Source organism: Mytilus trossulus, chromosome 8, assembly GCF_036588685.1.
Source record: "Mytilus trossulus isolate FHL-02 chromosome 8, PNRI_Mtr1.1.1.hap1, whole genome shotgun sequence".
NCBI classification, from domain to species: domain Eukaryota; kingdom Metazoa; phylum Mollusca; class Bivalvia; order Mytilida; family Mytilidae; genus Mytilus; species Mytilus trossulus.
In genome coordinates this window covers 62,006,622-62,078,710 of record NC_086380.1, presented here as the reverse complement: position 1 = coordinate 62,078,710, position 72,089 = coordinate 62,006,622, and the positions used below count along the sequence as shown (strand labels likewise).

At 32.3% G+C, this 72,089-nt stretch overlaps 2 long non-coding RNA genes across 3 annotated transcripts; both read right to left on the bottom strand.

Moving 5' to 3' along the window:
* Positions 1 to 13,187: 13,187 nt before the first annotated feature.
* Positions 13,188 to 19,441, bottom strand: LOC134681231 (uncharacterized). Its single transcript, XR_010100581.1, has 3 exons — positions 19,303 to 19,441; positions 16,954 to 17,011; positions 13,188 to 13,637 (listed from the first exon to the last, which is right to left on the bottom strand). It is a non-coding gene; the product is annotated as an uncharacterized LOC134681231 (long non-coding RNA).
* Positions 19,442 to 42,023: 22,582 nt separating this feature from the next.
* LOC134681232 (uncharacterized) lies at positions 42,024 to 71,125 on the bottom strand. Of its 2 annotated transcripts, none has more exons than XR_010100582.1 (3): positions 71,002 to 71,125; positions 45,729 to 45,786; positions 42,024 to 42,284 (listed from the first exon to the last, which is right to left on the bottom strand). It is a non-coding gene; the product is annotated as an uncharacterized LOC134681232 (long non-coding RNA). The 2 variants fall into 2 exon arrangements; XR_010100583.1 differs by lacking the exon at positions 71,002 to 71,125 and adding an exon at positions 48,264 to 48,392.
* Between the last annotated feature and the right edge of the window lie 964 nt (positions 71,126 to 72,089).

The following is a 72,089-nucleotide window of genomic DNA, read 5'->3' as shown; positions in this document are numbered from 1 at the left end:
CTACAGACATCGAAGTTTAATACGTCAGTGCGATCGAATTTGTTGTTCAACTTCTTTATGCAGGTTCAATTAAAATGGCACTTATTTGTATATAAAAGTATCACCTAAATTTTATTAAATTGATTTTAAACCTGCCTTAACCAAATCCATCAGAAATTATACAGTTGTAGACCCCCCCCCCCGCCCATACAGTGACAATTTGTTCGTTTGCCGACAACGTTGAGCTGATGCAATCCATAAATAGGGATCTCTTCTCTTGCCTGGTGGTTCTCTGCCTTACACTTAATACTATTCCTCAATCCCTAGAAAATGCCTGAACAGAATTTGATTAAACTTGTATAGATTCTTTTAAAATAATCAATCATAAAACATGGCGGACAGGCAACATAAGTGCAGAAAAAAAACAAAAATAAAGATCTTCCAGAGTAATGTGCTTTCTACCTCATTTTATGGTGCAAAATTTTGGAGAATGACACAGCCAAAGACTCTCTGGATTCCATACCAAATATATGAAGAAAATATGTAAAATATATTGGCCAGCACAGATAAAAAAAAAGTGACACAAAGGAACAAGACAAAAAGATCTAATGACTACCATAAAACAACGGAATTTCAGATGCCTAGGGCACATGCACCTTAAGAAAAGAACAGGATAATATCACCAAAAAACTCTGAAATGGACACCATCCGAAGTTAAAAGGAACAGAGGAAGACTTAAAGAAACTCGTAGAAGAACAATTGATAGCGAATTTAAAAGCATGGGATAGACGTTCGGAAAATGGAGAAGATTACAAAAGACAGACAACAGTGCAGATACCAAGTCTCAGCCTTATATGCCAGCAGGCATACAGAGGATTAGTTAGTTAGTTAGATTCTTTTACAGGTTATGGAGTTGTGCACTTCATTACAGTTTTCAATAATTAGTGTTTATAAACTAAATTGACTATTGGGGTTTCAGACAACAAAATTTAATTTATTCTGCTTATAGTTTTTGAGAAAGAAAGAGATACACATTTCCAATGACAGAATCATTTTTTTATAGTAAAAAGTAAAATATCAAAAATAACGAACTCCGGGAAACATTCTACACGACCCCCAACAATAAAAATGGCAAACTAAAAATCTCAAGCACATCAATGAAATAGATATTAACCGTCATATTCCCGACTTGGTGCATACATTTCCTTTTGCAGAAAATGGGGGATTAAACCTGGTTTTATAGCTAGTTAAACCTTTAAGTTTTATGACAGTGACATGAAATTCCATCAAATTGACAACGATGTGTGAACAAAACAAACATACATAACAAGTGAAAATGCCAAAATAGTAGGGGTACAGCATTCAACATTATGATTATAATTTTTATCAAATAAATATGTCAAAAATGAAAAAAAGACTTATAGACAGAGAACATGGGCAAACACGAAAGACAAGAATATAAACTAACAATAGTACACATAAACAAAGATGGAAGAATAAGTACCGACCCATTCCAAATTCATATTACCAAACAAAAAAGAAAGACGTAAACAGTTAAAGTAATCATTAACGAAGAAAAAAAAAGAAATCTATAACACGTAATCATTAAGGTCCTAGACTCTATACTTTAAAGTCCTTTGTTTATTATTTGTGAAGTTGATACGGAATATTTATCAACAAGGTCTTGGTATTAACGGTGATTTCTTTTCAGAATAAAAAAAAAAGAGACGTTCATTGACATACCCTGGTTCATAAACATCCTGCTAAGACACTGGTGACAGTTTACAAAGTCTGAGTATGAGTTGCAAGCTCATGAGTTGGGAAAAGTATATTCCATATGTTGGTGAAGTTCATAAATTGCTACTAAGATTGAAGTACGAGGGATTGATAATTTCACAATTTAAATCATCTTTGTTATAGGCTGGTACTGAGGTGATCGTTTATGTCCAATTCGAGGTATACATCTAAATTGAGGCAGAGGAAGCCTTATCTGTTTAAATTTTTTTCCTTGAGAATGAATAAATGGAACTTAATTGACTTTAATGTGGTACGGGAGTTTAAATTAGAAATGATATAGGTTCAAAAATATAATAAAAATGACCGGTAACCGCGCATTTTCCTAAGTTACAGTTTATGACAAAATGACGCATTTTGTATTGATTTATATACCAAAAAAACATCATTATGCGATAAGAAGCTAAATGATAAAATTGTAAATAAAATACGAGAAGATAGCTTTCAGAATATGCTTTGATAATATCAGAAGAAAAGATAAAGTCACCGTGCGATTTTTCCAGCTAATATTCAAATTGCAAAATTCCATGTAGATTCCTTCAGAATATGCACTTTTACAGAGTTACCTTTCCTTAAAATGGCAATTCATAAAACATTTAAAATCAAGCTTAAATCATTTACACTTGTACAAATATCAAAATTCATAAGATTAATTCTTATATATTTGTTCTTTTAATAGCAAATTCACATTTGTTAACTGCCTTCCTGTGTCAAAGTTTGTTAACTTGATTGACAATCTGGACCTTAAATTCTTTGTTTTTCAAAATTTAAAATTGCAGAAGACACCAATACCATCTTAATTAGACAAAACAGTCTGTATTGCGAATTTATACAACACAGAAAAGGGTGAATGTCTTCAGTGTCTGCTCTATTTTACATTAGCCCAGTTTACGATTGTTTTTTTTGGAAATTCAAATCGCATTTCCATGTTAACAAACGGACTTTATAGATAAGTTATGTAATAACGCATACTTAACATACTCTTAACCGTCCATTTCATTTTCTTAATTTACTTGAAAGTCTTTCTGAACAAAAGTTTCCTTGTAACACGTCTGGTAATCTATACGCGCAGAACATTTGGTTCTGCAATGAAAACCGTGAGAGGATTTTCCGGTTGTGCTTGAGTGGAGCAAATGTCACCGCTTCGAAAGGTATATACATTTCTAAATCGCAATTTTGTTATTCTACTGATCAAAATATTGAAAATCGGAGAATGCTTTGCTGTGGTGAATACTTTAACAAAAAGATACATGTATTATTTACTGTTGTACGTGGAGTTGAACTCCTACAAAATCAGTTGCCGCACGAGAACTCGCCTAAAAAATTGACATTTAGATTTTGAAATGGTTCTATTAACAGACCTACAAGTTTAAATCTACTTTTTATTCAGTCAGTGGGTGTGAATGTCGTTTTGGGCGCCGTGTACGCTGTCCGGTGTTGATCGACATCTTAATAACTCTAAAAACCTCATATTTTCATTATGACATGCGTGAGGGGATCGGTTCCGATTGAGGACATCGTGAATGCGTGAGGGGACGTGAAATCATAATTTTATATCCAAACTATGAGTCATTGAATAAGTTTTGACAATGGTGAGTCCAGACAGATTTTGATGAGTCCAGGACTCATGAACTCACCTTAGTGAGAACCCTGTTGGGGTAAGAACAATGAAACTACCCATGATGCTTTAGATTCTGAAACAGCCAATTAAAACTTGCTGCCACAAAAAAAATGGCGCTTCAAATTGGTGTTTAAACACCAACAATCAACAATCAATTTCTTCTGGTCATAAATTTGTCCATTCTTTTTCAGTGTTTACCTTTTTATTCCCCCCCTGGTTTCTTTGTATGTTGTTTTCATATTAGCCCAAGTTTTAGTTGACACACATTTTTGTTGCTGTGCATGTATTTAGTGATTTTCTCATTGTGTCATGCTTAAGCTTGTGAATCTGTCTTTAATTATTATAGAGAAAGGTATGATTAGGCTCCTGTTGTTCCTTTAATTCAAACTGCTGGCAAAACTGTTGAAAGAGCCTCAATTTCAGATATATTTAATGCAAAACTGTAAAAAATGCTAAAAAAAGAACTTCAATTAGAGATGTCTTGTCAGTTGTCATTTATAAAGGTGATCAGTATTACAAATATCACATGATGATAACCTATAAATGTTTGTTTAGAAATTAAAATATTTTAATGCCATTTTGTTTAATTATTTTTTCATCCTAGGCCTACAGCAGATATCACACCAACCACAACAAGTAGGACTCGGTATCAACCTGGCTCAACTCAACCTCGCACAACAGCTCTGGATTCTTCAGGAAACAGTAGGAGAAATCGTGCTGCAGTTTTTGATAATGGTATTAACCGAAACAATGTAAGAATTTGATTTACTAACAGAGAAATAATCATTACTTTTGTAAACTGCCATATCAATGTTTTTAACTACCAATATAATCATGACAAAAAGTATGCGTTCAGTATCAAAGTCAAAAGGAGAAAAGGAACACGTTTGTTACTGAGGTCGCAAAATATAAGGTGAAATTCAAGAATTTCACTGAAAACAGTAATATTGACTTATTTTTCAATGAATTAAAACACATGTGGAAAGTTTTCTTCCAATTTATAAGTCAGATTCGCCAATTTATAAAATTTCACTGGTCCTAGAACAATAACTATGCTGAATGAAAACACCTCAACCATTTTCCACCATACTGGAATAGGCAGTGTAGGAATCAGAATGTTTTAAAACCTATTGCAAATGGTCACCTATCAATGATCATGAAGGGTCACTTTTATTATTCCATGTGAGTGACTTATTTGTAAGGTCAGTCCACAATTTTTTTTTCTGATCTTCTGTGGTAAATCATCTGAGCATATTTTTAATAAAAAGTTAGACTATTAGATTATAGATCCTGTTTTGTTATATGTTAATTCATAAGGTACCATTTTTTTGTTGATTTTATAGGTACAGGTAAACCATGAAATTAAATATTCAATGAGTTACACATTTTTAAAGGCTTGTACAGTACAGTTTTCGCGAAAGCCATTCCATACTCCATACACCGAGTTTTTTCCTGGTGTAACACCAGGAAACTCCGACATCACTCCCTAAATTCTCGGAGAAATTTGGGAGTATTCCCTCCGACTTTCGCGTAAATCCGTTACCTTTTGTTTATTGTATCAGCGACATCTCTCCCAGTCTAGAGTGACGCGGTGTCACACCAGGTAATTAATTGCCCTAATCCTTCTGGTCCATGCCGGCAAGCGACAGTCAAGGTATGCGTGATTTCTTATGTAATTAAACAATTGCGTTTCCTGTCTATTGATTATCAGTTTATATCTGATTGCTTGAAACAATTGAAAAATTAAATAAATATCAAAACGTTGTTGTTAATTCTTTTAATTGCACTGACTGTACTTTTAAATCAAGTTTTAAAAACAAACTATATTTGATTTTGACTTCCGTTTTTTATCAGTTAATAAATATTTAATTTACTAAAAGAGATATAATTGTGTAACAATGAACAGAGACTAACGCTGAATAAATTAGGGCAGTGTTAAGAAAAATTACAGGTCTCAAAATTGTTTATACAAGTAAAAAAGAAAGTATTTTTCACAATCTGTTATGCTAAAAAGTCTACACAATTTCTATTTTACGATTAGAAAATAAAAGTTTTAAAAAGCAAAAGGTTGTTGTTAATGCTTACAATTGCATTAAAGTTTTATAAAAAAAAAATCTATACTTGATTATGATCTCGATTTATTTTATCGGTAATTTATATAACTTAAGTTACGAAAAGAGACATACTTGCATGAAAATAAACGGAAATTAACGCTGAAGGTTTAAAATGTGAGAAAGAAAGAAAATAACGTTTTAAAACTTGTATATGCAATATGCAAGAAAAAAAGAAAATACTATTCACTATTCCTTATGCTTAATAAGTCTACGGCATTTTCTCTTCACGGTTTGTTAGCATAACTTTAGGATAAATAATACATTTCGGCTACAACAGGATTACTTCTATAGCTGCATCAACTCGTCGTTGCATAATATTCATTTACGCACCATGAATGTAAACTTTTGTGTTGTATTTAGAAGAGTGATTTTTAAATATTTTTAAAGCAATTAATTGCCGTGGGAAGAAGATACGCATCTCAGTGATCAACAGTGCGTAGTTGAACTTGAACTTGACTTCGCTCACAATATTGAATGCTAAAAATAGTGACATCAATTTTGTCCACGAGATTTTTATTTGGCGGGAAATAGTATCATGTAATAGTAAACTCAGGTGACATTCTGGATAACCGTGGGAAAGTTCATTCAAGGTTTAAACTTGCTTTGTAAAAAATTGACATAAATGTGTGTGCGTTAAGATTGAGGCTCTAGAAGGTCCTTTTACAATTGATTAACCGGATTCTAAATTATATTCCTTTTCTGATTAAACCAACATCAGTCTTGTATTTTTACGTTTCTCAGTCAACAGAGGACATAAAACCGGACATTATTTATACGTCCATAGTCAACACTATATATTAATGGTAGATGAAAACAGGATGCATGTCGTTCAGTTCCTGATGGGCGTTGGTAGAGATCCTCTGTGAAAATTTGTCGATATCGTAAAAATCCGATCCAATTTTTTTTTTTACATATTTCTTTCTTGAAATACGATATAATTTCATTTCAATATTCTATTTTATAAATTGTTGAAATACTTCTTTTTATATTTCGCAAAGGATTTTAACAAGCAGTAAAATACGGACGGATTGCGCTAATCCAATTTTATTTTGAATAATAAAAGATCAATAACAGATGATTACGGATAAAAAACACATGATTTTTTTCTTAATATAAATAAATAAGGTTGTGATTATTGTGTTGTGTCAAGGCGGCGAATGTATCTCAGTATTTATGAATAAAGGGCTGCCACATTGCATACATACAAAACTATTTGTCACTTTACAGTTTCTTTTTTAAATTCAAATATTTCAAGTCGGTAATCTACCGAGGTAGTGAAACATAATATTTTACATTTCAAAATAAATTGTAAGTATTAAACAGAGTTCACTTGTTGATCTGATAAATTAACTCTTGGGTTTAATTTAGATTGAACATATAACCGTAAAAACATCATTCTGTTTTAAGGCAGTTGATATTAATTATATAATATTGAACTATCAATGAACCGAATATTGCTCATACCTATAACCGTAAAAACATCATTTTGATTTAAGTCAGTTGATATTAATTATATAATATTGAACTATTAATGAACCGAATATTGCTCACTGAGTAGGTCATAAAAGGTTCTGATTGTGGTAAAATCATCTTTGTTGAAAAAACAAAAATTATGACCAGATCGGACTATAATGAAAATACAAAATAAGTGTTTTATTCATATTTTTTTACGTTGTACGTTGCCTGTCATAAAACAATGACATGGGCATATACATACAAAAATAATTATCTTATTTTAAATAAAAATGTCACACTTTTATCTGACAATGAAATGACATTTAAATACCGTATTTTAAAGAACACAGGTGCAATCAAGATCGATTAAATGTACAAAGGTAATAAATCTGGCTAATCCGATGATGTTGTCACGCGTCATTAATTTTCAGTTCATACGATGGGCAATAAACAGCCACTCGGTGTTGGGAGAGAATCTTTGGAGGAAATTGGGAGTATAATCCGTGATTCGCGGTGTCAATCCGCTACACACGGAAATCGGTGATTAGAGTTCGCGATTACATACTCTCTGGGTGTACTGTATGCAGACATTTGCAAAACACTAAAATAAGAAATTTTTAGTTTTTCTCAACCCATTTGAATTGGTATCCAGAAAAGTAGATAAATCTTCAATAACCTTAAATGTTTTATATTTCAGAAACCACCCAGTAGAAGACATCAAGACCAGCTGTAATAGTGAACAATGATATACATCATAAACGAACTGTTGAAAACATTATGGGGCCTTTTAGAATTTTTGTTTATTATATAATGCAGATTAAAAAAAAAAGACATGTGTAAACTTTTCCAGTCAGACCTTGCTGTAGGTACTCCATCTTTTGTAATAACTTGTTAATGATAGTAAGGGCTATTCCATTGAAATGTTTGTGGGAGGGTAGGAAGGGACTTTCAAAACTTCCATTCAACCAAGAATCATTGTTTGGATAATTTTGCATAATGGTTATAAAAGCATACTGATAATTGACCCATGACCTACCTTCCAATAATTAAACTTCACTTTCTACCCTTTTACACACATTTTTACAGTAAAACAGATGTTGTTCATTATAAAAAAAATTGTTTCAAATATTAGTAGAAGAAAAAATATTTGCACTAGAATTATGTACATATGCAGCTTCAGATGCTGTTCAAATTATATATTTTTATATGAAGTGTTTTTGTTATAGATTGGATAATTCCAAAGAAAGTTATGATGACAATTTATGCTGTGCATGAATTTTGAATCAATAAATGAACTGTTATTGTCTCTGTTTTTATTTGTGCAACCTGAGAATTAGGTTTATTGCATAATTTATGAATTTAAAATTTGTCTTCAAAATGTACCATTCAAAAATATTGTATATTAAATTTTTAAAGACAGAAAAACAAATTTCACATTCAAAGAGTTGAGAATTACAAGACCAAGGCCTCTCCTTAAAGGTGAAAATCATTCATATACCTGACACCATAACAGTGGCAGCGGACAGAATCAGGTTCAAAACCCTTAAAAAATGTTGTTATGCTGGCTTGTCATTTTAATTATCGGTGCCTGCATATCATTTTTGTAAAACTGTGTCTGAACTGGAAGATCTTATAGTTAATCTACAAGAAGCCTCTTGATTAGTATTTCCAAAATAGTATACATCTGTCGTTGAGATTCAAACTTATCTGTATTCATGTTAACTTGTGTTTCAGAAACTCTAAGGTTCAGTAACTCAGTGATAGGTTAAAACTTTCAAAAAAATACCATTAGGACATTTTTGTTTTGTTTTGTTTGTATTTTCCCCAAACCCATTGTAATATATGAACTGTTCATTTTAATATGTGTATGATTCTATCTGTTTAATTTATTTTTTCAAAGCCCTTTGCATTAATCCTTCATTCATTTACTGAAGGAATGTCACAATATCATTTATCAGGATTTAGATTAATAAATATCCAACTTTGCTTTAGTTGATTAAGTTAAGGAATATAGGTCCCAGTGTCGAATTATGTCGAAGTTAAAAGACAATTGACAAATTATTTTAATTTTGCATTTAAAAGTAATTTGATTATATATAATGTCCTGAATAAAGTTTAAAGAATAGAGAGTTAGGGGCAAACGAAATTAGCATAAGAAATGAAAATTTGGGAATGGTTGGTCCAAAATATATAGAATATAGAAAATTGGTCTCTGAATTTAGTTAAGGTTGTACCCAACACTTTGACTAAAATTAGTTTGGCTCTTTTAATAAAAATAAAATTATGACAAAATATTTACTTTGACCCTTTGAAAAAATATAAAATTTTCAAAAAACTTGAACCAATCACTTTCTAGGAAAAAATTGGTATGATATATTGTGGTTTGACAACAACCAATTTTGATCATTGAGAAGATTATTCTTTCCATAGAAATACAACATGATTAAAACGTTGAGCTGATTTTGCGGAGTTATCTCCCTGTAGTGTTAGGTACCACCTTTATACATTTTCAAAGGAGAGGTTATGATGACTAGCGTCATTATTCAGACCTTGAAAAAAGCAAAATTAGCATAGTTCATTAAATCTTTTTTTGTGTGTTAAATGTCGCTCTTCTCTTTAAAAACAGAACCAACCAGTTTTGTAACGATACTTCTTCATCTCATAATGTTAACCTCCTAATTTTTGGTCAGTAGTTTCTCGTTCCATAATTTGACTTTATGAAAAAAAATTGCTGATCAGTTTGTTAATCTTCAACTCATTGATAATTGTTGTATCCAATCTGGCACACTTTGCATATATTTTTCTAACGGACATAAATTTTTGACTTTTCTATTTTAATTTCGTTATGTGTGATTATAGAAGTTTTCTCATACCAGAACATAGGCATAGTTAGTTCTTTTTATATTATTTGAAGACAGCATGGACAAATGCCTTACTTAGAAAATTCACACATGTTAAAGTTGTTTTGTTTTCAATATATGTTTTATCCACAAATAATTTAATTTTGGATGTAACATGTCTTCTGATTGGCTGAAGTTATTTTGTTATAAGCCCATAGACATAATTTAGTCATGTGACCGTGACGTCATCAACGTTTGGTTTTCTACAGTTTAAAATGGAAATAAGAATTAAATTATAAGAAATGGCTGTAATATTTCTTCTGTCTATTCGAAATAACATAGAAAATGTGGTGCACACTGTTCACGTTATTCAGTGTGCACCAAATTTTTTATGTTATTTCTTCATAGACAGAAAAAATATTACAGTCATTCCTTAACAAAACTATCAGGTTAAACATGTCTCACTGTATTAAAATAATATAGTGTAGATTGCTTTGTAGTATTGGTTGATCAGTCAATTTATTAAAGTCTTATACTGAAGTATTTGTTGACAAGTTGTTTTAGTTCTAGTTAAATATAAACTGGAAGGCATTTGATGCCAAAAGTATTTTTAGATTACTATGTATTTAAAATTTAAATGTTTATCACAATTGTAAAATAAAATGAGCCAATTTGAAAATAAGGCCATTAGAATATTTTTTGAAGTTTTGGTTTTTATCAAGCCTAGAATGACATAAACAATTACAGATGCGAATTTCTAAAATAAATGCTTCGTCAGTGATACTTAAATCCTTGTAAATCAGACTAGCAAGGCCATAAAATTAATGCGTTCAGAGGTTGAGGTTTTTTCCAGGTATTCTCATATTTTCCACCTTACAAAACTGGCTGCCAAGGTTGCTGAAAGTCTTTTTAGGTGATAAATAGTGTTGATCAATTAAATACTGTTATATGCCTTTATGTTTTTCTTTACGGATAGATTTGTTCGTTTTTATAGTGATTCACTTACATTATGCCTATTAAGTCTGTCTGTTTTGTTCATACATTGTTGTCAAGATAATAACAAAAATATAAAAGACTGTCATGCAAGTGAGAGGTTTATTAGTTATACAACCAGGTTTATCCCACAATTCTACATAAAAAATGCCTGTACCAATTCAGGAATATGGCAGTTGTTATCCATTCGTTTGATGTGTTTGAGCTCTTGATTTTGCCATTTGCTTATGAACTCTGCTTTATGAATTTTTTCTCTAGAGTGTTTTTAGGTAAAGATTGCATGTAATGCATGCAATCTTTACCTAAAAACACTCTATATAATGTAATGCAATCAAACCTTATGGGACTGACTTGATATCTAAATCTACCAAGACGTATCACTACCTCAATCATTTGTCAATTGTGACATACATCCTATCTGTGAACCTTTCCAGAAATTTTTGATGTAATACATGCTCAGATATCCAAGACACAAAATAATCTTACACTTGTTTAGAAAATGACAGAACTTTTGCAAGGTGCAGCAATCTAATATCTGTTCTAAATTGTAAATGATGACATTGTTAAAAATTGGAGTTATTTTCCTTTGTCTTGAATTGCTGTTAATATAAAAAAGAAGATGTGGTATGATTGCCAATGAGACAGCTATCCACAAAAGACCAAAATGACACTAACACTAACAACTATAGGTCGCCGTACGGCCTTCAACAATGAGCAAAGCCCATACCGCATAGTCAGATATAAAAGGCCCCGATAAGACAATGTAAAACCATTCAAACGAGAAAACTAACGGCCTTATTTATGTAAAAAGATGAACGAAAAACAAATATGTAACACATAAACAAACGACAACCACGGAATTACATGCTCCTGACTTGGGACAGGTACATACATAAATAATGTGGCGGGGTTAAACATGTTCAATTAACTACAACCAATGTAATATTTAATTTCACTTCCCACTGATAAATTGAAGCAATATTTACCCTCAGTGCTTAAAGCACTTTGATTGTTATTTATTTTTTGACACATTCAAGAGACAACTATCATCTTCACAAAAGTTGATAATTCAGTAATAAAATGTATGTGATAAACATAAGTTTATATTCTTATATTTTTTTATTCTCCAGCACTTTGTCCATATGCCTTTTTAATTATCTTTTTTGACGTATTAGCTTGTTTTATAGTGATTCAGATTATAACACGTTTATAATTGCTGTACCCCTATTTTGACATTTTTAACCATTATGTCTGCTGGTTTTTTCTCTCGCCTTGACGGAGTCAATAAGCGAGACATAGGTATGCCGTTTCTGGCGTCGGCGACGGCGATGGCGTCAACAATGTATTAGTTTGTGATTAGCTCAGTTTTATTGGGAACCACTAGTGGTATGTCAATGATAATTGGTATGCAGATGTATTACCAATGCCACATCGCATTGCCATGGAGATTATTTGGCTCCGCCCCCTCAGTCATGGTCTATTGACTTTGAATGGTTTTCTTACTTTACATGTATTAGTTTGTGATTAGGTCAGTTTATGGAGATCCACTTGTGGTACGTCAATGATAATTGGTATGCAGATGTATTACCATTGCCACATCTCATTGCCATGGAGATTTTTTGGCTCCGCCCCCTCAGTCATGGTCTATTGACTTTGAATGGTTTGCTTGCTTTACATGTATTACCTTGTGATTAGGTCAGTTTATGGAGATCCACTTGTGGTACATCAATGATAATTGGTATGCAGATGTACTAGCATTGTCACATCTCATTGCCATGGTGATTATTTGGCTCCGCCCCCTCAGTCATGGTCTATTGACTTTTAATGGTTTGCTTACATTACATGTATTAGTTTGTGATTAAAATTACAAAAAGGCGAGACATATCTCTGTGATAACAGTTTATGTTCACACATCTTTGTCAATGTAATGTCATTTTATTTGGCTATCAAACAAGTGAGAGGTTTATATAGCAATTAAACCAAAAAATGCCTGTATCACGTCAGGAATATGGTAGCTGTTATCAACTCGTCTAATGTGTTTTGTAATGGAGTCGTCCGAATAAGAAGTCTTTGTATTTTGTTTTTGGATGAAATTTGGAATGCATGAACGTTAGGTGACACATATACACAATTCGTCTTTGACACAATCGGTTAAATAGAAGTTTGTATAAGATGTGTAAATAGTTTTATGGTTTGTAACAAAAAAAAAGAAATTATCAAGAACCGACACAACCTCTACTGAAATATTAGATTGAAATAATTCATCAAAAAGTTGTAGAATTCCAGAAATCATCCATTGCATCATTTTTTTCAAACAAAATGACGGCGTGCTCCTTACATCAAACAAAAAACCTTTGTGGCTCTTAGATTAGCAGATAAAAATACCAAATATATGAATTGTACTATAGTTTATGTATTTTTAGAAATGCAACTGTCCTAGACAAATGTGATTATTTTTGCAGTGCACAAAATCATTAGGCATATTAGGCATAATACAGCATTTAGAAAGTTTTCCTGCTCGACAATTGAAATGTTCAAATATAATTAATGATGATGGATAACAATTTGTATAAATACCAATCAAAATGCCCAAACTTTTTAATCGTAGACTAATGTTATAATCTTATATGCACGAATAAACACATTCTCGGCACTTGACAATATTTAAAGTGCCGAATTAACCAGCATCGGAGATACATCCATCACAGCAGCATCGCCGATCTTTAACATTGCAGGAATGTTTGTAACCACAACCACGGGCGAAACATCCAAATCTGCAACCATCATTGTTCATACAGTAAGTTTTGAAGCATTTAACAGCTGCATCAGTATGATCAAACCCTAAAACAAATAGATTTTTTTACTAAAACAATTTTTTATAATCAGGCTTATATTTTTAAAGGCCATATGCAGTCACTTATGTCAACTTATTTGTGGTCGAAATGATAAAGTCTGATAATCTTTTTTACAAAATAAATAATTAGTTAATCGCCTGATATAATATTGACAGAATGTGACCTTTACAATCGTGAAGTGGTTTTGTTTGTACCTCTAGTTGCTGTCTCACTCATATAATCATAACATTGAGTGTATCTAGAACTCGCGACATATAAAAACAAACGCAAACATACTCTAAGTATGCCGGTAATCCGTCATGCTTGATATATGTGACCAGCCACGACAGGTCTTATGGAGGTAAAACGTACATTGTCTAAAATTTGATTTTTGTATATTTATCTAAAATATTCCGAAACAAAACTCTCTGTCATGTTATTATGACATATTTGTTGTAATAGCAATGAAACGAGTCATTTCGAATACCGGTATAAAAATGAGATTGTTCTATGACGACTTTTATTTATTGAAGCCACTAATTTATAAAACACAAAATTATTGTATTTATCGGCTTTTAGTGATGTTGAATAGCGTATGTGAATAAAATTTCAAAGACTTAAATTTACTGCAATGCAAACAATTTTTAGCTCTTTTTTAGAACATGTAATTTAAACTTGTTGAAATGAAGTTAGTTTGAAATTTGTCAAAGTAAGCTTTAAGAATTCCTTTTTTTTTTAATTTAGATTTATTATGCATGTCTCTATACATAGTGAGCGACGCGTAACAGTTTATAAGTAGGTGTTCTCATATATTAATTTGATACGGTGCATTTATTATGGATATATTTCAGACTTCATTTATGAAAGAAACACTTTAGAGCAGAGCAGTATTTGTTTGTTTGTAGCTCTATTTTAGAACATTTAATTTAAACTTGTTGAAATGAAGTTAGTTTAAAATTTATCAAAGTAAGCTTTAAGAATTCCTTTTTTTTATTTAGATTTATTATGCATGTCTCTATACATAGTAAGCGACGCGTAACAGTTTTTAAGTAGGTGTTCTCTTATATGCATTTGATACGGTGCATTTATTATGGATATATTTCAGACTTCATTTATGAAAGGAAATCTATAAAGCAGAAATTTGATTTTTTTTGTATCAATTTAAAATGTAGATTCAAATATTTTTCACTTCACACGATAAAGTAAAACTTCTTCAAAACTTATATATGATGTATAGTTCGGCGTCCGCAAAAAAGAAGCCAACGAAAGTGTTTATCTTTTCTTCACACATACGTATTTCATTGAATCTCGATATTTATCATGTTTATAATTTTTCTAACAATGACGTTCTACCTCCATAAGCCTGCAAATGTCATGGCGGGTCACATATGCCTTATTGTATTATACAAATATTTACGAATATTGTAATTGGAATGCGTGCATTTAATTAGAGTTTTTCAATTCCTACAATACCTCATTAATAAAAAAAAAACCAAACCAACGGTGATTAAATACGTCCCTTTATTGACGACCAGGTCCGGTAGGGATGTTACATTTTTATGTTGTGTTTCTGTTGTGTCGTAGATCTCTTATATTTGATACGTTTCCCTCAGTTTTAGTTTGTATTAACCCGGATATGTTTTTTCTCTATCGTTTTATAAATTTCGAACAGCGGTATGCTACTGTTGCCTTTACTTCTAAATCTCTAGCAACCTATGTTAGTTATAATTTGAGAACTTATTTTTCTCCTTCATGACGAATCAGATATTTAATAACTAAGTATGTCTATTCTACTATTGAATTGTAAGGAATTACCGAATTTTATTTATTTGCTATACATTTGAATGTGGATTGGAGACAATGCGCCATTGTTATGAAAAAGTACGCCTTACCCGTTCATGTAAAAGAGCAGCGAAAGATGCAAGGGGGAGTCACACTCAGAATTAGAAAATAAACTGACAACGCCATGGCTAATAAATAAAAAAAGACTAACAGGCAAATAATAGTACACAAAACAACATAGAAAACTAAAGACTAAACAACACTAACCCCACCAAAAAGTTGGGGTGATATCAGGTGTTCCGGAAGAGTAAGTAGATTCTACTACATATATGGCGCCCCTAATTCGTGTTGCTCATGTTATTTCAAACTCGAAAAATACTCTTATTCGGTATTTCACTATCACGAAAAGGGAACGGGATCATATTACGAAATTACGACACAAGGAACATATCCGATATCATCCGTAAAACAGATATTCCATAACAGTCAACCAACTCGTGATGGCGTCCGTAAAATTTACGAAGGGATAACTTCAACTTGACCATTTGAAACTCTTGGTTTAATAGATTCCATGTGAGCAGTAATCCTCTATTATTGTCGAGCCTTCGACTTTAGTCGAAAAAGCGAGACTAAGCGATCCTACATTCCGTCGTCGTCGGCGGTGGCGGCGCCGTCCACAAATATTCACACTGTGATTAAAGTTTTTAGAATTTTAATAACTTTCTTAAACTATCCTGGGTTTGTACCAAACTTGGACAGAAGCTTGTTTATGATCATAAGATAATATCCAGAAGTAAATTGTGTAAAAATAAAATTCCAATTTTTCCGTATTTTACTTATAAATGGACTTAGTTTTTTTCTGCGGGTAAACATAAAAACATAACATTCAAACTGTGGTTAAAGTTTTTAGAATTTTAATAACTTTCTTAAACTATCCTGGGTTTGTACCAAACTTGGACAGAAGCTTGTTTATGATCATAATATAGTATCCAGAAGTAAATTTTGTAAAAAGATGACTCCATTTTGTCTGTATTTTACTTTTAAATGGACTTAGATTTTCTTCCAGTTAAAATTACATACAGTCTGCAGTTAAAGTTTTCAAATCATTTATTAGATTCATTAACTATCCTAGATTTTTTTACCAAACTTGGACAGAAGCTTCTTACAATCATAAGATAGTATCAAGAGGAATATTTTTTCCCACTTTTGTTGAGCCTGCGATTTACAGCAAAAGTAGGCGAGACACTTGGTTGCCGCGGAACCCTTGCACATTTTGGAAACCATGAAAGGAAATGGAAGTATTTAGTCCATTGATAATATATTTTTTCTTAACTTGTGTGGTGCTGTCCTGTGTTTGGAGGAGTGTACACTTACGAAAATTATACTCACTCATTATTTTTGATTAAATCCTTCGATAAACCAATTAAAACAGTTCGTAATACAAATTTTGTGGCGGATCGCCGTCTACCATATTCATTGTGTTATGGTGTTTAAATATTGTCTCTTTAGAATTATTCTATGTGGGAATAATACTAACTTACCCGACAAACATATCAGTATGATGCAAAAAGCAAAGAAAACTCTCATGGTGCAATTTTCCTGAAAAAAATAAAGCCAATTATTTGCATTAATAAATTTAAGATAAAGTGAAAAACCTTATTTCTTTACAGCAACCTATATGCGGGACAGTTATTTTAAATAGTGCAAATTAAAAATTGTATATTATATTCCAATATAAGTCGAAAGAGATTGTTTCGAATTATATGAACTTTCCGATTCAATGTAGCAAAACTCAAGCAGCGCCTGCAGACCGAGTATATATCTCCAAGGATAAACGATATTTCCTAACCAGGACGCTTATAAACCTAGAGTTTAAAGTGATGAAGTTGGAATCGTCTGTTCATAAATTTAACGGACTCCATAACGAGTTTGTTGACCGTTATAGAATATCCGTTACACAGATGAGAACAAATATATTCCAAATATCATGACAACAATCCCTTCCCCTATCTCTAATTAAGAAATAATTCCTTCATGTCTTGCTCTATGCTAATTTTAACATGGATAGGCATTATATTTGTCGACATTTTACACTGAGCGTTAGCGAGGTGTAAAATGTGGTCAAATATAATGCCTAGCCATGTTAAAATGAAATTGAAAATGGAAATGAGGAATGTGTCAAAGAGACAACAACCCGACCAAATAAAAAAAACAACAGCAGAAGGTCACCAACAGGTCTTCAATGTAGCGAGAAATTCACGCACCCGGAGGCGTCTTTCAGCTGGCCCCTAAACAAATATATACTAGTTCAGTGATAATAAACGCCATAATAATTTCCAAATTGTACACAAGAAACTAAAATTAAACTAATACAAGACTAACAAAGGCCAAAGGCTCCTGACTTGGGACAGGCGCAAAAAAGCGGCGGAGTTAAACATGTTTTTGCGATCTCAACCCTCCCCCTATACCTCTAACCAATGTAGAAAAGTAAACGCATAACAATACGCACATTAAAATTCAGTTCAAGAGAAGTCCGAGTCTGATGTCAGAAGATGTAACCAACGAAAATAAACAAAATGACAATAATACATAAATAACAACAGACTACTAGCAGTTAACTGACATGTCAGCTCCAGACTTCAATTAACCTGACTGACATATGAATTTGAAAGTGTCTTAAACTTAAACATTGTTTTCGTTGGTTTTTTTTTACTTATGCTTTGAAGATACTCAGACTGACATTAACAACATATGCTTGTCGGAATTTCGTTTTCTTATATATAACCAACTTCGCAGTTGAATTGGCATTTCCTTTTTTGTCGAGCCTTCGACTTTAGTCGAAAAAGCGAGACTAAGCGATCCTATTTCCGTCGTCGTCGGTGTTGTCGGCGGCGTCAACAAATATTCACTCTGTGGTTAAAGTTTTTGAAATTTTAATAACTTTCTTAAACTATACTCGATTTCTACCAAACTTGGACAGAAGCTTGTTTATGATCATAAGATAGTATCCAGAAGTAAATTTTGTAAAAATAAAATTCCATTTTTTCCGTATTTTACTTATAAATGGACTTAGTTTTTTCTGCGGGGAAACATTACATTCGCTCTGTGGTTAAAGTTTTTAGAATTTTGATAACTTTCTTAAACTATCCTTGGTTTGTACCAAACTTGGACAGAAGCTTGTTTATGATCATATGATAGTATCTAGAAGCAAATTTAGTAAAAAAATAAATCTATTTTTTTTCCGTATTTTACTTTTAAATTGACTTAGTTTTTCTGCGGGGATGTAATATTCACTCTGTGGTTAAAGTTTTTAAAATTTTAATAACTTTCTTAAACTATCCGTGATTTGTATCAAACTTGGACAGAAGCTTATGTATGATCATAAGCATGATAAGATAGTATCCAGAAGTAAATTTGGAAAAGATAACTCCATTTTTTATGTATTTTACTTTTAAATGGACTTAGTTTTTTCTGCGGGGAAAGCTTTTCTTCCAGTTAACATTACATACAGTCTGCAGTTAAAGTTTTCAAAACATTTATTAGATTCATTAACAATCCTAGATTTTTACCAAACTTGGAGAGAAGCTTCTTACAATCAAAAGATAGTATCAAGAGGAATATTTTTATTGATTTTTTTCCTCATTTTTGATGAGCCTGCGATTTACACAGCAAAAGTAGGCGAGACACTGGGTTCCGCGGAACCCTTACAAATTTTTTTAAATCTACACCACTATTGTCTAATGAGTTTTATACAGATGAAACATTCGTACGGCGTATTATACAATAAAAATGATATATGACGATGATGATAGCTAGCAGTAAACAAACTTAAAGCAATTACGTGTTCATTTTAGTGATTATCACTGGAATGCTACTTGAAAATATCTTACCTTTTCGAGTTGGGGAATAAAACTTGCGTGTTGTATAAGCCGTGATAGAAATTAAAGTTAATGCAACTTCTGGCGCTGATGTTAAATACGAATGATTCAACAGTCTAATGTGGGGAGAATCTCAAAAATCACAAATGATCATTCGTTGTATATACCTGTATGATGTGTTTGATAATCCTGAGGTGTATAATAGAAATAAAATATTTACAATACATTCGACAACACAACGAACAGGATCATTAAAACAACATTATTGTTATTTATATAATTATCATAATGATCATACAATTTTTTTCTTTCAAATTTAGTTATGGATCATTAAGATCATTGTTTCCCCTTTTCAAACGAACATTGATCGTTTCATGATCTGCATAAGTTTGTTTCCATGAAGCTGAAAATGATTCAAAACCAAACATAACTGTTGTATTTATTATTCAGCGTCTACAAGACTGACGTATTACAACTTTTCAACAAAAATTAAGCAATGTTTGTTTATTGTGTTAAGGTTTATCTCCTCGTGTCACATTCGATCATAAGTGATCTTTTAATATACATTTCTGAGAATATTTTCTATGCTCTAACCATAACAACTTATTCATCGAAATTATCCTTGGGGTCGTAATAAAGAAGTAGCAGGTCTCTATAACCGTATTTAATATATTACGTTTGTTAGATGTTTCAACTTTGAAGAGAAATATATGGAGTGACTCGTTCTGTTTTCTTTTTTTCTTTATTTTCTGGAGTTTAATATAATACTGAATGAGCACAATACTTGCAAAACTCGTTAAAATGTGTGATGCACTTATTCTGTCTTAACATTTTCCTTGGTATTATCTTTCTATCGACTTCCTTCTGTAAGGTCCTCGGACAGAACAGGTAATCGACTTTTCTTTGTAGTAAAACTCATTCAGACACTATAACGTTTTAGATTTACATGTTGGTGAAATGTTGATTATTTTTTTGTTATCAGAGTTTCTCGACTCCAAAATATCTGAACACCACTATATTCATACGAAGAAAGTAGTAGACAATACAACTTGTGTATGACTTGTGAAATGTGGGTTTTCATGGACAACAAAACGATGCGCAGCGACCTAAACTTCTTCCAGAAATTTTAAGTTGGGAATAGAGTTTTCTTTTTTAGGTGATAACATTTATGTAAAGTACCGTCCATATTTATGAAATGTCCATGAAAGTCAAAATTTGTAGTTAACGATAAGTATTTGATTTTTTTGTATCAAACACACCACACAGGTAAACTATGTCACGTACAACAAATGTATTGACATCCTTCGTGCAGTGATATTTTGAGAAAGTCCACACTTAAATCTTATATCGTTATTGTTACATAATATCGGTGCATTATTTAAATCACTTTCTTAACACGTCTACTTGAACATTACATAATGAGATTAATTTAGCTACATATTATACAATGCGTCATGTCGCGTAAAATAAGAATGAAAACATAAAAATTATATTATCATAGTTGTGTGGGATAATTAGTTTCAAATACGTTTCTTTTTGTCGAATAAAAACCTAGCTGACATTTATACACAACTATGATGTTTTAAATATTAAATTATATTAAAATAAAAAAAGAAAGGTTAAAACAAATTTGAATAAAGTTCAACTGGAGATTTACTGCAAAATTATGAGAAGTCACTTCGAATAATTGACTTCTATGTTTAAATAAGGTTTCTACATGTTTAAAAGTCTATTGTGAAATCTATTATCACTGAACTAGAAAACATATGCTGAAGCCCGCCTCCGTGTGCAGGATTTTGTCGCTGTGTTGAATATCCATTAGTAACCTTTAAGTGACCTTCGGCAGTTTTCTGCTCTTTCACAGGGTTGTTGTCTCTTTGACATATTCCTCATTTTCATGAATGCACAATTTAATGTCTAGTGACAAATATTTCATGCCTGGTCAGTAAGAAATTGGTTCACAACTTCTTATATCTCAGTAAAGAAATGTTTTAATATATAGTTTTTCCTCTCAGAATGTGTCTGATAGGATGACTTTGTTATTTGCAGTTAACATTTAATTAAAGTCTAAGATTTTTATTTTTGAATTTCGAATGATCAATTTGTAAAACTTCATGAATTGTTTTAAAATTTGGGACAGAAGTTTATATTCAAGATCAAGCAATAGCATCTGAAGAAAAAAGTATGATTTTTAATAAAATTTAAGTATTTTATTGATAAATGGACTTACTGTTTTCAGTCACCATTACACTGACAGTAGCAATACCATGCAGAAAAGAGTTTCAGAACCCTATATATAGTGTGCCATGATTGCTTGCAATTTTTATTATGGATGCCTGTATACCAATTTGTGTGCAAACAAAAATTGTAAGAAAATGAATTTCACAATAAATCTACAAGAGTTATCTTTCTCTTGATTAGTATTTTCATAAATAGGTATCCAATGTACCAGGATTATAATTAAGTACGACAGACGCGCGTTTCGTCTTCGTAAGACTCATCAGTGACGCTCATATCTAAATATTTATAAAGCCAAAAAAGTACAAAGTTGAATAGCATTGAGGATCCAAGAGTCCAAACAGTTGTGCCAAATTCGGCTAAGGTTATCTATGCCTGGGATAAGACAATCCTTAGTTTTTCGAAAAATTCAAACTTTTGTAAACAATTATACAACAGTCTGTAACGTTTGGACCGTACTGTATTCATTTCATCTCTTGCTTTGGTAACAAATTGATACTTTCAAATATATTTTCCTGGAAGATTGTTTTTTGTTGGTTTTGTTTGGTTTGATTAGCTTTTGTTTTTATCAAAAACCAATTGTAATTCATGTATATGAACCAAATCTTTAAATTGCTTGTAAATCTTATGTTTAAGATTATATCTCTGGTTCATTCGTGTTCATCCAATATTTGAGAATCATTCCAAACAATGAGGATAAGTGGTTCCTCTTCAGGACTGGCATATTGATATTTACTTGTAATTCACCTGTTTCAGTTATTTTTTATACGACCGCAAAAATTAAAAAAAATGTTGATTGTATATTGGTATCACGTCGTTGTCATCGTCGTCATCGTTGTCCGATGACAGATGGTTTCTGAATAATAACTTTAGTATAAGTAAATACAATTCAAGATAATGTTGACACAATGTTTATAACCACAAAAGGAAGGTTGGGGTCGATTTTGAGGGATATGATACCAAAGATTTAGTAGTTAGGGACCCAAATGGACCCAAAAGGGGCAAAAGTGGCCTTACACAAGTATTTATCTAGTTTCAGGACATCATAAGTATTTCAATTGCTCTGAAATTGTAACATAATGTTTAATACCATAAGTAGAAGGTTGGGATTTATTTTAAGGATTATGGGACAAACAGTCTAGCAATTAAATGAATTAAGTGCCAAAAAGCGGCCAAAAAACAAGTATTTTGTCGAGCCTTCGAGTTAAGACGAAAAAGAGAGACACAGCGATCCTACATTCTGTCGTCGTCGTACTGAATTTTACCAAACTTAGACAGAAGCTTGTTTATAGTCATAAGATATTATTCAGAAGTAAATTTTGTAAAAAAATAAATCCATTTTATCTGTATTTTACTTTTAAATGGGCTTAGATTTTTTGCCAGGAAACAACACATTCACTCTGTAGTTAAAGTTTTTAGAATTTTAATAACTTTCCTATACTGTTTTTAATTTGTACTAAAATTAAACTATCCTTGAATTTTATCACTTGGCGTCCGGCGTCCGGCGTCGTCCGTCGTCGTCCGTCGTCGTCCTGCGTCCGGCGTTAACTTTTACAAAAATCTTCTCCTCTGAAACTACTGGGCCAAATTTAACCAAACTTAAATCATCATTAGGGTATCTTGTTTAAAAATTGTGTCCGGTGATCTGGCCAACCAATCAAGATGGCCGCCATGGCTAAAAATAGAACATAGGGGTAAAATGCAGTTTTTGGCCTATAACTCAAAAACTAAAGCCCTTAGAGCAAATCTAAAGAGGGGTAAAATTGTTTGTCAGGTCAAAATTTATCTGCCCCGACATTTTCAGATGAATCGAACAACCCGTTGTTGGGTTGCTGCCCCTGAATTGGTAATTTGAAGGAAATTTTGATGTTTTTGGTTATTATCTTGAATTATATCATAGATAGAGATAAACTGTAAACAGCAATAATGTTCAGCAAAGTCAGATTTACAAATAAATCAACATAACCAAAATGGTCAGATGACCCCTTTAGGAGTTATCGCCCTTTATAGTAAATTTTTAACAATTTTTTGTAAATCTTAGTAATCTTTTACAAAAATCTTCTCTGATACTACTAGGCTAAATTAATTCAAGCTCAGCCACAATCATCTTTGGGGTATGTAGTTTCAAAATTGTGTCCGATGACCCAACCAACCAACCGAGATGGTCGCCATGGCTAAGAATAGAACATAGGGGTAAAATGCAGTTTTTGGCTTATAACTCAAAAACCAAAGCATTAACAGCAAATCTGACAAACATGTTTATCAGGTCAAGATCTATCTGACCTGAAATTTTCAGATGAATTGGACAACTGGTTGTTAGGTTGCTGCCCCTGAAATGGTAATTTTAAGGAAATTCTGATGTTTTTGGTTATTATCTTGAATATTATTATAGATAGAGATAAACTGTAAATCGCAAATATTTTCAGCCAAGTAAGACCTACAAATAAGTCAACAGGACCAAAATGGTCAATTGACCCATTTAGGAGTTATTGCCCTTTAAAGTCAATTTTTAACCATTTTTCGTAAATCTTAGTTATCTTTTACAAAAATCTTCACCTCTAAAACTACTGGGCCAAATAAAATTAAACTTGGCCACAATCATCATTGAAGTATTCAGTTTAAAATTTGTGTCTGGTGACCCGGCCAACCAACCAAGATGGCCGCCATGGCTAAAAATAGAACATAGGGGTAAAATGCAGTTTTTGGCTTATAATTCAAAAACCAAAGCATTTAGAGCAAATCTGATAGGGGTTGATATTGTTTATCAGGTCAAGATCAATCTGCTCTAAAATTTTCAATGTATTGGACAACTGGTTGTTAGGTTGTTGCCCCTGGATTAGAAAATTTAAGGAAATTTTGCCGTTTTTGTTATTATCTTGAATATTATTATAGATAGAGATAAACTGTAAACAGCAATAATTTACAGCAAAGTTAGAACTTAAAATAAGTCAACATGACCAAAATGGTCAATTGACCCCCTACTGAGTTATTGCCCTTTATAGTCAATTTTTAACAATTTTCATAAAATTTATAAATTTTTACTAACATTTTCCACTGAAAGTACTGGGCCAATCATTATAGATAGGGATAATTGTACTTTTTAAAATATTTAATAGATTCATAAACTAAAAAACTATCATTGAATTTTATTAAATTTGGACAGAAGCTTCTTACAATCAAAAAATAGTATCAAGAGGAATATTTTTGAACATTCGAATTACAGCAAAAGTAGGCGAGACACTGGGTTCCGCGGAACCCTAACGAATTTTTCTAGTTTCAGGACAATAACTTGTGTGTAACTTTATGGATCTCTCTGACATTTTACCACAAGGTTCAATATAACAAATGGAAGTCTCGGTTTCAGTTTGGGGTTAATATCCCCGAACATGAAATAAGAAGGGTCCAAAAAGGACCAAAAAGACGCATTTTTCTAGTTTACAGACAATAACTTGTGTTTAGGTGAAGGTTTCATACTACAAAGGAAAGGCTGGAATTGAGTTTTGGAGTTCTTGCTCCAAGTGGGGTTTCAATAAGTTGGGGGCTAAAAAAGGCCCAAATAAGCATTTTTGTAGTTTTCAGTCAATAACTTGTGTATAAATCTCTCTCAAATTATACAAGTTTAAAATTTATTTATTAAGCAATGATGATGATTAGCTTTAAGTTTTTTAATATTAATTCTAACCATGAATGTATGACATTTTATATTCTAATATTTTATGATGGATTTAATTGAGAAGTTATTGTTGCAAACTCCATTTGCATTGAAAGTATTTTTGGAATATGGGAAAGGGGCAGGTGAAAAAAAGGGAAGTGGTACACTTTTTCTCATTTCAGAATTCAGAAATTAAAAAGAAAGTTTTTTCAAATGTTTTTTTTTTAAATTTTTAGGCATTAATAAAGATTTAAAGTTCATCAGACCACAATCATTCTATATCAGAAACCTATGCTGTGTCAACGATTTAATCATAATCCAAATTCAGGGATGTATCCAGCTTGAATGTCCAGACCCCTGCGGTCGTATGAAGCAGCGCCCAGCGGAACATCTTTTTTCACAATCAGGGGTTCATTAAGGGAGGAAAATAAGTTACACATTTGTGTTTTTTTTGTACTCGGCGCAAAACTGGGGAAGGGCTCGATAGAACCTCGACCTTCCCAAGTTTCTCAGCCTCATACCAAAAAGGTTTTTTTCCTGACATTGACCTAATATTGTATATAAATCCGTGTTTTGATTTCAAAGTGGCAAAATTTACAGAATGATGAGATCTATATAATACCAATTGACATCGAAACTGTCAAACTACTTCTTATAGGAGTTATTGGCCTCAAAATTAAAATCATAAATTAATTTTGTTTTTAACATTGGTTTCAAAAGGGACAAGTGAACTTTTCTCATCACTTGGCGTCCATCATCGTCGTCCGTCGTCATCGTTAACTTTTTGAACTTTTTCTACCGAACAGCTGAAAGGAATGAAACTAAATATGGCATGATAGGCTTACCAATTGTTTTTACTTTGTTACTGTTCCAAAAATCCAAGATGCCCGCCAGAACGGTATTTCGATTGACATAGGACACCTGAACAATACATACAAATATATTATTTTAAATAACCACTGAATTGAATAAAAATAAATATGGTATGAAGGTTTCTTATTAGGTGCTGACCAAGTGTTGTCATTTGAAGTTGATCCATTATCCAAGTTAGCCGCCAGCTTTGTCTAATAAGGAACCCTATAAACAATACATACAAATGTCTTCTTAAATAGAACCACTAAAAACAATGAAACCAAAAATGACATGAATGTTCTGTATGTAGTGCTAATCAATTGTTGTTTCTCCGAAGCAAATTTATCATTCAAGATGGCCACCAGAGAGTGGCTACGTTTAACATAGGACCCTAGGGGTAATGCATTCAAAAGTCTTCTATTGAAGAACTACAATGGAATGAAACCAATCATGGCATAAATGTTGCTTGTGTGCCGCTGACGAAGTGAAGTTACATTGTAGAAAATCCATCAACCCGGTACGTCGTTTAACATAGAACTTTTTGCACAATGCATACACATATATTTATTTTAGAGAAGCACTGAATTGAATTAAACCAAACATGGTGCTGACCAATTGTTGTTACTTTAAAGCCAATCCAACATCCAAGGCAGCCGTCAAAGAGGGATTTTTACATAGGACCCTGAGGAAAATCCATACAAATGTCTTCCTTGAGAGAACCACTAAATAGAATGAAATAAAAACATGACATAAATGTACCTTATAATGTGCTGACGACGTGTTGTAACTTTTGAGTCGATCAATCCTTTAATATGGCAACCAGCTGAGACTCAGCTTAACATGGGACCCCATGGACAATACAAACATCTTCTTTTAGAGAACCACTGAATGGAATGAAATCAAACATTGTATGAATATTCCCGATGAGGTGCTGACGAAGTGTTGTTATTTTGTCGCCAATCCAACGTCCAATATGGCAGCCAGCGGGGGACTAACTTTAACATAGGACCCTATGGGAAATACATCCACAAATGACTTCTTTTAGAGAACCACTGAATAGAAGGAAACCAAAAATGGCATGAATGTTCCTTATGAAGTGCTGACCAAGTGTTGTTACTCTGTAGCAAATCCATCAACAAAGACAGCTGCCAACGGGGGACTTAGTTTAAAAAAGGGCCCTATGGGTAGCAGAGACAAATGTTTTCTTTTAGAAAACCGTTTAATGAATTGAAACAAAACATGGGATGAGGTGCCGACCAAGTGTTGTTTCTTGTAGCTGATTTGTCATTGTGTACACTTTTAATGAATTTATTCTTAATTTTCGTAAACTTTACAAAAATTTTCTGCATTTGATCAAATAACCTGGCTAATATTAAACCAAGTTTGGCCTCAATCATTATTAGTAATAAAATTAACGGTACCAACTTTCTTGCACCAGATGCGCATTTCGACAATTCGTGTCTCTTCAGTGATGCTCGTGGCCAAAATATTTGAAATCCAAAGCTTATACCAAAGATGAAGAGCTATTATCCAAAAGGTCCAAAAAGTATAGCCAAATTTGTGAAAGGAATCAGAGCTTTGCATGAGGGAGATATATTCCTTAATTTATAATAATTTCTAATATTTTGTAACAGCAAATTTTAATAACACAAAAAATCCGTATTTTCATGCCAGTACCGAAGTACTGGCTACTAGGCTGGTGATACCTCGGGGACTAATAGTCCACCAGCAGAGGCATCGACCCAGTGGTAGTAATAAAATTAACGGTACCAATTTTCTTGCACCAGATGCGCATTTCGACAATTCATGTCCCTTCAGTGATGCTCGTGGCCAAAATATTTGAAATGCAAAGCTTATATAAAAGATGAAGAGCTATAATCCAAAAGGTCCAAAAAGTATAGCCAAATTTGTGAAAAGAATCAGAGCTTTGCATGAGGGAGATATATTCCTTAATTTATAATAATTTCTAATACTTTGTAACAGCAACTTTTAATAACACAAAAAAATCCGTATTTTCATGCCAGTACCGAAGTACTGGCTACTGGGCTGATGATACCCTCGGGGACTAATAGTCCACCAGCAGAGGCATCGACCCAGTGGTAGTAATAAAATTAACGGTACCAATTTTCTTGCACTAGATGCGCATTTCGACAATTCATGTCTCTTCAGTGCTGCTCGTGGCCAAAATATTTGAAATGCAAAGCTAAAATAAAAGATGAAGAGCTATAATCCAAAAGGTCCAAAAAGTATAGCCAAATTAGGATATCTGTTATAATTCTAATCTATTTCTACGTGATTTCCAAACCTTAAGTAGAGCATCTAGTTAATAACTAAAGAAAGTTATAACCGATAGAAAGAAATTAAAAACAAATACAAAATGTTATAACCATAAGAAAAGATCTACAGACATCGAAGTTTAATACGTCAGTGCGATCGAATTTGTTGTTCAACTTCTTTATGCAGGTTCAATTAAAATGGCACTTATTTGTATATAAAAGTATCACCTAAATTTTATTAAATTGATTTTAAACCTGCCTTAACCAAATCCATCAGAAATTATACAGTTGTAGACCCCCCCCCCCCCCCCCGTCCTTACAGTGACAATTTGTTCGTTTGCCGACAACGTTGAGCTGATGCAATCCATAAATAGGGATCTCTTCTCTTGCCTGGTGGTTCTCTGCCTTACACTTAATACTATTCCTCAATCCCTAGAAAATGACTGAACAGAATTTGATTAAACTTGTATAGATTCTTTTAAAATAATCAATCATAAAACATGGCGGACAGGCAACATAAGTGCAAAAAAAAACAAAAATAAAGATCTTCCAGAGTAATGTGCTTTCTACCTCATTTTATGGTGCAAAATGTTGGAGAATGACACAGCCAAAGACTCTCTGGATTCCATACCAAATATATGAAGAAAATATGCAAAATATATTGGCCAGCACAGATAAAAAAAAGTGACACAAAGGAACAAGACAAAAAGATCTAATGACTACCATAAAACAACGGAATTTCAGATGCCTAGGGCACATGCACCTTAAGAAAAGAACAGGATAATATCACCAAAAAACTCTGAAATGGACACCATCCGAAGTTAAAAGGAACAGAGGAAGACTTAAAGAAACTCGTAGAATTGATAGCGAATTTAAAAGCATGGGATAGACGTTCGGAAAATGGAGAAGATTACAAAAGACAGACAACAGTGCAGATACCAAGTCTCAGCCTTATATGCCAGCAGGCATAAAGAGGATTAGTTAGTTAGTTAGATTCTTTTACAGGTTATGGAGTTGTGCACTTCATTACAGTTTTCAATAATTAGTGTTTATAAACTAAATTGACTATTGGGGTTTAAGACAACAAAATTTAATTTATTCTGCTTATAGTTTTTGAGAAAGAAAGAGATACACATTTCCAATGACAGAATCATTTTTTTTATAGTAAAAAGTAGAATATCAAAAATAACGAACTCCGCGAAACATTCTACACGACCCCCAACAATAAAAATGGCAAACTAAAAATCTCAAGCACATCAAAGAAATAGATATTAACCGTCATATTCCCGACTTGGTGCATACATTTCCTTTTGCAGAAAATGGGGGATTAAACCTGGTTTTATAGCTAGTTAAACCTTTAAGTTTTATGACAGTGACATGAAATTCCATCAAATTGACAACGATGTGTGAACAAAACAAACATACATAACAAGTGAAAATGCCAAAATAGTAGGGGTACAGCATTCAACATTATGATTATAATTTTTATCAAATAAATATGTCAAAAATGAAAAAAAGACTTATAGACAGAGAACATTGGCAAACACAAGAATATAAACTAACAATAGTACACCTAAACAAAGATGGAAGAATAAGTACCGACCCATTCCAAATTCATATTACCAAACAAAAAAGAAAGACGTAAACAGTTAAAGTAATCATTAACGAAGAAAAAAAAAGAAATCTATAACACGTAATCATTAAGGTCCTAGACTCTATACTTTAAAGTCCTTTGTTTATTATTTGTGAAGTTGATACGGAATATTTATCAACAAGGTCTTGGTATTAACGGTGATTTCTTTTCAGAATAAAAAAAAGAGACGTTCATTGACATACCCTGGTTCATAAACATCCTGCTAAGACACTGGTGACAGTTTACAAAGTCTGAGTATGAGTTGCAAGCTCATGAGTTGGGAAAAGTATATTCCATATGTTGGTGAAGTTCATAAATTGCTACTAAGATTGAAGTACGAGGGATTGATAATATCACAATTTAAATCATCTTTGTTATAGACTGGTACTGAGGTGATCGTTTATGTCCAATTCGAGGTATAAATCTAAATTGAGGCAAAGGAAGCCTTATCTGTTTAATTTTTTTTCCTTGAGAATGAATAAATGGAACTTAATTGACTTTAATGTGGTACGGGAGTTTAAATAAGAAATGATATAGGTTCAAAAATATAATAAAAATGACCGGAAACCGCGCATTTTCCTAAGTTACAGTTTATGACAAAATGACGCATTTTGTATTGATTTATATACCAAAAAAACATCATTATGCGATAAGAAGCTAAATGATAAAATTGTAAATAAAATACGAGAAGATAGCTTTCAGAATATGCTTTGATAATATAAGAAGAAAAGATAAAGTCACCGTGTGATTTTTCCAGCTAATATTCAAATTGCAAAATTCCATGTAGATTCCTTCAGAATATGCACTTTTACAGAGTTACCTTTCCTTAAAATGGCAATTCATAAAACATTTAAAATCAAGCTTAAATCATTTACACTTGTACAAATATCAAAATTCATAAGATTAATTCTTATATATTTGTTCTTTTAATAGCAAATTCACATTTGTTAACTGCCTTCAGTGTCAAAGTTTGTTAACTTGATTGACAATCTGGACCTTAAATTCTTTGTTTTTCAAAATTTAAAATTGCAGAAGACACCAATACCATCTTAATTAGACAAAACAGTCTGTATTGAGAATTTATACAACACAGAAAAGGGTGTATGTCTTCAGTGTCTGCTCTATTTTATTTTAGCCCAGTTTACGATTGTTTTTTTTTGGAAATTCAAATCGCATTTCCATGTTAACAAACGGACTTTATAGATAAGTTATGTAATAACGCATACTTAACATACTCTTAACCGTCCATTTCATTTTCATAATTTACTTGAAAGTCTTTCTGAACAAAAGTTTCCTTGTAACACGTCTGGTAATCTATACGCGCAGAACATTTGGTTCTGCAATGAAAACCGTGAGAGGATTTTCCGGTTGTGCTTGAGTGGAGCAAATGTCACCGCTTCGAAAGGTATATACATTTCTAAATCGTAATTTTGTTATTCTACTGATCAAAATATTGAAAATCGGAGAATGCTTTGCTGTGGTGAATACTTTAATAAAAAGATACATGTATTATTTACTGTTGTACGTGGAGTTGAACTCCTACAAAATCAGTTGCCGCACGAGAACTCGCCTAAAAAAGTGACATTTAGATTTTGAAATGGTTCTATTAACAGACCTACAAGTTTAAATCTACTTTTTATTCAGTCAGTGGGTGTGAATGTCGTTTTGGGCGCCGTGTACGCTGTCCGGTGTTGATCGACATCTTAATAACTCTAAAAACCTCATATTTTCATTATGACATGCGTGAGGGGATCGGTTCCGATTGAGGACATCGTGAATGCGTGAGGGGACGTGAAATCATAATTTTATATCCAAACTATGAGTCATTGAATGAGTTTTGACAATGGTGAGTCCAGACAGATTTTGATGAGTCCAGGACTCATGGACTCACCTTAGTGAGAACCCTGTTGGGGTACGAACAATGAAACTACCCATGATGCTTTAGATTCTGAAACAGCCAATTAAAACTTTCTGCCACAAAAAAAATGGCGCTTCAAATTGGAGTTTAATCACCAACAATCAACAATCAATTTCTTCTGGTCATAAATTTGTCCATTCTTTTTCAGTGTTTACCTTTTTATCCCCCCCCCCTGGTTTCTTTGTATATTGTTTTCATATTAGCCCAAGTTTTAGTTGACACACATTTTTGTTGCTGTGCATGTATTTAGTGATTTTCTCATTGTGTCATGCTTAAGCTTGTGAATCTGTCTTTAATTATTATAGAGAAAGGTATGATTAGGCTCCTGTTGTTCCTTTAATTCAAACTGCTGGCAAAACTGTTGAAAGAGCCTAAATTTCAGATATATTTAATGCAAAACTGTAAAAAATGCTAAAAAAAGAACTTCAATTAGAGATGTCTTGTCAGTTGTCATTTATAAAGGTGATCAGTATTACAAATATCACATGATGATAACCTATAAATGTTTGTTTAGAAATTAAAATATTTTAATGCCATTTTGTTTAATTATTTTTTCATCCTAGGCCTACAGCAGATATCACACCAACCACAACTAGTAGGACTCGGTATCAACGTGGCTCTACTCAACCTCGCACAACAGCTCTGGATTCTTCAGGAAACAGTAGTAGAAATCGTGCTGCAGTTTTTGATAATGGTATTAACCGAAACAATGTAAGAATTTGATTTACTAACAGAAAAATTATCATTACTTTTGTAAACTGTCATATCAATGTTTTTAACTACCAATATAATCATAATGTTTAACCCCGCCGCATTTTTGCGCCCGTCCCAAGTCAGGAGCCTCTGGCCTTTGTTAGTCTTGTATTATTTAAATTTTAGTTTCTTGTGTACAATTTGGAAATTAGTAAGGCGTTCATTATCACTGAACTAGTATATATTTGTTTAGGGGCCAGCTGAAGGATGCCTCCAGGTGCGGGAATTTCTCGCTACATTGAAGACCTGTTGGTGACCTTCTGCTGTTGTTTTTTTATTTGGTCGGGTTGTTGTCTCTTTTACACATTCCCCATTTCCATTCTCAATTTTATTACAAAAGTATGTCGAAGTATCAAAGTCAAAAGGAGAAAAGGAACACGTTTGTTACTGAGGTCGAAAATATAAGGTCAAATTCAAGAATTTCACTGAAAACAGTAATATTGACTTATTTTTCAATGAATTAAAACACATGTGGAAAGTTTTCTTCCAATTTTCTAAGTCAGATTCGCCAATTTATAAAATTTCACTGGTCCAAGAACAATAACTATGCTGAATGAAAACACCTCAACCATTTTCCACCATACTGGAATAGGCATTGTAGGAATCTGAATGTTTTAAAACCTATTGCAAATGGTCACCTATCAATGATCATGAAGGGTCACTTTTATTATTCCATGTGAGTGACTCATTTGTAACGTCAGTCCACAATTTTTTTTTCTGATCTTCTGTGGTAAATCATCTGAGTATATTTTTAATAAAAAGTTAGACTATTATATTATAGATCCTGTTTTGTTATATGTTAATTCATCAGGTACCATTTTTTGTGGATTTTATAGGTACAGGTAAACCATGAAATTAAATATTCAACGAGTTACCTATTTTTAACGGCTTGTACAGTACAGTTTTCGCGAAAGCCATCCCATACTCCATACACCGAGTTTTTTCCTGGTGTAACACCAGGAAACTCCGACATCACTCCCTAAATTCTCGGAGAAATTTGGGAGTATTCCCTCCGACTTTCGCGTAAATCTGTTTCCTTTTGTTTATTGTATTAGCGACATCTCTCCCAGTCTGGAGTGACGCGGTGTCACACCAGGTAATTAATTGCCCTAATCCTTCTGATCCATGCCAGCAAGCGACAGTCAAGGTATGCGTGATTTCTTATGTAATTAAACAATTGCGTTTCCTGTCTATTGATTATCAGTTTATATCTGATTGCTTGAAACAATTGAAAAATTAAATAAAAATCAAAACGTTGTTGTTAATTCTTTTAATTGCACTGATTGTACTTTTAAATCAAGTTTTAAAAACAAACTATATTTGATTTTGACTTCCGTTTTTTATCAGTTAATAAATATTTAATTTATTAAAAGAGATATAATTGTGTAACAATGAACAGAGACTAACGCTGAATAAATTAGGGCAGTGTTAAGAAAAATTACAGGTCTCAAAATTGTTTATACAAGTAAAAAAGAAAGTATTTTTCACTATCTGTTATGCTAAAAAGTCTACGCAATTTCTATTTTATGATTACAAAATAAAAGTTTTAAAAAGCAAAAGGTTGTTGTTAATGCTTACAATTGCATTAAAGTTTTATAAAAAAAAAATCTATACTTGATTATGATCTCGATTTATTTTATCGGTAATTTATATAACTTAAGTTACGAAAAGAGACATACTTGCGTGAAAATAAACGGAAATTAATGCTGAAGGTTTAAAATGTGAGAAAGAAAGAAAATAACGTTTTAAAACTTGTATATGCAATATGCAAGAAAAAAAGAAAATACTATTCACTATTCCTTATGCTTAATAAGTCTACGGCATTTTCTCTTCACGGTTTGTTAGCATAACTTTAGGATAAATAATACATTTCGGCTACAACAGGATTACTTCTATAGCTGCATCAACTCGTCGTTGCATAATATTCATTTACGCACCATGAATGTAAACTTTTGTGTTGTATTTAGAAGAGTGATCTTTAAATATTTTTAAAGCAATTAATTGCCGTGGGAAGAAGATACGCATCTCAGTGATCAACAGTGCGTAGTTGAACTTGAACTTGACTTCGCTCACAATATTGAATGCTAAAAATAGTGACATCAATTTTGTCCACGAGATTTTTATTTGGCAGGAAATAGTATCATGTAATAGTAAACTCAGGTGACATTCTGGATAACCGTGGGAAAGTTCATTCAAGGTTTAAACTTGCTTTGTAAAAAATTGACATAAATGTGTGTGTGTTAAGATTGAGGCTCTAGAAGGTCCTTTTACAATTGATTAACCGGATTCTAAATTATATTCCTTTTCTGATTAAACCAACATCAGTCTTTTATTTTTACGTTTCTCAGTCAACAGAGGACATAAAACCGGAAATTATTTATACGTTCATAGTCAACACTATATATTAATGGTAGATGAAAACAGGATGCATGTCGTTCAGTTCCTGATGGGCGTTGGTAGAGATCCTCTGTGAAAATTTGTCGATATCGTAAAAATCCGATCCAATTTTTTTTTTTACATATTTCTTTCTTGAAATACGATATAATTTCATTTCAATATTCTATTTTATAAATTGTTGAAATACTTCTTTTTATATTTCGCAGAGGATTTTAACAAGCAGTAAAATACGGACGGATTGCGCTAATCCAATTTTATTTTGAATAATAAAAGATCAATAACAGATGATTACGGATAAAAAACACATGATTTTTTTCTTAATATAAATAAATAAGGTTGTGATTATTGTGTTGTGTCAAGGCGGCGAATGTATCTCAGTATTTATGAATAAAGGGCTGCCACATTGCATACATACAAAACTATTTGTCACTTTACAGTTTCTTTTTTAAATTCAAATATTTCAAGTCGGTAATCTACCGAGGTAGTGAAACATAATATTTTACATTTCAAAATAAATTGAAAGTATAAAACAGAGTTCACTTGTTGATCTGATAAATTAACTCTTGGGTTTAATTTAGATTGAACATATAACCGTAAAAACATCATTCTGTTTTAAGCCAGTTGATATTAATTATATAATATTGAACTATCAATGAATCGAATATTGCTCATACATATAACCGTAAAAACATCATTTTGATTTAAGTCAGTTGATATTAATTATATAATATTGAACTATTAATGAACCGAATATTGCTCACTGAGTAGGTCATAAAAGGTTCTGATTGTGGTAAAATCATCTTTGTTGAAAAAACAAAAATTATGACCGGATCGGACTATAATGAAAATACAAAATAAGTGTTTTATTCATATTTTTTTACGTTGTACGTTGCCTGTCATAAAACAATGACATGGGCATATACATACAAAAATAATTATCTTATTTTAAATAAAAATGTCACACTTTTATCTGACAATGAAATGACATTTAAATACCGTATTTTAAAGAACACAGGTGCAATCAAGATCGATTAAATGTACAAAGGTAATAAATCTGGCTAATCCGATGATGTTGTCACGCGTCATTAATTTTCAGTTCATACGATGGGCAAAAAACAGCCACTCGGTGTTGGGAGAGAAGCTTTGGAGGAAATTGGGAGTATAATCCGTGATTCGCGGTGTCAATCCACTACACATGGAAATCGGTGATTAGAGTTCGCGATTACATACTCTCTGGGTGTACTGTATGCAGACATTTGCAAAACCACTAAAACAAGAAATTTTTAGTTTTTCTCAACCCATTTGAATTGGTATCCAGAAAAGTAGATAAATCTTCCATAACCTTAAATGTTTTATATTTCAGAAACCACCCAGTAGAAGACATCAAGACCAGCTGTAATAGTGAACAATGATATACATCATAAACGAACTGTTGAAAACATTATGGGGCCTTTTAGAATTTTTGTTTATTATATAATGCAGATTTAAAAAAAAAGACATGTGTAAACTTTTCCAGTCAGACCTTGCTGTAGGTACTCCATCTTTTGTAATAACTTGTTAATGATAGTAAGGGCTATTCCATTGAAATGTTTGTGGGAGGGTAGGAAGGGACTTTCAAAACTTCCATTCAACCAAGAATCATTGTTTGGATAATTTTGCATAATGGTTATAAAAGCATACTGAAAATTGACCCATGACCTACCTTCCAATAATTAAACTTCACTTTCCACCCTTTTACACACATTTTTACAGTAAAACAGATGTTGTTCATTATAAAAAAAATTGTTTCAAATATTAGTAGAAGAAAAAATATTTGCACTAGAATTATGTACATATGCAGCTTCAGATGCTGTTCAAATTAGATATTTTTATATGAAGTGTTTTTGTTATATATTGGATAATTCCAAAGAAAGTTATGATGACAATTTATGCTGTGCATGAATTTTGAATCAATTAATGAACTGTTATTGTCTCTGTTTTTATTTGTGCAACCTGAGAATTAGGTTTATTGCATAATTTATGAATTTAAAATTTGTCTTCAAAATGTACCATTCAAAAATATTGTATATTAAATTTTTAAAGACAGAAAAACAAATTTCACATTCAAAGAGTTAAATATTACAAGACCAAGGCCTCTCCTTAAAGGGGAAAATCATTCATATACCTGACACCATAACAGTGGCAGCGGACAGAATCAGGTTCAAAACCCTTAAAAAATGTAGTTATGCTGGCTTGTCATTTTAATTATCAGTGCCTGTATATCATTTTTGTAAAACTGTGTCTGAACTGTAAGATCTTATAGTAAATCTACAGGAGGCCTCTTGATATTTCCAAAAAAGTATACTTCAGTCTTTGACATTCAAACTTATCTGTATTCATTTTAACTTGTGTATCAGGTGATAGGTTAAAACTTTCAAAAAAATACCATGAGGACATTTTTGTTTTGTTTTGTTTGTATTTTCCCCAAACCCATTGTAATATATGAACTGTACATTTTAATATGTGTATGATTATATCTGTTTAATTTATTTTTTCAAAGCCTTTTGCATTAATCCTTCATTCATTTAGTGAAGGAATGTCACAATATCATTTATCAGGATTTAGATTAATAAATATCCAACTTTGCTTAAGTTGATTAAGTTAAGGAATATAGGTCCCAGTGTCGCATTATGAAGTTAAAAGACAATTGACAAATTATTTTCATTTTGCATTTAAAAGTAATTTGATTATATATAATGTCCTGAATAAAGTTTAAAGAATAGAGAGTTAGGGGCAAACGAAATTAGCATAAGTAATGAAAATTTGGGAATGGTTGGTCCAAAATATATAGAATATAGAAAATTGGTCTCTGAATTTAGTTAAGGTTGTACCCAACACTTTGACTAAAATTAGTTTGGCTCTTTTAATAAAAATAAAATTATGACAAAATATTTACTTTGACCCTTTGAAAAAATATAAAATTTTCAAAAAACTTGAACCAATCACTTTCTAGGAAAAAATTGGTATGATATATTGTGGTTTGACAACAACCAATTTTGATCATTGAGAAGCTTATTCTTTCCATAGAAATACAACATGATTAAAACGTTGAGCTGATTTTGCGGAGTTATCTCCCTGTAGTGTTAGGTACCACCTTTATACATTTTCAAAGGAGAGGTTATGATGACTAGCGTCATTATTCAGACCTTGAAAAAAGCAAAATTAGCATAATTCATTAAATCTTTTTTTGTGTTAAATGTTACTCTTCTCTTTAAAAACAGAACCAACCAGTTTTGTAACGATACTTCTTCATCTCATAATGTTAACCTCCTAATTTTTGGTCAGTAGTTTCTCGTTCCATAATTTGACTTTATGAAAAAAAATTGCTGATCAGTTTGTTAATCTTCAACTCATTGATAATTGTTGTATCCAATCTGGCACACTTTGCATATATTTTTCATAAATTTTTGACTTTTCTATTTTAATTTTGTTATGTGTGATTATAGAAGTTTTCTCATACCAGAACATAGGCATAGTTAGTTCTTTTTATATTATTTGAAGACAGCATGGACAAATGCCTTACTTAGAAAATTCACACATGTTAAAGTTGTTTTGTTTTCAATATATGTTTTATCCACAAATAATTTAATTTTGGATGTAACGCGTCTTCTGATTGGCTGAAGTTATTTTGTTATTGGCCCATAGACATAATTTTGTCATGTGACCGTGACGTCATCAACGTTTGGTTTTCTACAGTTTAAAATGGAAATAAGAATTAAATTATAAGAAATGGCTGTAATATTTCTTCTGTCTATTGGAAATAACATAGAAAATGTGGTGCACACTGTTCACGTTATTCAGTGTGCACCAAATTTTTTATGTTATTTCTTCATAGACAGAAAAAATATTACAGTCATTCCTTAACAAAACTATCAGGTTAAACATGTCTCACTGTATTAAAATAATATAGTGTAGATTGCTTTGTAGTATTGGTTGATCAGTCAATTTATTAAAGTCTTATACTGAAGTATTTGTTGACAAGTTGTTTTAGTTCTAGTTAAATATAAACTGGAAGGCATTTGATGCCAAAAGTATTTTTAGATTACTATGTATTTAAAATTTAAATGTTTATTCACAATTGTAAAATAAAATGAGCCAATTTGAAAATAAGGCCATTAGAATATTTTTTGAAGTTTTGGTTTTTATCAAGCCTGGAATGACATAAACAATTACAGATGCGAATTTCTAAAATAAATGCTTCGTCAGTGATGCTTAAATCCTTGTAAATCAGACTAGCAAGGCCATAAAATTAATGCGTTCAGAGGTTGAGGTTTTTTCCAGGTATTCTCATATTTTCCACCTTACAAAACTGGCTGCCAAGGTTGCTGAAAGTCTTTTTAGGTGATAAATAGTGTTGATCAATTAAATACTGTTATATGCCTTTATGTTTTTCTTTACGGATAGATTTGTTCGTTTTTATAGTGATTCACTTACATTATGCCTATTAAGTCTGTCTGTTTTGTTCATACATTGTTGTCAAGATAATAACAAAAAAATAAAAGACTGTCATGCAAGTGAGAGGTTTATTAGTTATAAAACCAGGTTTATCCCACAATTTCTACATAAAAAATGCCTGTACCAATTCAGGAATATGGCAGTTGTTATCCATTTGTTTGATGTGTTTGAGCTTTTGATTTTGCCATTTGATTATGAACTCTCCTTTTTGAATTTACTCTAGAGTGTTTTTAGGTAAAGATTGCATGTAATGTAATGCAATCAAACCTTATGGGACTGACTTGATATCTAAATCTACCAAGACGTATCACTACCTCAATCATTTGTCAATTGTGACATACATCCTATCTGTGAACCTTTCCAGAAATTTTTGATGTAATACATGCTCAGATATCCAAGACACAAAATAATGTTACACTTGTTTAGAAAATTACATAACTTTTGCAAGGTGCAGCGATCTAACATCTGTTCTAAATTGTAAATGATGACATTGTTAAAAATTGGAGTTATTTTCCTTTGTCTTGAATTGCTGTTAATATAAAAAAAAGAAGATGTGGTATGATTGCCAATGAGACAGCTATTCACAAAAGACCAAAATGACACAAACACTAACAACTATAGGTCACCGTACGGCCTTCAACAATGAGCAAAGCCCATACCGCATAGTCAGATATAAAAGGCCCCGATAAGACTGTAAAACCATTCAAACGAGAAAACTAACGGCCTTATTTATGTAAAAAGATGAACGAAAAACAAATATGTAACACATAAACAAACGACAACCACGGAATTACATGCTCCTGACTTGGGACAGGCACATACATAAATAATGTGGCGGGGTTAAACATGTTCAATCAACTATAGCTACAACCAATGTAATATTTAATTTCACTTCCCACTGATAAATTGAAGCAATATTTACCCTCAGTGCTTAAAGCACTTTGATTGTTATTTATTTTTTGACACATTCAAGAGACAACTGTCATCTTCACAAAAGTTGATAATTCAGTAATAAAATGTATGTGATAATCATAAGTTTATATTCTTATATTTTTTTATTCTCCAGCACTTTGTCCATATGCCTTTTTAATTATCTTTTTTGACGTATTAGCTTGTTTTATAGTGATTCAGATTATAACACGTTTATAATTGCTGTACCCCTATTTTGACATTTTTAACCATTATGTCTGCTGGTTTTTTCTCTCGCCTTGACGGAGTCAATAATCGAGACATAGGTATGCCGTTTCTGGCGTCGGCGACGGCGATGGCGTCAACAATGTATTAGTTTGTGATTAGCTCAGTTTTATTGGGAACCACTAGTGGTATGTCAATGATAATTGGTATGCAGATGTATTACCAATGCCACATCGCATTGCCATGGAGATTATTTGGCTCCGCCCCCTCAGTCATGGTCTATTGACTTTGAATGGTTTTCTTACTTTACATGTATTAGTTTGTGATTAGGTCAGTTTATGGAGATCCACTTGTGGTACGTCAATGATAATTGGTATGCAGATGTATTACCATTGCCACCTCTCATTGCCATGGAGATTTTTTGGCTCCGCCCCCTCAGTCATGGTCTATTGACTGTGAATGGTTTGCTTGCTTTACATGTATTACTTTGTGATTAGGTCAGTTTATGGAGATCCACTTGTGGTACATCAATGATAATTGGTATGCAGATGTATTAGCATTGTCACATCTCATTGCCATGGTGATTATTTGGCTCCGCCCCCTCAGTCATGGTCTATTGACTTTTAATGGTTTGCTTACATTACATGTTTTAGTTTGTGATTAAAATTACAAAAAGGCGAGACATATCTCTGTGATAACAGTTTATGTTCACACATCTTTGTCAATGTAATGTCATTTTATTTGGCTATCAAACAAGTGAGAGGTTTATATAGCAATTAAACCAAAAAAATGCCTGTATCACGTCAGGAATATGGTAGCTGTTATCAACTCGTCTAATGTGTTTTGTAATGGAGTCGTCCGAATAAGAAGTCTTTGTATTTTGTTTTTGGATGAAATTTGGAATGCATGAACGTTAGGTGACACATATACACAATTCGTCTTTGACACAATCGGTTAAATAGAAGTTTGTATAACAGATGTGTAAATAGTTTTATGGTTTGTAACAAAAAAAAAGAAATTATCAAGAACCGACACAACCTCTACTGAAATATTAGATTGAAATAATTCATCAAAAAGTTGTAGAATTCCAGAAATCATCCATTGCATCATTTTTTTTCAAACAAAATGACGGCGTGCTCCTTACATCAAACAAAAAACCTTTGTGGCTCTTAGATTAGCCGATAAAAATACCAAATATATGAATTGTACTATAGTTTATGTATTTTTAGAAATGCAACTGTCCTAGACAAATGTGATTATTTTTGCAGTGCACAAAATCATTAGGCATATTAGGCATAATACATTTAGAAAGTTTCCCTGCTCGACAATTGAAATGTTCAAATATTATAATTAATGATGATGGATAACAATTTGTATAAATACCAATCAAAATGCCCAAACTTTTTAATCGTAGACTAATGTTATAATCTTATATGCACGAATAAACACATTCTCGGCACTTGACAATATTTAAAGTGCCGAATTAACCAGCATCGGAGATACATCCATCACAGCAGCATCGCCGATCTTCAACATTGCAGGAATGTTTGTAACCACAACCACGGGCGAAACATCCAAATCTGCAACCATCATTGTTCATACAGTAAGTTTTGAAGCATTTAACAGCTGCATCAGTATGATCAAACCCTAAAACAAATAGATTTTTTTTACTAAAACAATTTTTTTATAATCAGGCTTATATTTTTAAAGGCCATATGCAGTCACTTATGTCAACTTATTTGTGGTCGAAATGATAAAGTCTGATAATCTTTTTTACAAAATAAATAATTATTTAATCGCCTGATATAATATTGACAGAATGTGACCTTTACAATCGTGAAGTGGTTTTGTTTGTACCCCTAGTTGCTGTCTCACTCATATTATCATAACATTGAGTGTATCTAGAACTCGCGACATATAAAAACAAACGCAAACATACTCTAAGTATGCCGGTAATCCGTCATGCTTGATATAATTGTGACCAGCCACGACATATCCAGGCTTATGGAGGTAAAACGTCATTGTGAGAAAATCGCCGTTAACTATATGTGACTAGCCATTTCAAGGCTTAGTTGGGTACATTGTCTAAAATTTGATTTTTGTATATTTATCTAAAATATTCCGAAACAAAACTCTCTGTCATGTTATTATGACATATTTGTTGTAAAAGCAATGAAACGAGTCATTTCGAATACCGGTATAAAAATGAGAGTGTTCTATGACGACTTTTATTTATTGAAGCCACTAATTTATAAAACACAAAATTATTGTATTTATCGGCTTTTAGTGATGTTGAATAGCGTATGTGAATAAAATTTCAAAGACTTAAATTTACTGCAATGCAAACAATTTTTAGCTCTTTTTTAGAACATGTAATTTAAACTTGTTGAAATGAAGTTAGTTTGAAATTTGTCAAAGTAAGCTTTAAGAATTCCTTTTTTTTTAATTTAGATTTATTATGCATGTCTCTATACATAGTGAGCGACGCGTAACAGTTTATAAGTAGGTGTTCTCATATATTAATTTGATACGGTGCATTTATTATGGATATATTTCAGACTTCATTTATGAAAGAAACACTTTAGAGCGGAGCAGTATTTGTTTGTTTGTAGCTCTATTTTAGAACATTTAATTTAAACTTGTTGAAATGAAGTTAGTTTAAAATTTATCAAAGTAAGCTTTAAGAATTCCTTTTTTTTATTTAGATTTATTATGCATGTCTCTATACATAGTAAGCGACGCGTAACAGTTTTTAAGTAGGTGTTCTCTTATATGCATTTGATACGGTGCATTTATTATGGATATATTTCAGACTTCATTTATGAAAGGAAATCTATAAAGCAGAAATTTGATTTTTTTTGTATCAATTTAAAATGTAGATTCAAATATTTTTCACTCCACACGATAAAGTAAAATTTCATCAAAACTTATATATGATGTATAGTTCGGCGTCCGCAAAAAAGAAGCTAACGAAAGTGTTTATCTTTTCTTCACACATACGTATTTCATTGAATCTCGATATTTATCATGTTTATAATTTTTCTAACAATGACGTTCTACCTCCATAAGCCTGCAAATGTCATGGCGGGTCACATATGCCTTATTGTATTATACAAATATTTACGAATATTGTAATTGGAATGCGTGCATATAATTAGAGTTTTTCAATTCCTACAATACCTCATTAATAAACAAAAAACCAAACCAACGGTGATTAAATACGTCCCTTTATTGACGACCAGGTCCGGTAGGGATGTTACATTTTTATGTTGTGTTTCTGTTGTGTCGTAGATCTCTTATATTTGATACGTTTCCCTCAGTTTTAGTTTGTATTAACCCGGATATGTTTTTTCTCTATCGTTTTATACATTTCGAACAGCGGTATGCTACTGTTGCCTTTACTTCTAAATCTCTAGCAACCTATGTTAGTTATAATTTGAGAACTTATTTTTCTCCTTCATGACGAATCAGAGTGTCAGAAAAAATTGAGTGTACCAATTGATTCACAGAGACCTCTTTTGAACTTTTTACAAGGTTTATTTAATAACTTAGTATGTCTATTCTACTATTGAATTGTAAGGAATTACCGAATTTTATTTATTTGCTATACATTTGAATGTGGATTGGAGACAATGCGCCATTGTTATGAAAACGTACGCCTTACCCGTTCATGTAAAAGAGCAGCGAAAGATGCAAGGGGGAGTCACACTCAGAATTAGAAAATAAACTGACAACGCCATGGCTAATAAATAAAAAAAGACTAACAGGCAAATAATAGTACACAAAACAACATAGAAAACTAAAGACTAAACAACACTAACCCCACCAAAAAGTTGGGGTGATATCAGGTGTTCAGGAAGAGTAAGTAGATTCTACTACATATGTGGCGCCCCTAATTCGTGTTGCTCATGTTATTTCAAACTCGAAAAATACTCTTATTCGGTATTTCACTATCACGAAAAGGGAACGGGATCATATTACGAAATTACGACACAAGGAACATATCCGATATCATCCGTAAAACAGATATTCCATAACAGTCAACCAACTCGTGATGGCGTCCGTAAAATTTACGAAGGGATAACTTCAACTTGACCATTTGAAACTCTTGGTTTAATAGATTCCTTGTGAGCAGTAATCCTCTATTATTGTCGAGCCTTCGATTTTAGTCGAAAAAGCGAGACTAAGCGATCCTACATTCCGTCGTCGTCGTCGGCGGCGGCGGCGTCCACAAATATTCACACTGTGGTTAAAGTTTTTAGAATTTTAATAACTTTCTTAAACTATCCTGGGTTTGTACCAAACTTGGACAGAAGCTTGTTTATGATCATAAGATAATATCCAGAAGTAAATTGTGTAAAAATAAAATTCCAATTTTTCCGTATCTACTTATAAATGGACTTAGTTTTTTTCTGCGGGTAAACATAAAAACATAACATTCAAACTGTGGTTAAAGTTTTTAGAATTTTAATAACTTTCTTAAACTATCCTGGGTTTGTACCAAACTTGGACAGAAGCTTGTTTATGATCATAATATAGTATCCAGAAGTAAATTTTGTAAAAAGATGACTCCATTTTGTCTGTATTTTACTTTTAAATGGACTTAGATTTTCTTCCAGTTAAAATTACATACAGTCTGCAGTTAAAGTTTTCAAATCATTTATTAGATTCATTAACTATCCTAGATTTTTTTACCAAACTTGGACAGAAGCTTCTTACAATCATAAGATAGTATCAAGAGGAATATTTTTTCCCACTTTTGTTGAGCCTGCAATTTACAGCAAAAGTAGGCGAGACATTTGGTTTCCGCGGAACCCTTGCACATTTTGGAAACCATGAAAGGAAATGGAAGTATTTAGTCCATTGATAATATATATTCTTAACTTGTGTGGTGCTGTCCTGTGTTTGGAGGAGTGGGCACTTACGAAAATTATACTCACTCATTATTTTGATTAAATCCTTCGATAAACCAATTAAAACAGTTCGTAAAACAAATTTTGTGGCGGATCGCCGTCTACCATATTCATTGTGTTATGGTGTTTAAATATTGTCTCTTTAGAATTATTCTATGTGGGAATAATACTAACTTACCCGACAAACATATCAGTATGATGCAAAAAGCAAAGAAAACTCTCATGGTGCAATTTTCCTGAAAAAAATAAAGCCAATTATTTGCATTAATAAATTTAAGATAAAGTGAAAAACCTTATTTCTTTACAGCAACCTATATGCGGGACAGTTATTTTAAATAGTGCAAATTAAAAATTGTATATTATATTCCAATATAAGTCGAAAGAGATTGTTTCGAATTATATGAACTTTCCGATTCAATGTAGCAAAACTCAAGCAGCGCCTGCAGACCGAGTATATATCTCCAAGGATGAACGATATTTCCTAACCAGGACGCTTATAAACCTAGAGTTCAAAGTGATGAAGTTGGAATCGTCTGTTCATAAATTTAACGGACTCCATAACGAGTTTGTTGACCGTTATAGAATATCCGTTACACAGATGAGAACAAATATATTCCAAATATCATTACAACAATCCCATCCCCTATCTCTAATTAAGAAATAATTCCTTCATGTCTTGCTCTATGCTAATTTTAACATGGATAGGCATTATATTTGTCGACATTTTACACTGAGCGTTAGCGAGGTGTAAAATGTGGTCAAATATAATGCCTAGCCATGTTAAAATGAAATTGAAAATGGAAATGAGGAATGTGTCAAAGAGACAACAACCCGACCAAATAAAAAAAACAACAGCAGAAGGTCACCAACAGGTCTTCAATGTAGCGAGAAATTCCCGCACCCGGAGGCGTCTTTCAGCTGGCCCCTAAACAAATATATACTAGTTCAGTGATAATAAACGCCATAATAATTTCCAAATTGTACACAAGAAACTAAAATTAAACTAATACAAGACTAACAAAGGCCAGAGGCTCCTGACTTGGGACAGGCGCAAAAAAGCGGCGGAGTTAAACATGTTTGTGCGATCTCAACCCTCCCCCTATACCTCTAACCAATGTAGAAAAGTAAACGCATAACAATACGCACATTAAAATTCAGTTCAAGAGAAGTCCGAGTCTGATGTCAGAAGATGTAACCAAAGAAAATAAACAAAATGACAATAATACATAAATAACAACAGACTACTAGCAGTTAACTGACATGTCAGCTCCAGACTTCAATTAACCTGACTGACATATGAATTTGAAAGTGTCTTAAACTTAAACATTGTTTTTGTTGGGTTTTTTTTACTTATGCTTTGAAGATACTCAGACTGACATTAACAACATATGCTTGTCGGAATTTTGTTTTCTTATATATAACCAACTTCGCAGTTGAATTGGCATTTCCTTTTTTGTCGAGCCTTCGACTTTAGTCGAAAAAGCGAGACTAAGCGATCCTACTTTCCGTCGTCGTCGGTGTCGTCGGCGGCGTCAACAAATATTCACTCTGTGGTTAAAGTTTTTGAAATTTTAATAACTTTCTTAAACTATACTCGATTTCTACCAAACTTGGACAGAAGCTTGTTTATGATCATAAGATAGTATCCAGAAGTAAATTTTGTAAAAAATAAAATTCCATTTTTTCCGTATTTTACTTATAAATGGAATTAGTTTTTTCTGCGGGGAAACATTACATTCGCTCTGTGGTTAAAGTTTTTAGAATTTTAATAACTTTCTTAAACTATTCTTGGTTTGTACCAAACTTGGACAGAAGCTTGTTTATGATCATATGATAGTATCCAGAAGCAAATTTATTAAAAAAATAAAATCTATTTTTTCCGTATTTTACTTTTAAATTGACTTAGTTTTTTCTGCGGGGAAACATTACATTCGCTCTGTGGTTAAAGTTTTTAGAATTTTGATAACTTTCTTAAACTATCCTTGGTTTGTACCAAAATCGGACAGAAGCTTGTTTATGATCATATGATAGTATCCAGAAGCAAATTTAGTAAAAAAATAAATCTATTTTTTTCCGTATTTTACTTTTAAATTGACTTAGTTTTTCTGCGGGGAAACATTACATTCACTCTGTGGTTAAAGTTTTTAAAATTTTAATAACTTTCTTAAACTATCCGTGGTTTGTATCAAACTTGGACAGAAGCTTATGTATGATCATAAGCATGATAAGATAGTATCCAGAAGTAAATTTGGAAAAGATAACTCCATTTTTTATGTAATTTACTTTTAAATGGACTGCGGGGAAAGCTTTTCTTCCAGTGAACATTACATACAGTCTGCAGTTAAAGTTTTCAAAACATTTATTAGATTCATTATCAATCCTAGATTTTTACCAAACTTGGAGAGAAGCTTCTTACAATCAAAAGATAGTATCAAGAGGAATATTTTTATTGATTTTTTTCCTCATTTTTGATGAGCCTGCGATTTACACAGCAAAAGTAGGCGAGACACTGGGTTCCGCGGAACCCTTACAAATTTTTTTAAATCTTCATCACTATTGTCTAATGAGTTTCATACAGATGAAACATTCGTAAGGCGTATTATACAATAAAAATGATATATGACGATGATGATAGCTAGCAGTAAACAAACTTAAAGCAATTACGTGTTCATTTTAGTGATTATCACTGGAATGCTACTTGAAAATATCTTACCTTTTCGAGTTGGGGATTAAAACTTGCGTGTTGTATAAGCCGTGATAGCAATTAAAGTTAATGCAACTTCTGGCGCTGATGTTAAATACGAATGATTCAACAGTCTAATGTGGGGAGAATCTCAAAAATCACAAATGATCATTCGTTGTATATACCTGTATGATGTGTTTGATAATCCTGAGGTGTATAATAGAAATAAAATATTTACAATACATTCGACAACACAACGAACAGGATCATTAAAACAACATTATTGTTATTTATATAATTATCATAATGATCATACAATTTTTTTCTTTCAAATTTAGTTATGGATCATTAAGATCATTGTTTCCCCTTTTCAAACGAACATTGATCGTTTCATGATCTGCATAAGTTTGTTTCCATGAAGCTGAAAATGATTCAAAACCAAACATAACTATTGTATTTATTATTCAGCGTCTACAAGACTGACGTATTACAACTTTTCAACAAAAATTAAGCAATGTTTGTTTATTGTGTTAAGGTTTATCTCCTCGTGTCACATTCGATCATAAGTGATCTTTTAATATACATTTCTGAGAATATTTTCTATGCTCTAACCATAACAACTTATTCATCGAAATTATCCTTGGGGTCGTAATAAAGAAGTAGCAGGTCTCTATAACCGTATTTAATATATTACGTTTGTTAGATGTTTCAACTTTGAAGAGAAATATATGGAGTGACTCGTTCTGTTTTCTTTTTTTCTTTATTTTCTGGAGTTTAATATAATACTGAATGAGCACAATACTTGCAAAACTCGTTAAAATGTGTGATGCACTTATTCTATCTTAACATTTTCCTTGGTATTATCTTTCTATCGACTTCCTTCTGTAAGGTCCTCGGACAGAACAGGTAATCGACTTTTCTTTGTAGTAAAACTCATTCAGACACTATAACGTTTTAGATTTACATGTTGGTGAAATGTTGATTATTTTTTTGTTATCAGAGTTTCTCGACTCCAAAATATCTGAACACCACTATATTCATACGAAGAAAGTAGTAGACAATACAACTTGTGTATGACTTGTGAAATGTGGGTTTTCATGGACAACAAAACGATGCGCAGCGACCTAAACTTCTTCCAGAAATTTTAAGTTGGGAATAGAGTTTTCTTTTTTAGGTGATAACATTTATGTAAAGTACCGTCCATATTTATGAAATGTCCATGAAAGTCAAAATTTGTAGTTAACGATAAGTATTTGATTTTTTTGTATCAAACACACCACACAGGTAAACTATGTCACGTACAACAAATGTATTGGCATCCTTCGTGCAGTGATATTTTGAGAAAGTCCACACTTAAATCTTATATCGTTATTGTTACATAATATCGGTGCATTATTTAAATCCCTTTCTTAACACGTCTACTTGAACAATACATAATGAGATTCATTTAGCTACATATTATACAATGCGTCATGTCGCGTAAAATAAGAATGAAAACATAAAAATTATATTATCATAGTTGTGTGGGATAATTAGTTTCAAATACGTTTCTTTTTGTCGAATAAAAACCTAGCTGACATTTATACACAACTATGATGTTTTAAATATTAAATTATATTAAAATAAAAAAAAGAAAGATTAAAACAAATTTGAATAAAGTTCAACTGGAGATTTACTGCAAAATTATGAGAAGTCACTTCGAATAATTGACTTCTATGTTTAAATAAGGTTTCTACATGTTTAAAAGTCTATTGTGAAATCTATTATCACTGAACTAGAAAACATATGCTGAAGCCCGCCTCCGTGTGCAGGATTTTGTCGCTGTGTTGAATATCCATTAGTAACCTTTAAGTGACCTTCGGCAGTTTTCTGCTCTTTCACAGGGTTGTTGTCTCTTTGACATATTCCTCATTTTCATGAATGCACAATTTAATGTCTAGTGACAAATATTTCATGCCTGGTCAGTAAGAAATTGGTTCACAACTTCTTATATCTCAGTAAAGAAATGTTTTAATATATAGTTTTTCCTCTCAGAATGTGTCTGATAGGTTGACTTTGTTTTTTGCAGTTAACATTTAATTAAAGACTAAGATTTATTGTTTAATTTCGAATGATAAATGTGTAAAACTTCATGAATTGTTTTAAAATTTGGGACAGAAGTTTATATTCAAGATCAAGCAATAGCATCTGAAGAAAAAAGTATGATTTTTAATAAAATTTAAGTATTTTATTGATAAATGGACTTACTGTTTTCAGTCACCATTACACTGACAGTAGCAATACCATGCAGAAAAGAGTTTCAGAACCCTATATATAGTGTGCCACGATTGCTTGCAATTTTTATTATGGATGCCTGTATACCAATTTGTGTGCAAACAAAAATTGTAAGAAAATGAATTTCACAATAAATCTACAAGAGTTATCTTTCTCTTGATTAGTATTTTCATAAATAGGTATCCAATGTACCAGGATTATAATTAAGTACGACAGACGCGCGTTTCGTCTTCGTAAGACTCATCAGTGACGCTCATATCTAAATATTTATAAAGCCAAAAAAGTACAAAGTTGAATAGCATTGAGGATCCAAAAGTCCAAACAGTTGTGCCAAATTCGGCTAAGGTTATCTATGCCTGGGATAAGACAATCCTTAGTTTTTCGAAAAATTCAAACTTTTGTAAACAATTATACAACAGTCTGTAACGTTTGGACCGTACTGTATTCATTTCATCTCTTGCTTTGGTAACAAATTGATACTTTCAAATATATTTTCCTGGAAGATTGTTTTTTGTTGGTTTTGTTTTGTTTTGATTAGCTTTTGTTTTTATCAAAAACCAATTGTAATTCATGTATATGAACCAAATCTTTAAATTGCTTGTAAATCTTATGTTTAAGATTATATCTCTGGTTCATTCGTGTTCATCCAATATTTGAGAATCATTCCAAACAATGAGGATTAGTGGTTCCTCTTCAGGACTGGCATATTGATATTTACTTGTAATTCACCTGTTTCAGTTATTTTTTATACGACCGCAAAAATTAAAAAAAATGTTGATTGTATATTGGTATCACTATACTATATTATATTTATCAATTAAAATTCAAGATAATGTTGACACAATGTTTATAACCACAAAAGGAAGGTTGGGGTCGATTTTGAGGGATATGATACCAAAGATTTAGTAGTTAGGGACCCAAATGGACCCACAGGGGCAAAAGTGGCCTTACACAAGTATTTATCTAGTTTCAGGACATCATAAGTATTTCAATTGCTCTGAAATTGTAACATAATGTTTAATACCATAAGTAGAAGGTTGGGATTTATTTTAAGGATTATGGGACAAACAGTCTAGCAATTAAATGAATTAAGTGCCAAAAAGCGGCCAAAAAACAAGTATTTTGTCGAGCCTTCGAGTTAAGACGATAAAAAGAGACACAGCGATCCTACATTCTGTCGTCGTCGTACTGAATTTTACCAAACTTAGACAGAAGCTTGTTTATAGTCATAAGATATTATTCAGAAGTAAATTTTGTAAAAAAATAAATCCATTTTATCTGTATTTTACTTTTAAATGGGCTTAGATTTTTTGCCAGGAAACAACACATTCACTCTGTAGTTAAAGTTTTTAGAATTTTAATAACTTTCCTATACTGTTTTTAATTTGTACTAAAATTAAACTATCCTTGAATTTTATCACTTGGCGTCCGGCGTCCGGCGTCGTCCGTCGTCGTCCGTCGTCGTCCTGCGTCCGGCGTTAACTTTTACAAAAATCTTCTCCTCTGAAACTACTGGGCCAAATTTAACCAAACTTAAATCATCATTAGGGTATCTTGTTTAAAAATTGTGTCCGGTGATCTGGCCAACCAATCAAGATGGCCGCCATGGCTAAAAATAGAACATAGGGGTAAAATGCAGTTTTTGGCCTATAACTCAAAAACTAAAGCCCTTAGAGCAAATCTAAAGAGGGGTAAAATTGTTTGTCAGGTCAAAATTTATCTGCCCCGACATTTTCAGATGAATCGAACAACCCGTTGTTGGGTTGCTGCCCCTGAATTGGTAATTTGAAGGAAATTTTGCTGTTTTTGGTTATTATCTTGAATTATATCATAGATAGAGATAAACTGTAAACAGCAATAATGTTCAGCAAAGTCAGATTTACAAATAAATCAACATAACCAAAATGGTCAGATGACCCCTTTAGGAGTTATCGCCCTTTATAGTAAATTTTTAACCATTTTTTGTAAATCTTAGTAATCTTTTACAAAAATCTTCTCTGATACTACTAGGCTAAATTAATTCAAGCTCAGCCACAATCATCTTTGGGGTATGTAGTTTCAAAATTGTGTCCGATGACCCAACCAACCAACCGAGATGGTCGCCATGGCTAAGAATAGAACATAGGGGTAAAATGCAGTTTTTGGCTTATAACTCAAAAACCAAAGCATTTACAGCAAATCTGACAAACATGTTTATCAGGTCAAGATCTATCTGACCTGAAATTTTCAGATGAATTGGACAACTGGTTGTTAGGTTGCTGCCCCTGAAATGGTAATTTTAAGGAAATTCTGATGTTTTTGGTTATTATCTTGAATATTATTATAGATAGAGATAAACTGTAAATCGCAAATATTTTCAGCCAAGTAAGACCTACAAATAAGTCAACAGGACCAAAATGGTCAATTGACCCATTTAGGAGTTATTGCCCTTTAAAGTCAATTTTTAACCATTTTTCGTAAATCTTAGTTATCTTTTACAAAAATCTTCACCTCTAAAACTACTGGGCCAAATAAAATTAAACTTGGCCACAATCATCATTGAAGTATTCAGTTTAAAATTTGTGTCTGGTGACCCGGCCAACCAACCAAGATGGCCGCCATGGCTAAAAATAGAACATAGGGGTAAAATGCAGTTTTTGGCTTATAATTCAAAAACCAAAGCATTTAGAGCAAATCTGATAGGGGTTGATATTGTTTATCAGGTCAAGATCAATCTGCTCTAAAATTTTCAATGTATTGGACAACTGGTTGTTAGGTTGTTGCCCCTGGATAAGAAAATTTAAGGAAATTTTGCCGTTTTTGTTATTATCTTGAATATTATTATAGATAGAGATAAACTGTAAACAGCAATAATTTACAGCAAAGTTAGAACTTAAAATAAGTCAACATGACCAAAATGGTCAATTGACCCCCTACTGAGTTATTGCCCTTTATAGTCAATTTTTAACAATTTTCATAAAATTTATAAATTTTTACTAACATTTTCCACTGAAAGTACTGGGCCAATCATTATAGATAGGGATAATTGTACTTTTTAAAATATTTAATAGATTCATAAACTAAAAAACTATCCTTGAATTTTATTAAATTTGGACAGAAGCTTCTTACAATCAAAAAATAGTATCAAGAGGAATATTTTTGAACATTCGAATTACAGCAAAAGTAGGCGAGACACTGGGTTCCGCGGAACCCTAACGAATTTTTCTAGTTTCAGGACAATAACTTGTGTGTAACTTTATGGATCTCTCTGACATTTTACCACAAGGTTCAATATAACAAATGGAAGTCTCGGTTTCAGTTTGGGGTTAATATCCCCGAACATGAAATAAGAAGGGTCCAAAAAGGACCAAAAAGACGCATTTTTCTAGTTTACAGACAATAACTTGTGTTTAGGTGAAGGTTTCATACTACAAAGGAAAGGCTGGAATTGAGTTTTGGAGTTCTTGCTCCAAGTGGGGTTTCAATAAGTTGGGGGCTAAAAAAGGCCCAAATAAGCATTTTTGTAGTTTTCAGTCAATAACTTGTGTATAAATCTCTCTCAAATTATACAAGTTTAAAATTTATTTATTAAGCAATGATGATGATAAGCTTTAAGTTTTTTAATATTAATTTTAACCATGAATGTATGACATTTTATATTCTAATATTTTATGATTGATTTAATTGAGAAGTTATTGTTGCAAACTCCATTTGCATTGAAAGTATTTTTCGAATATGGGAAAGGGGCAGGTGAAAAAAAGGGAAGGGGTACACTTTTTCTCATTTCAGATTTCAGAAATTAAAAAGAAAGTTTTTTCAAATGTTTTTTTTTTTAATTTTTAGGCATTAATAAAGATTTAAAGTTCATCAGACCACAATCATTCTATATCAGAAACCTATGCTGTGTCAACGATTTAATCATAATCCAAATTCAGGGATGTATCCAGCTTGAATGTCCAGACCCCTGCGGTCGTATGAAGCAGCGCCCAGCGGAACATCTTTTTTCACAATCAGGGGTTCATTAAGGGAGGAAAATAAGTTACACATTTGTGTTTTTTTTGTACTCGGCGCAAAACAGGGGAAGGGCTCGATAGAACCTCGACCTTCCCAAGTTTCTCAGCCTCATACCGAAAAGGTTTTTTTCCTGACATTGACCTAATATTGTATATAAATCCGTGTTTTGATTTCAAAGTGGCAAAATTTACAGAATGATGAGATCTATATAATACCAATTGACATCGAAACTGTCAAACTACTTCTTATAGGAGTTATTGGCCTCAAAATTAAAATCATAAATTAATTTTGTTTTTAACATTGGTTTCAAAAGGGACAAGTGAACTTTTCTCATCACTTGGCGTCCATCATCGTCGTCCGTCGTCATCGTTAACTTTTTGAACTTTTTCTACCGAACAGCTGAAAGGAATGAAACTAAATATGGCATGATAGGCTTACCAATTGTTTTTACTTTGTTACTGTTCCAAAAATCCAAGATGCCCGCCAGAACGGTATTTCGATTGACATAGGACACCTGAACAATACATACAAATATATTATTTTAAATAACCACTGAATTGAATAAAAATAAATATGGTATGAAGGTTTCTTATTAGGTGCTGACCAAGTGTTGTCATTTGAAGTTGATCCATTATCCAAGTTAGCCGCCAGCTTTGTCTAATAAGGAACCCTATAAACAATACATACAAATGTCTTCTTAAATAGAACCACTAAAAACAATGAAACCAAAAATGACATGAATGTTCTGTATGTAGTGCTAATCAATTGTTGTTTCTCCGAAGCAAATTTATCATTCAAGATGGCCACCAGAGAGTGGCTACGTTTAACATAGGACCCTAGGGGTAATGCATTCAAAAGTCTTCTATTGAAGAACTACAATGGAATGAAACCAATCATGGTATAAATGTTGCTTGTGTGCCGCTGACGAAGTGAAGTTACATTGTAGAAAATCCATCAACCTGGCATGTCGTTTAACATAGAACTTTTTGCACAATGCATACACATATATCTATTTTAGAGAAGCACTGAATTGAATTAAACCAAACATGGTGCTGACCAATTGTTGTTACTTTAAAGCCAATCCAACATCCAAGGCAGCCGTCAAAGAGGGATTTTTACATAGGACCCTGAGGAAAATCCATACAAATGTCTTCCTTGAGAGAACCACTAAATAGAATGAAATAAAAACATGACATAAATGTACCTTATAATGTGCTGACGACGTGTTGTAACTTTTGAGTCGATCAATCCTTTAATATGGCAACCAGCTGAGACTCAGCTTAACATGGGACCCCATGGACAATACATACATCTTCTTTTAGAGAACCACTGAATGGAATGAAATCAAACATAGTATGAATATTCCCGATGAGGTGCTGACGAAGTGTTGTTACTTTGTCGCCAATCCAACGTCCAATATGGCCGCCAGCGGGGGACTAACTTTAACATAGGACCCTATGGGAAATACATCCACAAATGACTTCTTTTAGAGAACCACTGAATAGAAGGAAACCAAACATGGCATGAATGTTCCTTATGAAGTGCTGACCTAGTGTTGTTACTCTGTAGCAAATCCATCAACAAATAGCTTCCAACGGGGGACTTAGTTTAAAAAAGGGCCCTATGGGTAGCATAGACAAATGTTTTCTTTTAGAAAACCGTTTAATGAATTGAAACAAAACATGGGATGAGGTGCCGACCAAGTGTTGTTTCTTGTAGCTGATTTGTCATTGTCTACACTTTTAATGAATTTATTCTTAATTTTCGTAAACTTTACAAAAATTTTCTGCATTTGATCAAATAACCTGGCTAATATTAAACCAAGTTTGGCCTCAATCATTATTAGTAATAAAATTAACGGTACCAACTTTCTTGCACCAGATGTGCATTTCGACAATTCGTGTCTCTTCAGTGATGCTCGTGGCCAAAATATTTGAAATCCAAAGCTTATACCAAAGATGAAGAGCTATTATCCAAAAGGTCCAAAAAGTATAGCCAAATTTGTGAAAGGAATCAGAGCTTTGCATGAGGGAGATATATTCCTTAATTTATAATAATTTCTAATATTTTGTAACAGCAAATTTTAATAACACAAAAAAATCCGTATTTTCATGCCAGTACCGAAGTACTGGCTACTAGGCTGGTGATACCTCGGGGACTAATAGTCCACCAGCAGAGGCATCGACCCAGTGGTAGTAATAAAATTAACGGTACCAATTTTCTTGCACCAGATGCGCATTTCGACAATTCATGTCCCTTCAGTGATGCTCGTGGCCAAAATATTTGAAATGCAAAGCTTATATAAAAGATGAAGAGCTATAATCCAAAAGGTCCAAAAAGTATAGCCAAATTTTTGAAAAGAATCAGAGCTTTGCATGAGGGAGATATATTCCTTAATTTATAATAATTTCTAATACTTTGTAACAGCAACTTTTAATAACACAAAAAATCCGTATTTTCATGCCAGTACCGAAGTACTGGCTACTGGGCTGATGATACCCTCGGGGACTAATAGTCCACCAGCAGAGGCATCGACCCAGTGGTAGTAATAAAATTAACGGTACCAATTTTCTTGCACTAGATGCGCATTTCGACAATTCATGTCTCTTCAGTGCTGCTCGTGGCCAAAATATTTGAAATGCAAAGCTAATATAAAAGATGAAGAGCTATAATCCAAAAGGTCCAAAAAGTATAGCTAAATTAGGATATCTGTTATAATTCTAATCAATTTCTACGTGATTTCCAAACCTTAAGTAGAGCATCTAGTTAATAACTAAAGAAAGTTATAACCGATAGAAAGAAATTAAAAACAAATACAAAATGTTATAACCATAAGAAAAGATCTACAGACATTGAAGTTTAATACGTCAGTGCGATCGAATTTGTTGTTCAACTTCTTTATGCAGGTTCAATTAAAATGGCACTTATTTGTATATAAAAGTATCACCTAAATTTTATTAAATTGATTTTAATCCTGCCTTAACTAAATCCATCAGAAATTATACAGTTGTAGACCCCCCCCCCCCGCCCATACAGTGACAATTTGTTCGTTTGCCGACAACGTTGAGCTGATGCAATCCATAAATAGGGATCTCTTCTCTTGCCTGGTGGTTCTCTGCCTTACACTTAATACTATTCCTCAATCCCTAGAAAATGACTGAACAGAATTTGATTAAACCAGAGACATATATATGTCTCTGATTAAACTTGTATTGATTCTTTTAAAATAATCAATCATAAAACATGGCGGACAGGCAACATAAGTGCAAAAAAAAACAAAAATAAAGATCTTCCAGAGTAATGTGCTTTCTACCTCATTTTATGGTGCAAAATGTTGGAGAATGACACAGCCAAAGACTCTCTGGATTCCATACCAAATATATGAAGAAAATATGTAAAATATATTGGCCAGCACAGATAAAAAAAAGTGACACAAAGAAAACAAGACAAAAAGATCTAATGACTACCATAAAACAACGGAATTTCAGATGCCTAGGGCACATGCACCTTAAGAAAAGAACAGGATAATATCACCAAAAAACTCTGAAATGGACACCATCCGAAGTTAAAAGGAACAGAGGAAGACTTAAAGAAACTCGTAGAAGAACAATTGATAGCGAATTTAAAAGCATGGGATAGACGTTCGAAAAATGGAGAAGATTACAAAAGACAGACAACAGTGCAGATACCAAGTCTCAGCCTTATATGCCAGCAGGCATAAAGAGGATTAGTTAGTTAGTTAGATTCTTTTACAGGTTATGGAGTTGTGCACTTCATTACAGTTTTCAATAATTAGTGTTTATAAACTAAATTGACTATTGGGGTTTCAGACAACAAAATTTAATTTATTCTGCTTATAGTTTTTGAGAAAGAAAGAGATACACATTTCCAATGACAGAATCATTTTTTTATAGTAAAAAGTAGAATATCAAAAATAACGAACTCCGGGAAACATTCTACACGACCCCCAACAATAAAAATGGCAAACTAAAAATATCAAGCACATCAAAGAAATAGATATTAACCGTCATATTCCCGACTTGGTGCATACATTTCCTTTTGCAGAAAATGGGGGATTAAACCTGGTTTTATAGCTAGTTAAACCTTTAAGTTTTATGACAGTGACATGAAATTCCATCAAATTGACAACGATGTGTGAACAAAACAAACATACATAACAAGTGAAAATGCCAAAATAGTAGGGGTACAGCATTCAACATTATGATTATAATTTTTATCAAATAAATATGTCAAAAATGAAAAAAAGACTTATAGACAGAGAACATGGGCAAACACGAAAGACAAGAATATAAACTAACAATAGTACACCTAAACAAAGATGGAAGAATAAGTACCGACCCATTCCAAATTCATATTACCAAACAAAAAAGAAAGACGTAAACAGTTAAAGTAATCATTTACGAAGAAAAAAAAAGAAATCTATAACACGTAATCATTAAGGTCCTAGACTCTATACTTTAAAGTCCTTTGTTTATTATTTGTGAAGTTGATACGGAATATTTATCAACAAGGTCTTGGTATTAACGGTGATTTCTTTTCAGAATAAAAAAAAGAGACGTTCATTGACATACCCTGGTTCATAAACATCCTGCTAAGACACTGGTGACAGTTTACAAAGTCTGAGTATGAGTTGCAAGCTCATGAGTTGGGAAAAGTATATTCCATATGTTGGTGAAGTTCATAAATTGCTACTAAGATTGAAGTACGAGGGATTGATAATATCACAATTTAAATCATCTTTGTTATAGACTGGTACTGAGGTGATCGTTTATGTCCAATTCGAGGTATAAATCTAAATTGAGGCAAAGGAAGCCTTATCTGTTTAATTTTTTTTCCTTGAGAATGAATAAATGGAACTTAATTGACTTTAATGTGGTACGGGAGTTTAAATTAGAAATGATATAGGTTCAAAAATATCATAAAAATGACCGGTAACCGCGCATTTTCCTAAGTTACAGTTTATGACAAAATGACGCATTTTGTATTGATTTATATACCAAAAAAACATCATTATGCGATAAGAAGCTAAATGATAAAATTGTAAATAAAATACGAGAAGATAGCTTTCAGAATATGCTTTGATAATATAAGAAGAAAAGATAAAGTCACCGTGCGATTTTTCCAGCTAATATTCAAATTGCAAAATTCCATGTAGATTCCTTCAGAATATGCACTTTTACAGAGTTACCTTTCCTTAAAATGGCAATTCATAAAACATTTAAAATCAAGCTTAAATCATTTACACTTGTACAAATATCAAAATTCATAAGATTAATTCTTATATATTTGTTCTTTTAATAGCAAATTCACATTTGTTAACTGCCTTCAGTGTCAAAGTTTGTTAACTTGATTGACAATCTGGACCTTAAATTCTTTGTTTTTCAAAATTTAAAATTGCAGAAGACACCAGTACCATCTTAATTAGACAAAACAGTCTGTATTGAGAATTTATACAACACAGAAAAGGGTGTATGTCTTCAGTGTCTGCTCTATTTTACATTAGCCCAGTTTACGATTGTTTTTTTTGGAAATTCAAATCGCATTTCCATGTTAACAAACGGACTTAATAGATAAGTTATGTAATAACGCATACTTAACATACTCTTTACCGTCCATTTCATTTTCTTAATTTACTTGAAAGTCTTTCTGAACAAAAGTTTCCTTGTAACACGTCTGGTAATCTATACGCGCAGAACATTTGGTTCTGCAATGAAAACCGTGAGAGGATTTTCCGGTTGTGCTTGAGTGGAGCAAATGTCACCGCTTCGAAAGGTATATACATTTCTAAATCGCAATTTTGTTATTCTACTGATCAAAATATTGAAAATCGGAGAATGCTTTGCTGGGGTGAATACTTTAACTAAAAGATACATGTATTATTTACTGTTGCACGTGGAGTTGAACTCCTACAAAATCAGTTGCCGCACGAGAACTCGCCTAAAAAAGTGACATTTAGATTTTGAAATGGTTCTATTAACAGACCTACAAGTTTAAATCTACTTTTTATTCAGTCAGTGGGTGTGAATGTCGTTTTGGGCGCCGTGTACGCTGTCCGGTGTTGATCGACATCTTAATAACTCTAAAAACCTCATATTTTCATTATGACATGCGTGAGGGGATCGGTTCCGATTGAGGACATCGTGAATGCGTGAGGGGACGTGAAATCATAATTTTATATCCAAACTATGAGTCATTGAATGAGTTTTGACAATGGTGAGTCCAGACATATTTTGATGAGTCCAGGACTCATGGACTCACCTTAGTGAGAACCCTGTTGGGGTACGAACAATGAAACTACCCATGATGCTTTAGATTCTGAAACAGCCAATTAAAACTTGCTGCCACAAAAAAAATGGCACTTCAAATTGGAGTTTAAACACCAACAATCAACAATTAATTTCTTCTGGTCATAAATTTGTCCATTCTTTTTCAGTGTTTACCTTTTTATCCCCCCCCCTGGTTTCTTTGTATATTGTTTTCATATTAGCCCAAGTTTTAGTTGACACACATTTTTGTTGCTGTGCATGTATTTAGTGATTTTCATATTGTGTCATGCTTAAGCTTGTGAATCTGTCTTTAATTATTATAGAGAAAGGTATGATTAGGCTCCTGTTGTTCCTTTAATTCAAACTGCTGGCAAAACTGTTGAAAGAGCCTCAATTTCAGATATATTTAATGCAAAACTGTTGAAAGAGCCTCAATTTCAGATATATTTAATGCAAAACTGTTGAAAGAGCCTCAATTTCAGATATATTTAATGCAAAACTGTAAAAAATGCTAAAAAAAGAACTTCAATTAGAGGTGTCTTGTCAGTTGTCATTTATAAAGGTGATCAGTATTACAAATATCACATGATGATAACCTATAAATATTTGTTTAGAAATTAAAATATTTTAATGCCATTTTGTTTAATTATTTTTTCATCCTAGGCCTACAGCAGATATCACACCAAACACAACAAGTAGGACTCGGTATCAACCTGGCTCTACTCAACCTCGCACAACAGCTCTGGATTCTTCAGGAAACAGTAGGAGAAATCGTGCTGCAGTTTTTGATAATGGTATTAACCGAAACAATGTAAGAATTTGATTTACTAACAGAAAAATTATCATTACTTTTGTAAACTGTCATATCAATGTTTTTAACTACCAATATAATCATAATGTTTAACCCCGCCGCATTTTTGCGCCTGTCCCAAGTCAGGAGCCTCTGGCCTTTGTTAGTCTTGTATTATTTTGATTTTAGTTTCTTGTGTACAATTTGGAAATTAGTATGGCGTTCATTATCACTGAACTAGTATATATTTGTTTAGGGGCCAGCTGAAGATTGCCTCCGGGTGCGGGAATTTCTCGCTACATTGAAGACCTGTTGGTGACCTTCTGCTGTTGTTTTTTTATTTGGTCGGGTTGTTGTCTCTTTTACACATTCCCCATTTCCATTCTCAATTTTATTACAAAAAGTATGTGGTCAGTATCAAAGTCAAAAGGAGAAAAGGAACACGTTTGTTACTGAGGTCGAAAATATAAGGTGAAATTCAAGAATTTCACTGAAAACAGTAATATTCACTTTCTACCCTTTTACACACATTTTTACAGTAAAACAGATGTTGTTCATTATAAAAAAAATTGTTTCAAATATTAGTAGAAGAAAAAATATTTGCACTAGAATTATGTACATATGCAGCTTCAGATGCTGTTCAAATTATATATTTTTATATGAAGTGTTTTTGTTATAGATTGGATAATTCCAAAGAAAGTTATGATGACAATTTATGCTGTGCATGAATTTTGAATCAATTAATGAACTGTTATTGTCTCTGTTTTTATTTGTGCAACCTGAGATTTAGGTTTATTGCATAATTTATGAATTTAGAATTTGTCTTCAAAATGTACCATTCAAAAATATTGTATATTAAATTTTAAACAGAAAAACAAATTTCACATTCAAAGAGTTAAGGATTACAAGACCAAGGCCTCTCCTGAAAGGTGAAAATCATTCATTTACCAGACACCATAACAGTGGCAGCGGACAGAATCAGGTTCAAAACCCTTAAAAAATGTTGTTATGCTGGCTTGTCATTTTAATTATCGGTGCCTGTAAATCATTTTTGTAAAACTGTGTCTGAACTGTAAGATCTTATAGTAAATCTACAGTAGGCCTCTTGATATCTCCAAAAAAGTATACTTCAGTCTTTGACATTCAAACTTATCTGTATTCATTTTGATTTGTGTTTCAGTAACTCAGTGATAGGTTAAAACTTTCAAAAAAATACCATGAGGACATTTTTGTTTTGTTTTGTTTGTATTTTTCCCAAACCCATTGTAATATATGAACTGTACATTTTAATATGTGTATGATTCTATCTGTTTAATTTATTTTTTCAAAGCCCTTTGCATTAATCCTTCATTCATTTACTGAAGGAATGTCACAATTTCATTTATCAGGATTTAGATTAATAAATATCCAACTTTGCTTAAGTTGATTAAGTTAAGGAATATAGGTCCCAGTGTCGAATTATGAAGTTAAAAGACAATTGACAAATTATTTTAATTTTGCATTTAAAAGTAATTTGATTATATATAATGTCCTGAATAAAGTTTAAAGAATAGAGAGTTAGGGGCAAACGAAATTAGCATAAGAAATGAAAATTTGGGAATAGTTGGTCCAAAATATATAGAATATAGAAAATTGGTCTCTGAATTTAGTTAAGGTTGTACCCAACACTTTGACTAAAATTAGTTTGGCTCTTTTAATAAAAATAAAATTATGACAAAATATTTACTTTGACCCTTTGAAAAAATATAAAATTTTCAAAAAACATGAACCAATCACTTTCTAGGAAAAAATTGGTATGATATATTGTGGTTTGACAACAACCAATTTTGATCATTGAGAAGCTTATTCTTTCCATAGAAATACAACATGATTAAAACGTTGAGCTGATTTTGCGGAGTTATCTCCCTGTAGTGTTAGGTACCACCTTTATACATTTTCAAAGGAGAGGTTATGATGACTAGCGTCATTATTCAGACCTTGAAAAAAGCAAAATTAGCATAATTCATTAAATCTTTTTTTGTGTTAAATGTCGCTCTTCTCTTTAAAAACAGAACCAACCAGTTTTGTAACGATACTTCTTCATCTCATAATGTTAACCTCCTAATTTTTGGTCAGTAGTTTCTCGTTCCATAATTTGACTTTATGAAAAAAAATTGCTGATCAGTTTGTTAATCTTCAACTCATTGATAATTGTTGTATCCAATCTGCCACACTTTGCATATATTTTTCTAACAGACATAAATTTTTGACTTTTCTATTTTAATTTTGTTATGTGTGATTATAGAAGTTTTCTCATACCAGAACATAGGCATAGTTAGTTCTTTTTATATTATTTGAAGACAGCATGGACAAATGCCTTACTTAGAAAATTCACACATGTTAAAGTTGTTTTGTTTTCAATATATGTTTTATCCACAAATAATTTAATTTTGGATGTAACATGTCTTCTGATTGGCTGAAGTTATTTTGTTATTAGCCCATAGACATAATTAAGTCATGTGACCGTGACGTCATCAACGTTTGGTTTTCTACAGTTTAAAATGGAAATAAGAATTAAATTATAAGAAATGGCTGTAATATTTCTTCTGTCTATTCGAAATAACGTAAAAAATGTGGTGCACACTGTTCACGTTATTCAGTGTGCACCAAATTTTTTATGTTATTTCTTCATAGACAGAAGAAATATTACAGTCATTCCTTAACAAAACTATCAGGTTAAACATGTCTCACTGTATTAAAATAATATAGTGTAGATTGCTTTGTAGTATTGGTTGATCAGTCAATTTATTAAAGTCTTATACTGAAGTATTTGTTGACAAGTTGTTATAGCTCTAGTTAAATATAAACTGGAAGGCATTTGATGCCAAAAGTATTTTTAGATTACTATGTATTTAAAATTTAAATGTTTATTCACAATTGTAAAATAAAATGAGCCAATTTGAAAATAAGGCCATTAGAATATTTTTTGAAGTTTTGGTTTTTATCAAGCCTGGAATGACATAAACAATTACAGATGCGAATTTCTAAAATAAATGCTTCGTCAGTGATGCTTAAATCCTTGTAAATCAGACTAGCAAGGCCATAAAATTAATGCGTTCAGAGGTTGAGGTTTTTTCCAGGTATTCTCATATTTTCCACCTTACAAAACTGGCTGCCAAGGTTGCTGAAAGTCTTTTTAGGTGATAAATAGTGTTGATCAATTAAATACTGTTATATGCCTTTATGTTTTTCTTTACGGATAGATTTGTTCGTTTTTATAGTGATTCACTTACATTATGCCTATTAAGTCTGTCTGTTTTGTTCATACATTGTTGTCAAGATAATAACAAAAAAATAAAAGACTGTCATGCAAGTGAGAGGTTTATTAGTTATAAAACCAGGTTTATCCCACAATTTCTACATAAAAAATGCCTGTACCAATTCAGGAATATGGCAGTTGTTATCCATTTGTTTGATGTGTTTGAGCTTTTGATTTTGCCATTTGATTATGAACTCTCCTTTTTGAATTTTCTCTAGAGTGTTTTTAGGTAAAGATTGCATGTAATGCATGCAATCTTTACCTAAAACACTCTATATAATGTAATGCAATCAAACCTTATGGGACTGACTTGATATCTAAATCTACAAAGACGTATCACTACCTCAATCATTTGTCAATTGTGACATACATCCTATCTGTGAACCTTTCCAGAAATTTTTGATGTAATACATGCTCAGATATCCAAGACACAAAATAATGTTACACTTGTTTAGAAAATTACATAACTTTTGCAAGGTGCAGCGATCTAACATCTGTTCTAAATTGTAAATGATGACATTGTTAAAAATTGGAGTTATTTTCCTTTGTCTTGAATTGCTGTTAATATAAAAAAAAAGAAGATGTGGTATGATTGCCAATGAGACAGCTATCCACAAAAGACCAAAATGACACAAACACTAACAACTATAGGTCACCGTACGGCCTTCAACAATGAGCAAAGCCCATACCGCATAGTCAGATATAAAAGGCCCCGATAAGACTGTAAAACCATTCAAACGAGAAAACTAAGGGCCTTATTTATGTAAAAAGATGAACGAAAAACAAATATGTAACACATAAACAAACGACAACCACGGAATTACATGCTCCTGACTTGGGACAGGCACATACATAAATAATGTGGCGGGGTTAAACATGTTCAATCAACTACAACCAATGTAATATTTAATTTCACTTCCCACTGATAAATGGAAGCAATATTTACCCTCAGTGCTTAAAGCACTTTGATTGTTATTTATTTTTGACACATTCAAGAGACAACTGTCATCTTCACAAAAGTTGATAATTCAGTAATAAAATGTATGTGATAAACATAAGTTTATATTCTTATATTTTTTTATTCTCCAGCACTTTGTCAATATGCCTTTTTAATTATCTTTTTTGACGTATTAGCTTGTTTTATAGTGATTCAGATTATAACACGTTTATAATTGCTGTACCCCTATTTAGACATTTTTAACCATTATGTCTGCTGGTTTTTTCTCTCGCCTTGACGGAGTCAATAAGCGAGACATACATGTAGGTATGCCGTTTCTGGCGTCGGCGACGGCGATGGCGTCAACAATGTATTAGTTTGTGATTAGCTCAGTTTTATTGGGAACCACTAGTGGTATGTCAATGATAATTGGTATGCAGATGTATTACCAATGCCACATCGCATTGCCATGGAGATTATTTGGCTCCGCCCCCTCAGTCATGGTCTATTGACTTTGAATGGTTTTCTTACTTTACATGTATTAGTTTGTGATTAGGTCAGTTTATGGAGATCCACTTGTGGTACGTCAATGATAATTGGTATGCAGATGTATTACCATTGCCACATCTCATTGCCATGGAGATTTTTTGGCTCCGCCCCCTCAGTTATGGTCTATTGACTTTGAATGGTTTGCTTGCTTTACATGTATTACTTTGTGATTAGGTCAGTTTATGGAGATCCACTTGTGGTACATCAATGATAATTGGTATGCAGATGTATTAGCATTGTCACATCTCATTGCCATGGTGATTATTTGGCTCCGCCCCCTCAGTCATGGTCTATTGACTTTTAATGGTTTGCTTACATTACATGTATTAGTTTGTGATTAAAATTACAAAAAGGCGAGACATATCTCTGTGATAACAGTTTATGTTCACACATCTTTGTCAATGTAATGTCATTTTATTTGGCTATCAAACAAGTGAGAGGTTTATATAGCAATTAAACCAAAAAAATGCCTGTATCACGTCAGGAATATGGTAGCTGTTATCAACTCGTCTAATGTGTTTTGTAATGGAGTCGTCCGAATAAGAAGTCTTTGTATTTTGTTTTTGGATGAAATTTGGAATGCATGAACATTAGGTGACACATATACACAATTCGTCTTTGACACAATCGGTTAAATAGAAGTTTGTATAACAGATGTGTAAATAGTTTTATGGTTTGTAACAAAAAAAAAGAAATTATCAAGAACCGACACAACCTCTACTGAAATATTAGATTGAAATAATTCATCAAAAAGTTGTAGAATTCCAGAAATCATCCATTGCATCATTTTTTTCAAACAAAATGACGGCGTGCTCCTTACATCAAACAAAAAACCTTTGTGGCTCTTAGATTAGCCGATAAAAATACCAAATATATGAATTGTACTATAGTTTATGTATTTTTAGAAATGCAACTGTCCTAGACAAATGTGATTATTTTTGCAGTGCACAAAATCATAAGGCATATTAGGCATAATACAGCATTTAGAAAGTTTCCCTGCTCGACAATTGAAATGTTCAAATATTATAATTAATGATGATGGATAACAATTTGTATAAATACCAATCAAAATGCCCAAACTTTTTAATCGTAGACTAATGTTATAATCTTATATGCACGAATAAACACATTCTCGGCACTTGACAATATTTAAAGTGCCGAATTAACCAGCATCGGAGATACATCCATCACAGCAGCATCGCCGATCTTCAACATTGCAGGAATGTTTGTAACCACAACCACGGGCGAAACATCCAAATCTGCAACCATCATTGTTCATACAGTAAGTTTTGAAGCATTTAACAGCTGCATCAGTATGATCAAACCCTAAAACAAATAGATTTTTTTACTAAAACAATTTTTTATAATCAGGCTTATATTTTTAAAGGCCATATGCAGTCACTTATGTCAACTTATTTGTGGTCGAAATGATAAAGTCTGATAATCTTTTTTACAAAATAAATAATTAGTTAATCGCCTGATATAATATTGACAGAATGTGACCTTTACAATCGTGAAGTGGTTTTGTTTGTACCTCTAGTTGCTGTCTCACTCATATTATCATAACATTGAGTGTATCTAGAACTCGCGACATATAAAAACAAACGCAAACATACTCTAAGTATGCCGGTAATCCGTCATGCTTGATATAATTGTGACCAGCCACGACATATCCAGGCTTATGGAGGTAAAACGTCATTGTGAGAAAATCGCCGTTAACTATATGTGACTAGCCATTTCAAGGCTTAGTTGGGTACATTGTCTAAAATTTGATTTTTGTATATTTATCTAAAATATTCCGAAACAAAACTCTCTGTCATGTTATTATGACATATTTGTTGTAATAGCAATGAAACGAGTCATTTCGAATACCGGTATAAAAATGAGATTGTTCTATGACGACTTTTATTTATTGAAGCCACTAATTTATAAAACACAAAATTATTGTATTTATCGGCTTTTAGTGATGTTGAATAGCGTATGTGAATAAAATTTCAAAGACTTAAATTTACTGCAATGCAAACAATTTTTAGCTCTTTTTTAGAACATGTTATTTAAACTTGTTGAAATGAAGTTAGTTTGAAATTTGTCAAAGTAAGCTTTAAGAATTCCTTTTTTTTAATTTAGATTTATTATGCATGTCTCTATACATAGTGAGCGACGCGTAACAGTTTATAAGTAGGTGTTCTCATATATTAATTTGATACGGTGCATTTATTATGGATATATTTCAGACTTCATTTATGAAAGAAACACTTTAGAGCAGAGCAGTATTTGTTTGTTTGTAGCTCTATTTTAGAACATTTAATTTAAACTTGTTGAAATGAAGTTAGTTTAAAATTTATCAAAGTAAGCTTTAAGAATTCCTTTTTTTTATTTAGATTTATTATGCATGTCTCTATACATAGTAAGCGACGCGTAACAGTTTTTAAGTAGGTGTTCTCTTATATGCATTTGATACGGTGCATTTATTATGGATATATTTCAGACTTCATTTATGAAAGGAAATCTATAAAGCAGAAATTTGATTTTTTTTGTATCAATTTAAAATGTAGATTCAAATATTTTTCACTTCACACGATAAAGTAAAACTTTTTCAAAACTTATATATGATGTATAGTTCGGCGTCCGCAAAAAAGAAGCCAACGAAAGTGTTTATCTTTTCTTCACACATACGTATTTCATTGAATCTCGATATTTATCATGTTTATAATTTTTCTAACAATGACGTTCTACCTCCATAAGCCTGCAAATGTCATGGCGGGTCACATATGCCTTATTGTATTATACAAATATTTACGAATATTGTAATTGGAATGCGTGCATATAATTAGAGTTTTTCAATTCCTACAATACCTCATTAATAAAAAAAAAAACCAAACCAACGGTGATTAAATACGTCCCTTTATTGACGACCAGGTCCGGTAGGGATGTTACATTTTTATGTTGTGTTTCTGTTGTGTCGTAGATCTCTTATATTTGATACGTTTCCCTCAGTTTTAGTTTGTATTAACCCGAATATGTTGTTTCTCTATCGTTTTATAAATTTCGAACAGCGGTATGCTACTGTTGCCTTTACTTCTAAATCTCTAGCAACCTATGTTAGTTATAATTTGAGAACTTATTTTTCTCCTTCATGACGAATCAGAGTGTCAGAAAAAATTGAGTGTACCAATTGATTCACAGAGACCTCTTTTGAACTTTTTACAAGGTTTATTTAATAACTAAGTATGTCTATTTTACTATTGAATTGTAAGGAATTACCGAATTTTATTTATTTGCTATACATTTGAATGTGGATTGGAGACAATGCGCCATTGTTATGAAAACGTACTCCTTACCCGTTCATGTAAAAGAGCAGCGAAAGATGCAAGGGGGAGTCACACTCAGAATTAGAAAATAAACTGACAACGCCATGGCTAATAAATAAAAAAAGACTAACAGGCAAATAATAGTACACAAAACAACATAGAAAACTAAAGACTAAACAACACTAACCCCACCAAAAAGTTGGGGTGATATCAGGTGTTCCGGAAGAGTAAGTAGATTCTACTACATATGTGGCGCCCCTAATTCGTGTTGCTCATGTTATTTCAAACTCGAAAAATACTCTTATTCGGTATTTCACTATCACGAAAAGGGAACGGGATCATATTACGAAATTACGACACAAGGAACATATCCGATATCATCCGTAAAACAGATATTCTATAACAGTCAACCAACTCGTGATGGCGTCCGTAAAATTTACGAAGGGATAACTTCAACTTGACCATTTGAAACTCTTGGTTTAATAGATTCCTTGTGAGCAGTAATCCTCTATTATTGTCGAGCCTTCGACTTTAGTCGAAAAAGCGAGACTAAGCGATCCTACATTCCGTCGTCGTCGGCGGCGGCGGCGGCGTCCACAAATATTCACACTGTGGTTAAAGTTTTTAGAATTTTAATAACTTTCTTAAACTATCCTGGGTTTGTACCAAACTTGGACAGAAGCTTGTTTATGATCATAAAATAATATCCAGAAGTAAATTGTGTAAAAATAAAATTCCAATTTTTCCGTATTTTACTTATAAATGGACTTAGTTTTTTTCTGCGGGTAAACATAAAAACATAACATTCACACTGTGGTTAAAGTTTTTAGAATTTTAATAACTTTCTTAAACTATCCTGGGTTTGTACCAAACTTGGACAGAAGCTTGTTTATGATAGTATTTACTTTTAAATGGACTTAGATTTTCTTCCAGTTAAATTACATATAGTCTGCAGTTAAAGTTTTCAAATCATTTATTAGATTCATTAACTATCCTAGATTTTTTTACCAAACTTGGACAGAAGCTTCTTACAATCATAAGATAGTATCAAGAGGAATATTTTTATTGATTTTTTTCCTCATTTTTGATGAGCCTGCGATTTACACAGCAAAAGTAGGCGAGACACTGGGTTCCGCGGAACCCTTACAATTTTTTTTAAATCTACATCACTATTGTCTAATGAGTTTTATACAGATGAAACATTCGTAAGGCGTATTATACAATAAAAATGATATATGACGATGATGATAGCTAGCAGTAAACAAATTTAAAGCAATTACGTGTTCATTTTAGTGATTATCACTGGAATGCTACTTGAAAATATCTTACCTTTTCGAGTTGGGGAATAAAACTTGCGTGTTGTATAAGCCGTGATAGAAATTAAAGTTAATGCAACTTCTGGCGCTGATGTTAAATACGAATGATTCAACAGTCTAATGTGGGGAGAATCTCAAAAATCACAAATGATCATTCGTTGTATATACCTGTATGATGTGTTTGATAATCCTGAGGTGTATAATAGAAATAAAATATTTACAATACATTCGACAACACAACGAACAGGATCATTAAAACAACATTATTGTTATTTATATAATTATCATAATGATCATACAATTTTTTTCTTTCAAATTTAGTTTCCCCTTTTCAAACAAACATTGATCGTTTCATGATCTGCATAAGTTTGTTTCCATGAAGCTGAAAATGATTCAAAACCAAACATAACTGTTGTATTTATTATTCAGCGTCTACAAGACTGACGTATTACAACTTTTCAACAAAAATTAAGCAATGTTTGTTTATTGTGTTAAGGTTTATCTCCTCGTGTCACATTCGATCATAAGTGATCTTTTAATATACATTTCTGAGAATATTTTCTATGCTCTAACCATAACAACTTATTCATCGAAATTATCCTTGGGGTCGTAATAAAGAAGTAGCAGGTCTCTATAACCGTATTTAATATATTACGTTTGTTAGATGTTTCAACTTCGAAGAGAAATATATGGAGTGACTCGTTCTGTTTTCTTTTTTTCTTTATTTTCTGGAGTTTAATATAATACTGAATGAGCACAATACTTGCAAAACTCGTTAAAATGTGTGATGCACTTATTCTATCTTAACATTTTCCTTGGTATTATCTTTCTATCGACTTCCTTCTGTAAGGTCCTCGGACAGAACAGGTAATCGACTTTTCTTTGTAGTAAAACTCATTCAGACACTATAACGTTTTAGATTTACATGTTGGTGAAATGTTGATTATTTTTTTGTTATCAGAGTTTCTCGACTCCAAAATATCTGAACACCACTATATTCATACGAAGAAAGTAGTAGACAATACAACTTGTGTATGACTTGTGAAATGTGGGTTTTCATGGACAACAAAACGATGCGCAGCGACCTAAACTTCTTCCAGA